The sequence below is a fragment of the Macaca fascicularis genome, chromosome X (assembly GCF_037993035.2).
Source record: "Macaca fascicularis isolate 582-1 chromosome X, T2T-MFA8v1.1".
In the NCBI taxonomy this organism is placed as follows: domain Eukaryota; kingdom Metazoa; phylum Chordata; class Mammalia; order Primates; family Cercopithecidae; genus Macaca; species Macaca fascicularis.
The window spans coordinates 37034443-37106531 of NC_088395.1; the positions used below are offsets into that span (position 1 = coordinate 37034443).

At 39.7% G+C, this 72089-nt stretch overlaps 1 protein-coding gene and 1 pseudogene across 1 annotated transcript; both read right to left on the reverse strand.

Moving 5' to 3' along the window:
• Positions 1-32147: 32147 nt before the first annotated feature.
• On the reverse strand, positions 32148-35846 carry LOC141406862 (transcription factor Dp-1 pseudogene; annotated as a pseudogene).
• A 507-nt stretch (positions 35847-36353) lies between these two features.
• On the reverse strand, positions 36354-59938 carry LOC102117846 (lanC-like protein 3). The gene is made up of 2 exons (XM_045383517.3): positions 59075-59938; positions 36354-36574 (listed from the first exon to the last, which is right to left on the reverse strand). The coding sequence occupies exons 1-2, from the start codon at positions 59357-59359 to the stop codon at positions 36452-36454; spliced, it is 408 nt and encodes a 135-aa protein (XP_045239452.2). The 5' UTR covers positions 59360-59938; the 3' UTR covers positions 36354-36451.
• Between the last annotated feature and the right edge of the window lie 12151 nt (positions 59939-72089).

A 72089-nucleotide genomic window follows, 5' to 3' on the forward strand; every position in this document is an offset into this window, starting at 1 on the left:
TCTCAAATGTCCTATCTTCAAACTTACTGATTCTTTCTTCTGCCCACTCAAATCTGCTGCTGAGCTTCTCTACTGAATTTTCATTTCCATTATTAGATTTTTCAGCTCCAAATTTTATATTTTTTAAAAAGTAATTTCTATCTTGTTATTGATATTCTCTATTTATCAAGCCATTATTCTCCTGGTTTCCTTTATTTCTTTGCCCATGGTTCTCTTTAGTTCTTTGAGCACATTTAAGATAGTTGAAGTCTTTGTCTAGTATGTCCAATGTCTGTTCTTCCCCCAGAGATAGTTTCTATTAATTTCTTATTTTCCTGGGAATGAACCACACTTTTGTTTCTTTGTGTGCCTTATAATTTTTTGCTAATACTTTTTAAATATTATAATGTGGTAACTATAGAAATCAGATTTTACTTCCTTCCCATGATTTGTTGTTGCTTCTTGTCAGTTGTGGTTGTTGTTTTAGGTAGTATTTTTAGTGACTTTTCTAGGCTATTTTGCAAAGATTGCATTATTTTTCATGTATGGTTATTGAGGCCTCTGTTCTATTAAATTTGTGGTAAGCTAATAATTTTATAGGGATTTCCTTAAACACCTGTAGCCAAAAAAAAAATGTAATACTCTCCCAGTCTTTGCATATTTGCTCTGTTGTGGTCACCATTTCAATGCTTAGCCAGGCCATTTACAACTCTGCCTTTGCCTTCCTTTGTATCTTCATGGAACCTAAATGCCAGCCAAAAGTGATAACTTAGGGTTTTTGCAAGTCTTTTCTGAATATGCATCCAGCCCTTAGAGTGTGTATGACTTTTACATTCTCCAGGATAGGTGGCACCTTTTCAAAGCCATTATTCTCCCATGTATCTCCTTCAGCAGTCTCTCCCTTTCCAGGCTTTTCAGTCTGTCTGATGCTTGCTCTATCTATTATCCCTCATCTCATGTGGATATGGACTTTAAATGTTTTTGATAAATGCCTACTGGAAAGCCAATCCAGTGCTGAGGAAACTCCATTGGGAAAGCAAAACAAAAGCAAGCCCCTGAGATTATCTCTCAGGGAGCCATCAGACAGGACAAAATACCAATTCTATGTTCTCAAAGTTGTTCTCAAAGAATTGGTGTTTTCTCCTTCTCTGTCACTTGCTAGCTGCACCAAGAACCACAAATACTGCAGGACTAAAGGAAACATAGAGTTTTTCCTTCCTCTTCTACAGTACTTTTTTATTTTTTTTTTTTATTTTCTGGCCAGGCACGGTGGCTCGCGCCTATAATCCCAGCACTTTGGGAGGCCAAGGCAGGCGGATCATGAGGTCAGGAGATTGAGACCATCTTGGCTAACACAGTGAAACCTCGTCTCTACTAAAAATACAAAAAATTAGCCAGGCGTGGTGGTGGGCACCTGTAGTCCCAGCTACTCGGGAGGCTGAGGCAGGAGAATGGCATGAACCCGGAAGGCGGAGGTTGCAGTGAGCCGACATCACGCCACTGGACTCCAACCTGGGCAACAGAGCGAGATTCTGTCTCAAAAAAAAAAGAAAAAGGAAAAACTTTTCTAATACATATGTGATCTTGTTAGTTGTAAACATGTCTGCCTTCTCTTATGGACTTTAATTCCATGAAGTTGGACTGTAGTTTAGATGATCACTCATTTCCCAATAGTTTCAACAGTACCTGGAAAATAATAGGTGTTCAATAAATGTTTGTTAGTCAAGTTCACTCTATATGAAGTAGATGAATTAAGACCCTGAAAGTTTGATGTGACTTGCAGTGACTCACTCATCTACTCAGCAGGGAAATCTAGCTGAAGTCCCAGAACTTCCAGAAAAAATATGACGTCGTTTATTTACTTCTTTGAATTTTAATCTCACCTTGCTACCATGATTTGCCCTCGAGCACACAGACCATGTTGAACTTCCAGAAATTGTGTTAGTTCCTTCATGTGTCCAACCTCAATCCCTGTGCTATGCTCACAGATAGTCTGAGAGGAAGTCTTTAAAAAAATATATGGACTACTTTCTTCTAACAACTGTATTGTTAAAAAATGCTTTATGAAAAAAATACTTCATAGTCAATCCCAACCGCTTTACAGCAAATTAGCCACCCATCATTTTTTCTTGCCACAAATGCTCAAGATTCCTACAAAGTTCAGGGCTAGGTAGAGATTACAAGGTAATAATTTCTGTCTACTGCTTTGCTAGTCCACCCAAAGGAATATCTATGCCTTTAATTGCCCACTTTAGATAGCTTTCAGCTTTTGAAAATTCTGTAAGATAAAGCTTCCAGTAAATACTACCATTTGACAACATATATTACCTTGAGGGGAAGCAAAGTACAAATGTGAACCACATGAACTTAAGAAGCAAAGTGAGTCACACAGATCTGCCAAATTTGATATACTAAAGAGGAACATCATTCTTTTTTAATTGTACATAACACTTTGAGAACATCATTACTCGAAAATGCTAATCCTTATTCAATGCCCTCAGGCCTTGCTGTAATCCTCTGTAGGAGCAATTTTCACTGACAGTGGGCAGTAATTCAGTCACCAGTAGGCAAAAGCATTACACTGATAAACATAAATCCTCCAGCTAGGGAAACAATAAATAACTTTAACAGATATGTAATTAATAGGCTGCTCAACAAGTGCTCTGAGCTCCCCAAACTGGGATTTAAATGCAAATATGCACCAGAGGGTGAAAAGCACAAATGGAAGAGAGAACCACTGTGAAACCATGCAGGCCCCCCAAAATTCAACAAGGGACTTAGTACAAGGTAATCATGTAACTGCCCAAGGGGTTCACCTTGCCTGCTGCCTAGACAGAGCCAATTCATCAAGACAAGGGAATTGCAATAGAGAAAGACTAATTTACACAGAGCTGGCTGTGCAGGAGACCGGAGTTTTATTATTACTCAGATCAGTCTCTCCAAGCATTCAGGGAGCAGAGTTTTTAAGGACAACTTGGTGGGTGGTGGGAAGCCAGTGAGCCAGGAGTGCTGGTTGACAGGGATGAAATCATAAGGAGTTGAAGCTGTCTTCTTGTACTGAGTCAGTTCCTAGGTGGGGGCCACAATATGAGATGAGCCAGTTTATTGATCTGGGTGGTGCCAGCTGATCCATCAAGTGCAAGGTCTGCAAAATATCTTAAGCACAGATCTTCTGAGCAGTTTAGGGAGGGTCAGAATCTTGTAGCCTCCAGCTGCATGACTCCTAAACCATAATTTCTAATCTTGTGGCTAACGTGAGTCCTACAAAGGCGTTCTAGTCCCAGGCAAGAGAGAGGTCTGCTTTGGGGAAGGGCTGTTATCATATTTGTTTTAAACTCTAAGCTATAAACTGAGTTTCTCCCAAAGTTAGTTCAGCCTATGCCCAGGAATGAACAAAGACAGCTTGGAGGTTAGAAGCAAGATGGAGTCGATTAAGTTAGATCTCTTTTACTGTCTCAGTCATAATTTTCCAAAGGTGGTTTCAATCACATCAATATGTCCAGGTCAAGCACTAGTACTTCTCTTCCCTTGGAAGTCTGCTTAGGTCCAGCCAACAATTGTACGGACTTGTTTAAAAAGGAAACTTCTAATACAGGGGATGGGCAGATAGTATAGAAACAAAAGACAAATATTCTTATGGCCAGCACTCTATGTTTTGTTTTCAAGGATGTTAGGTGTAAAATTTAATTTTTCCTTCTGATAATTATTTTTCAGCCATAGAGTTTCAAGAATATGGTGTATCTAATTCAAAACCTTTAAAATTTATGTTATAAAATGTATTACAGTGTTCTAATAAATCAGCAACAAATTATCAGAATGTACCATGTACTAAAAAGATAAATGGGAATTTAATAGTTAAGAGAGAAGGTGTTTTCAGATCACACAGCCAAATCATGAACTAACGGACACATTTGTAAACTCGACAATAATTTACACCGGGGTTCTTGGTTAGAGTGCATAAATCCAGCAGAAGAGTTTTTAATCTATCAACCGAGACTTTTGGTCCCTTGTTTATAAATCAAAAAGTCAGGGGTCTGTAAATCCAGATACTGTATTAAAAATTTGTAGCTTTTTATTTATAAATAGGTAGCTATAAGAATTATATATAACAAAATAGAAAAATAAATTGCTTTTAAAATTAAGTGAAGGTTAGCATTTATAAATCGCAATTATAGATAAAATGCCTATATGTTTGTATCACCAACCAATATCATCTCAACCAATTCCAAAACTATGCATTTCATAAGATCATAGCAGGGATGTGCCAAGCAGAATGTCAACACTTGGCAACTTCAGTGCAGGAATTAACTCAATGTTATTCTATTAACTTTTCTAGGGAACTTTTTAAAAAATACGGCATCTGCGTTACGATTTTTTTGTTTTACCATAAAAGGACCAAATAACGGTTATATGGTAAGTCATAACTTGAAAAGATTACATCTAATTATAGACACGAAGTTCAAATGTCTTCCTTTTCTCTTAAGATACACTAAATATATTTCTTAAGAAGACCCAATGTAAGGACAATTCTCTCATATTTTGCTTTGCCTCATAACTTCTCCTCACAGCGGAATCCAAGATGAGCAGGTGCCATTTCAGGGCCAGGTTACTCAGGTCCCACGTGGCCATTTCACACAAGCCACAGGCTGTGACTCTGAAGGAGGTGAGCTTGAGACCCTCACATGACCTCCTGTTGGTGAATTTTCAAATCCCTCCTGAGGGGAGAGGGGAGACTCTCATCACAAAATAACACAAGAGAAACAGAATCAAAAGAAATGAAAAGGGAAAGAAGTAAGAAATCCCTACAGGTGACTGGCTCAGAGACAAGGTTAAATACAGCTTATTTGCCTTTTACTGCCTCTGCTCCAGAAGGACAGCCCTGCTAGACTGCCTCCTTGTGAGCTACATCACCGTGGAAGAGCCAGGCCCAAGTGAGGTTCTGGGGAGTCTCATTCCATCAAGGATCCCCTCTGTCCCTTCTCCTAACATATCACCCATCCCTTGAGGGTCAGGTCCTTTATTCTCCTGGCTACTCTGAGCCTGAGTGAAATATCCTGCTTCCCATTCCAAAGGAAGCAACCCTGCCTTGTGTCCTCTTCTCTCTAGATGGTATAAGTGCCTCACTAATCAATAAACCACCTATGTACCAGATCTGAACGGATGCTAATCTGTGACTCCATGTGGGCTGACATCTTTACATGTTAGTAGGAACCTTCAAGTACTCTTCCTTACTGGAGATAATAATGCAGGACTTTATACAGGCAGCAAAATGTGGGGTTAGAAGCTGTAAGGGAAGGCTGGAGATATTTTACATGAAAGGTATTTGGGAATAGGGACATCTGCCCTGGAATCGACAGTGCTTACTACATTGAGCAGAGTGGGGTTAAATAACATCTCAGCAACCCACTGGATCATCATTGTTAAGGACCTACGTAGAAGGTACCAGCCTTTTTCCTCCTCTGTTTTCACTCACTAGTTATTCACGAACGCAGCCACCCTGGACTCCTCTGTATGCTGCTTGTATAAGGTCTAAAACCACAGCATCTTAAGGCTGATGCAATTTCCGGTGAGGAGTGAGGAATAGGAGACCCAAGGCTTATCCTTTGAACCCCTTTTCCACCATGACGACCTCATGACATGCCCTTTGTTTTCTGTCCTTTCACAGGGACCTCGTTGTGCGGCTTCCTCAAATGTAGGTTCGCGCTTCCTCAAATTTAGGTTCATGGACTGCACATCTATATTCATTCTCTACCTTTCGGTTTGGAAGCTGTGCAGCTCCGCCCAGCATGACACTCCCAAGGAACCCATATAAGCATCCAAATGTCAACTGCATCCTCATCTCTGACTACGGATGGAACCACTCCCAAGCATGCCATGCAGGTCCCTTGGGAGGGCTTGTACATAGGAGCCACCTAATATGATTTGTTAAATTCTAAAAATACAGGCTTAAAGACACAGTGCATTTCAAAGCTTGAGAAAATGTACTGAGTTATAGGGTTATAAAGCAAATTCATATAGAAATTAATTGAATGAAATAAAAGAGCACAGATCCTAAAACGCGGAATTTGTAGATAATATTATTTCTTCACTTGAAATTTACTCTCAAGTGTATTTAATATCAGACCTAAAAATACATCTGATGTGGCATTGCAGACTCATTTTACCCTTCTGCATTCTTCTGAGAACTTTAGAGACCTGGGTATGTCAACAGCTTATTGGGATAGTAACAAAATGAAAAATCAGAGCAAGTGGTCCCACAAGTTACATACAGAAAATCATCCATGACACTGCTGAAGCAGCTCCATTAGGTCCAATATAAGCAAACAAAACTTATGAGATTGTATAACATGGTATTTTGCTTCATAAGCATTTGATTACATTTTGTCTATTATTTGGAATAAGGTAGGACTCATTAGTCAGGACACACACACACACACACACACACACACACACACATACACATACACAAACTCCCCAATAAATACAAATATGTTGATTCTTATAAAGATCAAAATCAGGAATATTTATTCCTCATGCTTTCATTTGCAATAGTTATAAACTCCCAACCACTTAAATGTTTCCCTATTATAAGTTCATCAACCCTTAACATGTGTTACTCAAGTTATAATTTTGCTAATATCACCTGTGTTAAAGAACTACCATTGGTAGCATTGCTACATTACCAATATAACTTTATTCTCTCCAAAAAAAATATGGCACTAGTTTCTAAACCTGAGTTTATAAAGTTCAACTAGTCACCAAATAAAGCGCAATGTTTGTCAGCTATTGTAGAGAAACTGGCTGTTATGTGAAATGGGCTGCTCCATCAGCAGATTGCCAGGGACCATTTCCAAATACAGGTGGGAATATAGGCTGTTGAAATAAACAAACAAACAAACAGAAGATAGATCCTGTCACTTTCAAAAAGAACAAACAAATCATGACTTGGGGCCTGTGAGGGTTATGTTCCATCTTCTCCAGTTCTACCAACTGCTTTTCTCTGCTCTTCTCTGTGCCCCAGAAGGCTGCATCCTGCAGTGTTCATGAGGGGCTCCTCTGCTCTCCGGCTCCTGTTGGGTTTGGCTAATGGGAGGCACCAGCGAGAGCATGGAGGGCAGGAAGAAAGTGAGGTTGTGGAATGTATTCCTCAAACCACTTTCAGACTTGGGCAGTTGTGGCAGTCACTGTGCCCCTCCACAACTATAGCTCTTACCAGTGACTTCTCTGGCAAGTCTCCCTCTCTCAACTGGCTGCCAAAATGCCTCTCCCCTTCAGGTGTGGTAAGGTTTTCTGTTGCTGCAAGTCCCTGAAGAGCCAATTATAATCCAAAAAGGCACAATCTTCAGTGCCATAATCCCAAATATTTAAATCCCAAAAGATCAAAATCTTGAAAATATAATTATGAAAGAAATAATTTTTAAAACTTTAAAAATATATTTATTTCCATTTTTAAAGGGAATTTATTGAGAAATTTATAACACAGGACAGAACATGTCATAGGATAGTTTACATAATAAAAGAGACAATAATAACATATCTATTTTTGAAGGCCTAAACGCTCTGGTATATTAACACACAGGTATACCAGCTATGAGCAAACAAACCATATTCATAAAGTAATATGTCAAAAAGGGAAACTTATTAGTACATATCACTGTGGTTTGTAATTGTGTGTACCCAGCTGTATAACTGCAATCACCTGAACTACAACAGACAACCTGTCTTCTGACAAGATTGATTTAAAAAAACTGCAATGAGTCACTACTGCATCAACCCTGAGTCAATCACCCAAAGAACCAAGAACTGGAGAAATTTATCTTTCACAAATGCAGACGTACAAAAAATATCTCCTCACTTTTTGAGGAATTTTTTTTGTTTGTTTGTTTTTGTTGTTGTTGGTTTGTTTTGTTGTTGTTTGTGTGTGTGTGTGTATGTGTGTGTGATGGAATTTCACTCTTGTTGCCTGGGCTGGAGTGCAATGGCGCAATCTCGGCTCACTGCAATCTCCACCTCCCAGGTTCAAGCGATTCTTTTGCCTCAGCCCCCCAAGTAGCTGGGATTACAGGCACGGGCCACTACCACCGCTAATTTTTTGTATTTTTAGTAGAGACGGGGTTTCACCATGTTGGCCAGGCTGGTCTTGAACTCCTGACGTCAGTTGATCTGCCCGCCTCGGCCTCCCAAAATGCTGGGATTACAGGCGCAAGCCACCGCGCCCGGCCAGAAGTTTTTATGCACATGCACAATGCTTACATGCAAAGTCAATGCTGTGATAATACACTTTGATGGAGTCACATTTCAAAAAATGCATAAAACAAATTAGAACTCTCTAAAAGTCTTTACACAATGTATACCTGCAGTGTTTAAAATGATGCAAAGGTAGGCCGGGCGCGGTGGCTCACGCCTGTAATCCCAGCACTTTGGAAGGCCAAGACGGGCGGATCACGAGGTCAGGAGATCGAGACCATTCTGGCTAACACGGTGAAACCCCGTCTCTACCAAAAAAATACAAAAAACTAGCCGGGTGAGGTGGCGGGCGCCTGTAGTCCCAACTACTCGGGAGGCTGAGGCAGGAGAATGGCGTAGACCCGGGAGGCGGAGCTTGCAGTGAGCTGAGATCCGGCCACTGCACTCCAGCCTGGGCGACAGAGCAAGACTCCGTCTCAAAAAAAAAAAAAAAAAAAGATGCAAAGGTAAAAATACATAGCATAAAGAATTGTAAAAAAAAAAAAAAAAAAAAAAAATGTTGACAATTTAAAATACTAAAAAAACCTAAAAGACAAATGACAACCAAAAAATATATATATATATATGAAAAAGTATACTACAGGCATAGATTATAGACAATTATTCAAAGATAGTCCAGAGATTCTGGCCAATTTTTATGATCATTGACTATATTTTAAGGTATCACATCATGTCGCTTGAGGTCAGCAGTTTGAGAACAGCCTGGCCAACATGGCAAAACTTATCTCTACTAAAAATACAAAAATTAGCCAGGCGTGGTGGCACACCCTGTATTCCCAGCTACTCGGGATGCTGAGGCACCAGAATCGCTTGACCTTGGGAGGTAGAGGTTGCAGTGAGCTAAGATCGCGCTGAGCCAAGATCGTGCCACTGTACTCCAGCTTGGGCTACAGAGTAAGACTGTCTCAAAAACAGAAAGAAGGGAAGGGAAGGGGAGGAGAGGGGAGGGGAGGAGAGGGGAGGGAGAGAGAGAGAGATAGAGAGAGAGAGAGATAGAGAGAGAGAGAGAGAAGAAAAGAGGAAAGGGAAAGGAAAGGATGGAAGAAGAAAGAAAGAAAAAGAAAGAGTGGAAGGGAAGGGAAGGGAAGGGAACCCATTCCACGGACACTCATATGCATACTACAAATATGATAGAAACAATGCTGGTAACCGAATGGGACACTGTTGTGTAAGTATCTTCTTATCTTACCATGCACATACTTGTTTCTGAACCAGTCAGTAACTTTGCTGACTTCTTCAGGCAACTGCATGGAGCTTTAATTCATTAAAAGATCCTAGAATGCCATCAACTGGAAGGAATGCCAGTGCAGGTAAATGACACATTTTCAAACTGAAGTTTTCATCATTGCTGTACCTCATGGCCAATTGATTCATCTTAATTTTCTGTCAAATATATTGGGGTGAATGGAAAAAAACAAACTTTATTGGAAACACCTTGAAATTCATTTTTAGAAACCTTAATTGCACCTAATTCCAAATCTGTCATTATGGTTTGGGGATGCAATTGAAATTCATTTTCTTCTGCATAAAGACAGTAAGAGGGTGCTGAGGTATGCAGATCACTTGAGGTCAGGAGTGCGAGACCAGCCTGGCCAACATGGTGGAACTCTGTCTCTACTAAACATACAAAAATTAGCTGGGCATGGTGGCACCGCATCTGTAGTCCCAGGTACTAGGGAGGCTGAGGTTGGAGGATCACTTGAACCCAGGAGACAGAGGTTGCAAGTGATCCAAGGTCATGCCACTGCACTCCAACCAGGGCGGCAGAGTGAAACTCCATCTCAAGAAAAAAGAAAAAAAAAAAAGACAATAACAAAATAATAGTTTCACCTGATGTTACGCAATCAATTTGTGATTGTGATTTTTCAGGATTTTAGATGTTAGGGATTGCAGACTTTAGGAATTTAGACTTTAAGAACACTGATCTTTCAGGATTTTAACATTCTGGATTGTGGCATCTGGGATTGTGTTTTCTGGGATTACAATCCAAACCCAAAGGATCTTCTTGTCATCCACCCACCTTGTCATTTAACAGAAGATATTAGTCAAATGTCAAACTATCTCAAAATTAGGGTTAGAATTTAAGTCTGTAGACTCCCAGTTTAGACAGTGCCCCATTCTACCCCTCTGCCTTCTTGTTGAGCCATTTGGGAAGAGGCCCTTGGAGTAGTGGTCCTGGTAGTAAGAGATAAGGTCATGGCATGTCCATAAGGAGAAAGGGAAAAAGAGCATGACAAGGCACAGGCTGAGCACCTACATTGGTATTGATAGCAGTATCTGGGGCTACACCCGTGGGATGTAGACAGATGCTATCTTCTCGCAGAGAAACACATATGCAGAGGTTATGCTTCCTCTCACTAGAGTAAACTCAAATTCTACCTTTCTTTGGAAGCCCTCCTGGAACTGAATCTACCAAACAAAATTAAATTCCCATAGAATATATTGCTTGAAACATTGTTGCAAAGATCAAGTGAGATAATGCATATTGGAAAGCTTTGTCGAGGGTGATGTATTATAGTATTATTAATGAGAATCCTCAGTTAAATATGAGAATTCTTGCCTCCTAGACATGGTGTCTGTTTTGACATGAAAGGAAACATGAAAATGATGCTACCATCTTAACCTGTGATTAATATTTCTGAACTCTATTTATAGGATTAAAATTGAAGGGGCTCTATGAAGAAAGAGCAAATCAACTTAAATTGGCATCAGAATTTTGGCTTCATTGTCTATTTTCATCTTGGTTTATACATCATACTCATAGTCTGTAGTAGTCAATTTTCCCTTATATAACAAAGGATAAGGTGGTCTCAGTCGATTTTGAAAGGGTCTATCTAGCAGAAAGTGACATAGTCTCTCGGGTTGTTGAATTCCCAGAACATAACTAGAACCTCTGAGCTGTCAAATATTGGGTCGATTTCATCATTTTGCAGTAGATTTTGACAACTGTCCAATGAAAAAGCTCTAAAAAAAATGAAGACTTACTGAATCATATTTTTCAGAGGAATCGCTTGACTCGGAAATGGTAGTCAGCACTAAGAGAGAGTGAAAACAGATCTTTCCTTGATCTGTACTGTGAAAGTAGCAGAGAAGTACTTTGAAACTCATCTTCACAAGGTGCGTGTAATTTCCAAATCCTAATACAAATGCCAGGATCACTCGGTTCAATAAAACTCACCAGCAGTCAGGCATGCATCTTTCCATCTCAACCGACGGTAGCGAAACAACTGAGAGAAATAGCCTGAACGGTGAAGAATGAAGCCCCTGGTTCACTGAAGTTCAATTTCTCCCTTAGAGTCTCACAAAGAAATATGGGCTTTAGAAGCAGCTAAATAGTTTTGCCCACCTGTCCCTGAAGAAATTCTGCCAGTTTATATTCATTGAGCAGTGAGTGGATGAAGAATCATCTGCAAGGTGCTCTCAGGAAACAGATTTCTTACATGAAATCAAAGTTCTTTCTTTGATGTATCTGCCACTACCCACAGTAACACCCCAGTGCCATTCTTCAGAGAGATCTCCCTTAGATAGTTTACAGAGAAAATACAGTATATCCACTTATGCTCAGCTACTACAAGCAACTGAACAGCAAACATACTAAGACTCACGCGGACAAATCTGTTTGTACATATAGAAAATCTGAAGCAACATCATCGTGTTTTAAAGAAAGCTGATAGACATGTCAAGGTACTTCTCACTTAGCACAGACAAAAAATAAAGCACAATTTATTTTTATTTATAAGACCACCAAAATGCAACACTGATTCTAACTTAAATAAGGAAGGGGAACAGTGTATTTCAAGATGGTCTTGTAGAGAAATAAGTTTTCATTTAACCTCTGGTGCTGTTATGTTCAAATGCTGCATTAGAGCTCCCTGATGTTGGGCAGTAGGCACCAGTCACTGGAATACAGGCCTTAGTTGTAAGTTAAGAAAATATTTGCCTTTGGAGCAACAAACATTAGGTGAGTTGTACGGGCAGTTAGAGAAAGCCTATCAGAGACCATTTGGCCACCTGTCCATTGACCATATATAGTAATCTTTCGTCATTTTTAGAAAGACTAGGTCAGGAACTTCAACAGCCCACCACTCTAATTCTTCTTCCCAGGAGCTTGACACCATCATAATGTCTCTGATCTCAAAAACCCAAGTAGAAATCACCAAATCTCAAGAAGCAACTCATAAAGAGCTTACTCTGCAGACTTTCAAGTCAGAAACTGCTGTTGTCTATAGCCCTTCTATGCCACATTTACTTTTTTCATTGACAATGAAACTGTGAAAGGGCTATGTGGACCCTGGTGGCATCTTTTCTCAGCCTGCCTTGTGGGTGAGTTTCCCTGTACATATGTCTGTTATTGTACTTGGAAAGTGGCACCATGACTCTGTTTATGAAGATTGGTCTGAAAGCTGGATAAAGTCCTAGAAGATTGTGTTAGGCATTCCCCCTTAGTTGCTAGATCAGTTGTTGTGAGGGAGTGTGTATAGGGCAACAACTAATAAGGTCTGGGAACTCAAAAGTGGCTGTTAATCAACTTGTACTCCAACACCTAGATATATTCATATAGTCTGCTCATCTCTTAAGTACTTGAAATCCAGTATTCTAGAGGGATAACTTTGATAACAAAAAGTAGCTGTGCCCATTAATAAAATTTTGGTCCAGGTGAAGAGCACATACACTCATTAGAATACAGAGGATCAGCCCGGCAACTTGCAAGCTGTGTTTAGCACTCTCCTTATTTTCTCAAAGACTTTGCTCTTTAGTTACATAGGGATGAAGATACCTACCTTGCAAGGGTGTGATGAGAATCAAACAGGGCAATGCTGTTTAATTGGATGAAGCAGAATAATGCTCAGCATCGTGGTTACAATGTAGAAGTTGTGCCGTAATTGCTGAAATATAATGGTACAGTAGAGAATATAATGGTACGCTAGGCAACATCTCATCCAATTTCCTCATTCTACAAATAAGAACCTTTGGGTGCAGGGATGTTTATAATTTCCAGTGGTTGCCCAATAGATTAATCACAAATTCAAAAGAGGAAAGCAGGTTTCCTGTCTCTCAGTGGAACATCCTTAACCCTACATTATATTATATCATTTTTATCCTTTTACAAAGAATTTACCATAACTTTGTCCCTGTGGTACATTAACAAGTTATGCACTCATGTTAATAACCTTTTGCTGTAGAACACATAGTAGTGAATAGGGAAAAAGTAAACAAAATGAAGTTTTATGCATAAAGGATAAGTCCTATAGGGATGTGCTTAATGAAAGGACGTGGGGTGTGAGATAGCAAATTCCAATTAAAATAGCACACTCTTAAATACAGGCTGTAACCCATTCTTTCAAGGATATTCAGTCAGAATGGTGTTATTTTCTATTTCTTGTCCTGGTAAATATTTCCCAATTGTTTTTTGACTAGCTTGGGTGTCCAAAAGCTCAGGTAAGGGAATATATTTTGACAGAACACAGATGATCTTCCCTGGGAATTGCTGCTACTAAGTCTTCTGTGAATCTGCATTCCTCTATCTGGCAGCTCCAAGATGACATTTGTAAATAGCAACGTTAAGTAAATAGTCACAGCATGAAGAGTTCTTTCACCAGATTAGTACCATTCCTGACCGCTGGGGATGGCAAACTGACATTTAAAGAAAACTCCCAAATATGTCACACTGATCCTTGTCTTTCATATATTTATCCTAAGTCAAAACAATGTGTTGTCTTTGGAGAACACAAGCTGAAACAAGCATCAGGCCTGGACTTTAGTCCCCTGCCCCACATCTTCTTACCTTCCCATCTATAAATGTGCAGTTTCATTGGTGAAAGTTGTGTTTGTGCATATATGCGTGTGTGATTTTTTTCCCTATGCACAAACTCTCAATAGTTAATAAGGCAGCAGAACATGTTCTATCTTCCTGGAAGCAGAAAAATTAGTTATAATCTGTCAGGAAACAACTGTTTATCAAGGAATTCTTCCAGGAGCACTAACCTTTATTTAATATGTCGTTGATTTTCTAAACTGTTAAGTATGCCTTATAATGGTGAAAACCTACATGACACCACTCACTACATCAGCTAATATCTAGTTTATTAGAACATTAACATTTACCACTGGCAATTAACTGACAAATGGCACGCGTATGTGATTTATAAAGAGAGATTTGAAAATGAGCACAAGTTAAGTATTTTTAAATGGCATGTGGGAATGCTGTAGTGAAGCCTAGACTCTTCTTGTCCTTCCCTTTTCTTCTTAGAAGAAACAGACCAGTAGTATGCAAGTATGAAGCCCCTCCCCTCTGAGCTTCGTGAACTAATCTACAGTTAGCCATTGGAAAGCATGTGCATAATTAATTAAACATTACTATTGAAGAAAGATGTGTATGTGTGTGTGCAGATGGAGAACTTGTGAATAGGATAAGTCAAAGTGTTCTAAACAATAAAAAAACGTTGTGTTGCTCCATCATTGGTGCAAGGTAAGATTCATGTTTATTCCTTTATAGAGAATATATTAGTCTGGTAGGACTGCCAAAACAAAAATGCCACAGACAGGGAGATTTAAACAACAGAAATATATTTTCTCACAATTCTGGGACTAGAAGTCCAAGGTCAATGTGTCAGCAGGTTTTGTGTCTGGTGAGGCCTTTCCTCCTGGCTTGTAAACTGCCATCTTTTCACTATGTTTTTACATGGCCTTAGATCTTGCAAGTCTTTAGCCTTTATTTTCACTTTTGAAATTTTTTGTTTCTATTAAATTATTGTACATACATTTGAGATGTGCTGATACATATAATACGTACCATTTAAATCTTCACCAAGTTATAATTACTAAAATGATCTTTAAGATTGTCAAGTTTTTGAAATATCATAAGAATCTATAAATGTACAATCATTTATTTATTTAAATAATTTTCTTCATTCAACATACACTTAATATCTCCAACTACTGACCTACTATTATTTCTATCAGAGTTGTTGCTATATAGTATTCAGAAAAACTAAAAATCTTTTTATAAATTGAACATGGAAAAAGACTACTGAATGTGGCAAAGCCCTAATAATTTATACAGATGTATATGTACTTGCTTATGCATCAAAAATTTTTAGTGCATATGTCCCTCAAAGGCAAATATTTTAGTAGGCCATCCCATCAATTGACTAGAACTTAAAGTGTTTGATGATGACAGTGCTTTCTTTTGGACAAAAACAAGTTGCATATTACTAAAGTTCAGATTAATATTTTACAAGGTACTTTGCAATTTTTTCACTATACATTATTTCCAAAGTTAAAAACATAAAATAACTCTCTCCAATGAAATACTCAGCTGAAATGAGGATCACATCCTTTTCTATTTTACTTCTCTTATCTTTGTATTCTATTTGCGGCTATATATGCAGATATCCTTGAAATTAGAAATATAGCCAGAGGGTTTTCCTCCTAACAGAATTGCATTTTAAATGAATATTAATAGAGTAACTTTTTATTTTTAACCTCTTTTATTACAGACATTTTAAACATATGCCAAAGTAGATATAATAACGTAATGAACATTCATATTCCATCAAATAGCTTCAACAAATGGCTAATATTGCTTTATCTATTTCTCCAACTTTGTAATTATTTTGAAACAAACCCCAGACATCTTAAAACTTCTGTGAATACTTTACAGTGTATCTTTAAGAGATTACTATTTTAAAAAACATAACCACAATATCATTATAATCTCAAATAACAATAATCACTCTATACCATCAAATATTTAGCCATTAATCAAATTTCCAGTTTGGTTGGATTACTTTTTTTTTTTTTTTTTTTGAGACGGAGTTTCACTGTTGTTGCCCAGGCTGGAGTGCAATGGCACGATCTCAGCTCACCGCAACCTCTGCCTCCCAGGTTCAAGCAATTCTCCTGCCTCAGCCTCCGTAGTAGCTGGGATTATAGGCATATGCCACCACGCCCGGCTAATTTTGTATTTTTAGTAGAGACGGGGTTTCTCCATGTTAGTCAGGCTGGTCTCGAACTCCTGACCTCAGGTGATCCACCCGCCTCGGCCTCCCAAAGTGCTGGGATTACAGGCATGAGCCGCCGTGCCCGGCTGGATTACTTTTATTTAATATCTCTACAATTTTTTTTTTTTGTAGGTTTCCTCTCTCACTTTCATTCTTCAATTTATTTATTGAAGAACCTGGACCATTTTTCTTGGCATATTTTCTATATGTTAGATTTTGCTGATTGCATTCCTATGTTTATTTGTCTCCTGTGCACTCCATAAAATAATAGACTAAGAGATTAGGTTTTGTATTATTTTTGGAAAAAATGCACATAGTTGAGTTTTATTTTCTTTCTTGTACCATATCTGAAGGCATGTAAAAAGGGGTTGCTTTTCTTTTTGTGATTAATCAACAGGTTTAGGTGTTGCCACCTTTACCCATTCATTAAAAAGTTTCCCATGTGGTTTTCACTTACTGCTATCAGCAGCCATTCATATTTATTACAAAGATCCTTTAATTACAAAGATCCAAAAATCTCTACTGCAATGCGGTAATATTCCAATGTAATTGTTAACCTTTAATACATTATTTAATAACTATAAATAAAGTGTGATTATTTTCATTTCTTCTTTCAGGAAATTCCAATTTAAGGACTTTGCATTATTATTCACAGTACTTATTTAAAATTATTATAAGAGAGCTCTCTTTTTCTCTCTGTGTGAGACTGGTTGGTTGTGTACTTACAGGGGAGAGTTTTACTTCCATTTTAATGATAAGCTCTTGATTTATTATATTTATTTTTATATAGCACCTACCATGATGTACTTTACATTGCAGACACTCGAGAAAGTCATGGTAATTTGGTCGGTTAGAATGCTTTGGTACCTGCCAACCTGATCTTTGGGCCATTTCCTTTACCCTATCCCTCCTCCAAGTATGGCCCTGTTCATCATTTTTACCACATCATGTGGGATTAGTGACGTGTAAAGTCATTGATTGATAGTTGGTGTTTATGCATTAGGTTCTACCTCACTCTAGAAAGTAACTGTTGATATTTTAAATTCTGAAACAGAAAGATCCACTTGTGCTGGTGTCAACTATTCAATTAGAGTCAATCCTTTTCTAACAAAGTTTTTAAAAAGGCAGAGATAAATAATTTACTGATGTTAGTTACTACTAAATACTAATGTTAGTTACTACACAGTAGTATTTTACTCATTTATATAAAGGATCTTTATAACATCTTTCAATATACTATAATATATATAATATATTAATATAATAATAAATTAATCTGAAAATGATGATTTTCAGGAAAGGAATACGTTGAGCCATTGTGTGATTAGTATCTCTACAAGATTTACACAGGGGTTTACACAAACAGGCAGTAGTATTTATTACTGCTAAAATGAAATAGAAGACATATTACTTTAAGGAGTTTATGGTCCAGTCTGGGAAACAGAATCTATGGTGATAAACAAATCATAATACATATGTAATGATGTAGTCAGGATTCAGAGACTACTATTAGAGCTCACTGAGATTATTATAATTATTATAAGTCACTTGAGACTTTACCTCAGGAGAGATCAGTAAAAAATTTCTCCTCATCTCAGTTTCTAGAAGTGGTTATTATATTCCATGGATCTGTAATGGCAGAATTTAGATCAAATTTTTATCAAAAGTTCAGATGGGACAAAAACGCCACATATGGATAGAAATTTCCAGTTTTCCAATGATAGATGACATCCATTTTTAAGTCAGCTTTAGTAGCAGTAAATCAGTTTGAAAGGTTATATAAAAACATATGTCATAAACTTCTTCACATCCCTCACTCAGAATCTGCCTAAATTAATAACAGAATTTTCTAGGCTTTGATGACAGGTTATTCTCAGGAAACTGCCACCACAGTACCTAACAATTCGATGTCATGATGCTTACTCCAGATTGAGTGCTACAGATTTGTTCTATTCCTATTTGAGGTCAAAACTGAATAAGAAATGGCAGTTGCATTTTAATTTGAGGTAGCATTTAGAAATGATTTAAGAAATGTGATTTATGAGAACACAGATTTATTAGATTCAATTATTAGGAGGCTTGTTTTTACCTTTTCCATGTTTCAAGCAGGTACTAAATAATTCTGTCAACCTGTTATAAGACATCCATAAATGGCATTGCATAGAATTATTTACATGTCTCTTGAACATGATAAAGTACTCATCATAATAAATTATTATGGAAAAGGCAGTACTATTAATCACTTGTTAAATGTTAATAACATTTACCAACATTTATTTCTTTTAAAGCAGCAAGAAAAAATAGGTATTTCATTTTGAAAAATTATCAACTGAAATAAGGATTTTATTATTTCCAGATTCCAGATTCTCCACTTTAGACTTAAATAGTTAAATCTTTTACCTCTTAAAAGTTCTTGTATTTATTGGCTTTAATGTAGATGAAAAGAACGTGTTTGAGTTTTACAAAAATTTAGCTTCTAGAGTGCAAAAGCTTTTGAGAATGTAAGTGGGGTAGAAAAATTAAAACTAGGTTGTGTATTATAAAGCACTCTGTACTACTTAACCAGGAAAGCATCTAAATATTTATTCACTTTCCAATGTAGTACATCTATGCTATCTTCTGGCAATGGTTCCTCAAGTTGGGAATATTCAAACTAACACGCATCAAAATAATTTAATATTTCCTTACAGACTAACTAGCTGACATTCCTTAAATAGTATGAAGTCCTGTTAACATTGGAACAAGGCCACAGTAGTGGCTATCTTTAGTAAACGGAGAAAAGGTGATATTACAAAATCACTGTTATGTTAGTTGGCTAGTCCCAATATATCAGAACAGATGCTAAACATTCACAAAACCTGTAAAAGTGAAACATTTGGAAAACACCAAGTGTTCATGAAGAGATGGAGCAATGACAGTTCTATTTCACACAGTGCTGATAGAAATATAACTTGGAAAACTGAATGTTTGTGCCTCTCCAAAAATTCATATGTTGAAACCCTAATCCCCAATATTATGGCATTTAGAGATGATTCCTTTGGGTGGTAATGAGAAAAGTATTTTTTTCCTTTTTTTCTTTCTAGTTTTTGTGGGTACATAATAGATGTATACATTTATGGAGTACATGAGATATTTTGATGCAGGTATGCAAAGCATGATAATCACATCATTGAGAAAGGATTATCCATCCCCTCATGCATTTATCCTTTGCCAATTATACTCTTTTAGTTATTTTTAAAAGTACAAGTAAGTTATTATTGACTATAGTCACCCTATTGTGTTATCAAATAGTAGATCTTATCCATTCTTTCTATTTTTTTTTTGAACCCATTAATCATCCCCACCTCCCCACCCAGTTCCCTACCACCCTTCCCAGCCTCTGTTAACCAACCTTCTACTCTCTATATCCATGAGATCAACTGTTTTGATTTTTAGATCCCACAAATAAGAGAGGACATGTAATATTTGTCTTTCTGTGCCTGGCTTTTTTCACTTAACATACTGATCTCCAGTTGCATCCATGTTGTTGCAAATGATTGGATCTCATTTTTTTATGACTGAACATGAATGGGGAAAAAACAGCCTTTCCTATAAGATCTGGAACACTACGAGGATGTCCACTGTCATCACTGTTATTCAACATAGTACTGGAAGTCCTAGCTAGAGATTAGTATATTTATTTATTTTTTTTATTTTTTTATTTTTTTTTTGAGATGGAGTCTCGCTCTGTCACCCAGGCTGGAGTGCAGTGGCCGGATCTCAGCTCACTGCAAGCTCCTCCTCTCGGGTTCATGCCATTCTCCTGCCTCAGCCTCCCGAGTAGCTGGGACTACAGGCACCCGCCACTTCGCCCGGCTAGTTTTTTGTATGTTTTAGTAGAGATGGGGTTTCACCGTGTTAGCCAGTATGGTCTCGATCTCCTGACCTCGTGATCCGCCCATCTCGGCCTCCGAAAGTGCTGGGATTACAGGCTTGAGCCACCGTGCCCGGCGAGATTAGTATATTTATATTTTTAAATATGAGTTAGCCTACTTCCTCTCTCTCTCTGTTCTCTGCCATGTAAGGACATAAGAAGATACAATGTAAAGATGTATAGAAGCTACTGTTTCTGTCTGTAAACCAGGAAGAGGGCCCTCACCGGAACCCAACCATGCGGACAACCTGATCTCAGACTTCCAGCCTCCAGAACTGTGAGAAATAAATTTCTGTTGTTTAAGCCACCCAATTTATGGTATTTTTGATAGAGTGGCCCAAACTAAGTTAGTATTGTCCAATAAAAGTAAATAAGATCACAATTTATGACTCACAACTTCACTCCTTAGTATCTAACAAAGCAATACTAACTGCATTTATTTCTTTTCTTCAAAAGATAACTAGGTCACTTTATATCCCATCTAACAATATTTTGTAAAATCTGGTTTAATGTCTGTAATCTTTTTCAATAGCTTGGTATGTAAACGAGGTCACTTTTTTTTCATTTCTTCAAATTTGATTGCTTAGAACTTCATGTATCCTGATTAGCAGTATGTCCACTTTCTCCTTTTTAAGGCCTTTAGCTTTCATTAATCAGGAAAAGGAGAGTTTACTTGACACAAAAAAATCAGTTCTTCCCCCAAAACCTATCCACACAAAGAGCTAGAAAGTCCAGTTCTAACACCATTGTGTTGTTGCCACATGGAGTCATAGTTGAACTCTCTGGTTCTGTGAGATCTAATGTTACTTGTTCAATACTGAGGTGAGTTCTTTGGAAGTCTGGACACTTTATGAGACACAAGGGTACCCTGGTCTAGGGCTTCAGCTTTACCATTGTGTATTTATGTGTCTGTGTGTTTAACTTCCCACTCAAACTATCAGCCCTTGTTCTTCCAAGTGAAATGAGACCTCCTCAGAGTACGGGCATATTTTCAAAAACTTTGTGACGTATGCCAATGTTTCCTTTGAACAAGAGTCCACTGATGAAAGTGCCATAATAGCTTTCATGAATAAATGACAATCCACTTTTTAAAATTTTAGAACAGCTTTAGGTTTCAGCAAAAATGAGCTGAAAAAAATAGAGTTCCATATACTCCCTGCCCCTACACATGCATAGCCTCTCCATTTTCAACGTCCCCCACCAGAGAGGTACATTTACTATAATTGATAAACCTACATTGACACATTATTACCACCTAAAGTCCATAGTTTACATGAGAGTTCACTCTTGGTTTTGATATAGTTTGGATGGTTGTTCCCTCCAAATCTCATGTTGAAATGTAATCTCCAAAGTTGTAGGTGGGGTCTGGTGGGAGGTGTTTGAGTCATGAGAGTGGGTCTCTCATGAATGGCTTTGTATCCTCCCCACAGTAATGAGTTCACATGAGATCTGGTTGTTTAAAACAGCTTTTGGCACCTCTAAGCTTCTCTCACTCCCTCTCTCACCATGTGACGCGCTGGCTCCCTTTCACCTTCCATCACGACTGTAAGCTTTCTGAAGCCCTCACCAGAAGCAGATGCCCATACTATGTTTTGGGTAGAGCATAAAAACCATAGGCCAAATAAACCTCTGTTCTTTATAAATTACTCAGTCTCAGGTATCCATTATAGCAACAAAAACAGACTAATACAGTGTTGTACATTTTATGGGTTTGGGAAAATGTTTAATGAGTGACAGGTATCCATCATTATAGTATCATATGAAGTAGTTTCACTGCCCTAAAAAAACTCCTCTGTTTTCCACCTATTCATCCCTCCTCAATCCCAACCCCTGGCAACCAATGAAACCTTTACAATCTCCATAGTTTTGCCTTTTCCAGAATGTCATACAGTTGGAATTATTCAGTATGTAGCTTCTCAGAATTGACTTTCACTTAGTAATATGCATTTAAGTTTCCTCTGTGTATTTTCATGTCTTGACAGCTCATTTTTTTGATAGCACTAGATAATAAATACTCCATTGTCTGGATGTACTAATTTATTTAACCATCCACCCTCTGAAGGCTATCTTGGTTGCTTCCAAGTTTTGCCAATTATGAATAAAGCTTCTACAAACATTCAACTGCCAGTTTTTGTGTGGACATAAGTTTTCAAGTTATTTGTGTAAACACCAAGGAGAGTCATTGCTGGATCATATGGTAGAAGTATGTTTCGTTTTGTGAGAAACTGCCAAAGTGTCTTCAAAATTGGATGTACTACTTTGCATTACCATCAGCGAAAAAACAAGAGTTCTTGTTGCTGCACATCCTTGCCAGTATTTGTTGTTGTCATTGTTCTGGGTTTGGTTTATCTGAAAGAGAATGGAACCCGAGCCCCAGTCCAGAAAGCACAGAATCTTAGCCACTAGGCCACAGGGTGAGGTGCTCTTTTGTCAATGCTGCAGGAAATAGAAGCAGGCAGTTGAAGCATTTCAAAGGATTTTAACTTGTTTCAGATGTGAGCTCAACTGGAAGGTTGTTTAGCTAATTAATTAGATGTTACCGTTTCAAAGACAGGATCAGATTTACATCTCCAAAGGACTGCGAAGTCCAGCAGGACATTTAAAGGGTATTCTCTGATATTGGGTCAGTAAATAACCCATGTCATTGATTAGTTATGGTTTAGAAGAAAAACTTTATTGGATCTGTATTTTATAATCTCAGTAGTTTTCTTCTCATTCTGTAGTTGTTCCATTTGTTTTCTCCGCTCCAAATTTAAAGACGTTTACCCTCTTTTAAGAGAAAAAAAAAAGTTTGCATCGTGGAATTTCAAAAATCTCTGCCTAAGAGCTTATGGCAGCTGAGGGAACAAGCAGAAAGGGATGAATTCAGATGACAGGGGTACAAGGAGGAGGAGCAGTTGGAGGCAAAATGGAGAAAGTCTCAAGTCTTTTTTCATTTGAAATAATTTTAGACAATCTTGATTTCCTCTTGCAAAGAAATTTCTTTATCAAAACTCTTTTAAAAGCTTCGAAGTAGTATTGAAACATTGCTCTCCCAGTTAAATTTTGGTTTTATTTTAAAGCCAGCTTTATTTTTATTAGTAGAGCATGCAGATAAACTATATTAGGTGTTTCAAAGATATCCTATTTAGCCTATTGTAGTTAGGGGTCTTTATGCTTTAAGACCATTTTTCTAGATATTGACAGGAGGTGGCACCATAAGTATTTTACATGAATTCACCTGAAGTTTCTAAAGGTGGATGTCTCCTTTAGAAGTACAAATGCAAATTAGATTTTCCCTTTGAAAGACCAAAAAGATCTAGTGGGAGGAATTCTGGTTACTCCAGATAAAAGTGCAGATTTGACCATTGAACCAAACTTCAGAATCTGGCCAGTTTTAAAGATTACAAATTTTTCATTTAAGCCACAAAAATTTCATTTTCTCTCTTCAAAGAAAAACTGTTTTCTCCTTGACCAAATTTCAAGTGAGTGAAAAGGTTTCAAACTCTAAGAAATAAGACAAACAAAACCTTTACTGCAGAGAAAAATGAAAATGACAAATATGCAGTCCACAGAATCCCTAGAATAAAAGCTCTGCTTTAAAGTAGGAGTTTTCTCAGAAGACTTCTCTTGAGGAAACTCCTACCTTAAAATCAGAGCTTCAATTCCAGCTCCATTGAGCATGGAATTGGGTTGCTTGAATAAAGTTTCAATCTCAAACTGAAACTAGGGCAACTGAAAACCTGAGAGGAGCTTTGACAGAGACCCCCATCGGCTGCAACAAGGTCGGGTGAATGAAAAGCATTCCCTCTCTCTTGACATAATTAATTTAGGGAGTCCTGAGATTTTATTTTCTTTTACATGTACAAAATTTAGAAGTTTTTCTCTATAAACCCAAGTATTATTAAATCAAGTTTAGCTTAAAGCAACCTCCTTACATATTTTAAGGTCGGCCTAAAAGTTTCTCTGTACATCATGAAGTACAACTTAAATGGAGTTGTATATAGACTGCAGCCCACTCTTGTGCCAATCACTGAGTTTTGGTCAATCAACTGTGGCCAACGGTTCAAATAATATTCAAAAAAGGCAAACCCTGAGCTGTAACCAACACCAAAATCAAATTTCAGCTTCAAAAATCAATCTTTTTTGACCTCTAACTTCGGGATGCTACGGAGAGCCCCTGAAGCATCCAAAAGAGAGGTAAACAGGATTATATGACATGTTAAGTTACATGCAAAGCATTGCCAAATGAGAAATAATGTTTAACTTTCTTCAGCCTATATTTTAATGAATGTTATTAATATATGTTCCAAAATTGTATGGAATTTCTAAGATTCCAATATGTCTGAGTATATGCTATCAATCGTAATTATGGTTAAGTTACTGTAGACCACAGAAATAACCACATTTCCTTGTCAATTGTGTCTTTAACTGTGACTATTTAAAGCCATTTCCATAGTTAACTGCTTGATTCTGATGCAGTTTCTGAAAACTTCACAAGCATGCAACATCCAAGAATATGATGTCTTTAAGGAGGTTCAGGAAAGGATGGAAAGGACCCTAAGAAGCACTCCTCAGTACAGGTTTCTAATAACTTTAGAATCATATCATTTGGACTGGGTAAGAATTCCCAGAACTTTAATGAAGAGACTGACTAGTATATAAAACTGCTCACCCAAGCAGAACAAAAATTAATTAATATCAAGAAAATATTTTGCAGGTTTTCATGCTAAATCAGCCAGTACTGAAAATGTTTAGATATACAATTTGAATGAACTCCATGGTCTAAGTAAAATTTCCTATGATAACCCATCAGTTATCAGTGCTATGCACCTAAATTGGAGAAATCGCTAGTATTCAAGAAGACACAAGTGTATTGTTAAGCATAGACTCATGGAAAGCCAGGATGGCTGTCTTGTCCTTCTTAAGTCCTTAAAGCTATGGTTATTAAAAGTTCTAAATCCAAATTAAATACATATATTGGTGTGGTGACTTCTAAGTTGCTAAAATAGTTTATGACCAATGTTTGGTTTGTCAAACCCATATTCTTGGGAAGACAAAAATTTCAGGTACATTCTACTGTCTGATGGGCTATTTAAACACTTCTAAAGGGATTTCATTCAATTGTCATTTTCAGTGCATGTTTTCTGGTTGTACAAAACGTTCCTATGCAAGAAGGCTAATGTTATAACAGTAGCTCATTATACCAAAGTCTCTTTTCACCAGGTAAAGAAAGCTTTTAATGGTTCACTGAGAGCAATTAACCCCTTCACAATATAGAACATGAAGATTAGACCTTGTAAGAATATCATTGAAAGACTACCCTTGCCATCCACACTGCAGCAAAACTTCTGGATCTTGAACCTTGAGTTCATAATCTCACGACTTAGAGGGGTCCCTCCTCACTCTTGGAACTATAAACACATTGGAAACCTTAAGGTAAAACTAACCAGGGAAGTTTCTCCTCAGAAGAAGGTGGCATCCTTGATGTAGACAGCTTTATCCCAACATCACAGATCAAGACTTCTCTACTATCATAAGACTCTTATCTTTGACTATTTTTCCCTTACTTATGCCTCTATGAATGATAGAAGTGAAAGGGGGATCTGTTGTGTGCACTCGTGGGGTATACTTTTTTTTTCTTCTTTTTTTTTTTTTTTTTTTTTTTTTTTTTTTTTTTTGAGACGGAGTCTTGCTTGCTCTGTCTCCCAGGCTGGAGTGCAGTGGCGCGATCTCGGCTCACTGCAAGCTCCGCCTCCCGGGTTCATGCCCTTCTCCTGCCTCAGCCTCCCGAGTAGCTGGGACTACAGGCGCCCGCCACCGCAGCCGGCTAATTTTTTGTATTTTTTTTTAGTAGAGACGGGGTTTCACCGTGGTCTCGATCTCCTGACCTTGTGATCCGCCCGCCTCGGCCTCCCAAAGTGCTGGGATTACAGGCGTGAGCCACCGCGCCCGGCCTCGTGGGGTATACTTTTATCTGTGAAAAATTTTGCAGCCAGCCTTATACATGGATAACCTTATGCCTCGATAGATGGAAGATGAAGGTGTAATGTACTTGAGAAATTGTAAGGGTATATAATTTGCCTCACAGTCAGTCAGAAACAGAACACTGGTCCACTCCTCTAAACCTATATCATAGGCTAAAAAGAACACTGCCAGGAGGTCGTCACTCTTCTGAAGGGCATTGTTTGTTAAGTCCTTTTTTCCATGGTTTAGAGTAAATGAGGTAATGATTAGAAATTGATCCCTCATGATATGCTTTATAGCAGATTCTACTGTAGAGGCTATGGTTACATAACAGACTTTAAAGTCTCTTGTGAAAGTTATGCTGAATAATAGAATTGCTCTGTATTACTAACTAGCTAAACAGATGTATCTATGCAACTGCTGGAAATTCTTGTTGCCCATGAAGAAATACATCACATCCAGTATTACAGAGATTCAGTTATAGGGTATTAATGAAGAGACTGTTTAAAGTGAGTAGACTCTTCATCTAGCTCATTCTTTGGTCTATTTCATTTTAGTTGGTTTGATGTATGGGGAACCTGGCTAAGGAGCAGACTCCAAACTCGTGGTATTATCCTCCTGATAGTCTTAATAGTAATCTCCCCGGTACACTGTATTCTCTCAAAAGTTTTAAATACTTCCATGCAGCCATCTCTAAAATGTCAAATGGTCTCTCTTTAACTGGAATGACAAGAGCTGAAAGAAATATGTGACCAAAAAGGCACTGTTACCCATGAATGACATGCTGAGACCAGAAATCCAAAATGATGGTAACTGAGAGTGGCACTAAGGTCCTAAGTTTTGGTCACACTCTCACCGTGAGAATCTGACCAAAAGGGGGGAATTTTAAAACAAATTATGGGAGCCCATTGTTTGCCCAACAGACCAGATGAAACCAAAATGTAGTCATTTATGCTAAATGTGACATAATCAAACTAAGACTTTAAGGAAACATACAAGATTTTAGAACAGACCACGTTTTGTTTCTCTCCTGCAGCATAAGAAGGTATTCTCTACTCTAAACCTTACAAAAATAATAATAGTAATAACCTTAAGACCTTGTTTCCACCTTACAAAACCCGCAGTTCTGCTATTTCCCAGTGGGTTTCAAAACCAAATAAGTACATTTACAATGGTGATAGTGACATCAATGACTAAAGTTTTGGTAAATCTCTCACAATTAAGAGGATGACAAAATGGTGGGAATTGTTAAATCAAGTTTAGCCTAAAGCTATCTCCTTACATATTCTAAGTTCAGCCTAAAGATTTCTCTGTACATCATGAACTATAACCTAAATGGAGTTATAGATAGACTGTAGCCTACTCTTGTGCCAATCACTGAGTTTCGGCCAATCAGCGATGGCCAACTGTTCAAACCATGTTCAAATAAGGCAAATGCCAAACTGTAACCAACCCCACTGTTTCTGTACCTCACTTCCATTTTCTGTATGTCCTTTCTTTTTTCTGCCCATAAATCTTCTTCTACCATGTGGCTGCACTGGAGTCTCTTAGTCTTCTCTGGCTCAGGAGGCTGTCTGATTTGTAAATCATTCTTTGCTCAATTAAACCCTTAAATTTAATTCAGTTAAAGTTTTTCTTTTAACCAGTACATATGGTCAAGTAATTTTCTACAAGGCCACCAAGAAGACACAAGGTAGAAAGAGTAGTCTCTCCAATAAATGGTGCTGGGAAAACTGGATATCCACACACAGAATAATGAAACTGGTCTCTTTACACCATACACAAAAATCAGCTCAAAATGGATTAAATACCTAAATATAAGACCTGAAATGTAAAACTGTTTAAAACAAAGGGGATGGGGAAGTTATTTGACATTGGCCTTGGCAGCGACTTTTTGGATATCACACCAAAAGCACAGGCAAAAGCAAAAATAAATAACTAGGACTATAAAAAACTAAAAAGCTTCTCCACAGCAAATAAAACCATTAACAAATTGAAAAGGCAGCTAATAGATTGAGAGAAATTATTTGTGAATCATATATCTAATAAGGGGTTAATATCCAAAATATTTAAGGAACTAAAAGGAAACTAAAACTATTTTCCTCAAAATATACTTTTTTGGTATATTTTGAAATGGCTATTCAGAGGACCTGCAGACAGGAATAGCTCTGAAAAGCTGTCATTTGTGGAGTATATATGCATTGCTACATTAGCAAAATAGTCAGGCTTTCTTTGAGGCCCTACCCCTTATTCAGATCTGGAAATAATTAACTCAACCACAAGCTGCTACCTATTCTTTCTGATAGCTGTTGCCTTTGAGGTTTCATCTACATGACAAGATTGCCTTTACCCCTTGCCTTTATTTCTCTCTCCCTCCCATAATCTTGAAGCATGGTCTTGCCATGCTTTAAGCCCCTATTCTTCTGTTACCTCAAGATGGTATAAAAATGTCAACTATCTGGCCCTATCTTTGAGAGTTTCATATTTTGTATGACTCCCACGCACACATGTGCATATTAATAAATTTTCTATGTCTTTTCTCCTATTAATCTGCTTTTTGTCAGTTAATTTTCAGTGAATCTTCAGAGGTCAAAGGAGACATTTTTCCTTTTAGCCCCTTCAGAACTCACAAAATTTTATAGCAAAATAATAATAATAATATAATTAAAGAATGGGCAAAGGACCTGAATAGACTTTTTCCAAAGAAGGCATAAAAATGGCCAATAGCTATAAGAAAAGATGCTCAACCTTATTAATCATCAGATAAATGTGAATCAAAAGCACAATTACATATCATCTCATACCTGTTAGGATGGATATTACCAAAGGGCAAGAGATAACAAGGGTTTTCAAGGGTGTGGGGAAGAGGGAACTGTTGCACACTCTTGATGAGAATCTAAATTGGCATCGCTATTATGGAAAACAGTATGGAGGTTCCTCAAAAACTTAAAAATATAACTACCTTAAGATCCAGAAATCCCTCTTCTGTGTATATACTCAAAACTTTTCTGTGCTCCCATGACGAGCATTATTCACAGTAGCCAAGATATGGGAACAACCTGAGTGTAGTGTGAGTGGGTAGTTGAACGGATAAATTGTGGTAGATATATAATGGAATATTAACCTTAAAATAAGAGATACTGCCATTTGTAACAACATGGATAAGGATGGAAGACATTTTGCCAAGTGAAACAAGACAGACACAAGATGAAAAATACTGCAGGATCTTGTATGTGGAATCTTTTTTGTTAAAAAAAAAAAAAAGTCAAATACTTAGCGCAAGGAGGAAATGGGGATGTGTAGGTCAAAGGTACAACTTACAGTTATGTGGGTTAAATAAATAAGTCTGAGATCTAATGCACAGCAGGAGGACTGTAGTTAACAATATTGTATACTGAAATTTTACTAAGACTTTATTTTAGACGTTCTTATCACAAACAAAGGTAAATATGGATGGATGGTGATGGATACGTAAAATTGCTTACCTGTGGTAATTATTTCACTATGGACATGTACATCAAAACATCTTGCTGCTCACCTAAAATTAATACAATTAAAAGGGAAATATGCTCCTGACTGGGCAGGAGGAGAAAGCTAGGTGACCCGGAGCCAGCGTGGCTGGGTACCTAGCGTCTTCAAGAAACTGCCACTCGCTGCCAGTCGGGGGCGCGGGCTGGGCTCCCCCAGCGGGCCAGGGTCGCGGTAGGGGCGGGACCCGTGCGAGCCTCCGGCCCTGGGAGCAGAAGCCGAAACCACCAGGTGCTGGCCCTCCGTCCCTCCCTGTTGGGCACCACCTCCCGCAGCCTAGGGAGGGGCCGGGACGAAGCTAGCCTGGTCGCGTGGGGCGGAGCGGGCGCGGGGCCGGCGGCGAAGGTCCGGGGTGGAATCGACGTTGCTGCGGCTGCCGACGACCCCCACCCGGCCGGCCGCCTCCGCAGACCCACCTTGGCCACGCCGCAGGGGGCGCGCAGAGCCCCGAGGGAGCGAGTCCCAGCGCGTGGGAGCTCGGCGGCTTCCCAACTCGGGAGGTCGGGCTCCTGGCTCCCCGGACCCGCCTGGCGTCCTCGGGCGGCAGCGGCGCCCAGGAATGGCTTCGGCGGGTAGCGGCATGGAGGTGTGCGTGTCGGTGCTGACCCCCTTGAAGCTGGTCGGGCTGGTGTGCTTCTTCCTGACGCTGTATCTGGACCTGGGGGCGGTGCTGAGCCCGGCCTGGGTCACGGCTGACCACCAGTACTACCTGTCGTTGTGGGAGTCCTGCCGGAAACCCGCCAGCTTGGACATCTGGCACTGCCAGTCCACGCTCAGCAGCGCTGAGGGCCCGGCGCACCGCGACCCCTGCCTCTCGCCCCGGACTGCCTCGCGTCCCACTGCCAGGACAGTCACCACCTGTCCCCACCTCTCCGCGTCCCCTGCCCTGGCCCGTCTCACCGTGTCCAGGCCCTTCTCGGATCCTGGGGCTCCAGCCACCTCCCTGGCCTCCACCCCTCTTCCCTCCACATCCCTGGTCGCCAAACCTAAAGCGACAGCCCACGCCCTCTCCCTCCGCCGTGGCCATTCCTCCTATTCTGCAGTAACACGTAACGCTATTTTGGGTATTTGTTATCATTTGAGGCGAGAGCCATGTGGCTGTGTAAAAAATGCGACGCCTTCCACACCCCCGTTAAAAAAGCAGCAGGCAAAAACTCCCCACTCCACCGAGATGCTGCGGGGGTTCTCTGTTCGGTCTTCCCCACTCTTTTTTCCCTCCTCTTTCGAGGACGAATTTGCCTAGGTTTACCTCTTAGTGTTCACATTTCTGCCTGTTCCACTCCACCGTATCTGGATTTTCACCAGTTAACTCAGATTGGGATTTTATTTCCTTAAACTTTTGGGAGATATGAAGAGTTGGGAGAGGGAGGGGCTTACTTTCTTTTGTGGTCTTTGGTTGTGAGTTGCCCTCCCATCTCCCCAATCCAAACTACCTCTCTTCTCCAGTCAGACCTTTATTTATTTCTCCTTTGCAAGAGCTGCTCTCAGAGAGCCTGGGACTTTATAGCTTATTCGGCCCGTACTAAAAGCTGCAAATGGATCCCCACTGTGGGAGATCCCAGGACAGAGTTGTCTGACATTGGAGCTTGGAGTGGAAGCAAAATGGTATCAAGACATTATTGGAATGATTGTTCAGTTTAAATAGGGATAGTTATTGTATAATTAAATATTGTATTAATGTTAAATTTCCTGATTTGCTCATTGATAGTGGTTAAATAAAATAATGTGTTTTCTGGCCAGGGATTACGGTGGCTCACGCCTGTAATCCCAGCACTTTGGGAGGCCGAGGCAGGCAGATCACCTGAGGTCAGGAGTTAGAGGCCAGCCTGGCCAACATGGCAAAACCCTGTCTCTACTAAAAATACAAAAAATAGCCGGGTGTGGTGGTGGGTGCCTGTAATCCCAGCTACTCAGGAGGCTGAGACTGGGAGAATCGCTTGAACCCAGGAGGCGGAGGTTGCAGTGAGCCGCATCGCCATCGGCAACAGAGCCAGACTCTGTCTCAAACAAACAAACAAACAACAACAACAACAAATATATATATATGTTTTCCTTTTTTTAGTCAATATACACTGAAATATTTAGGGGTACAGGGTCACAACATATGCAACTTACTCTCAAATGGTAGAAAATATGTATATATGGTAGAGAGAAAAAATGATAAATGAGACAATGTTACAAATTGATGAATACGGGTAAAGGACTTTTCTTGTACTATTTTTGTACATTCTTGCAAATCTTCTATAAGTTTTAAAGCATTTAAATTTGTAATTAAAAATATTTTTCCCAGGTATAAAGTACTTTTAGCACAATGAATTCAAAGTGCTTGCCTTTTCTGTAAAGGAGAATGATAAAGTAGGATGAAAAGTTATTAAGTGTGTGAAAACTGTTAGATTATCTAAAATTTATATTTCTTGAAAACATACAGTGTGAAAAAACAGATTTTATGTCTTAAACATATGAACCATATTGAACTCTAAACATTCCATGATATTTGGTATAGATAGTGAACACTTTCAATAACATTTAGATGACATTTGCAAATAGTACTTTATTCTATTTAGAATATATAATAGCTCACGATTGGTCTAGGAAGGTGAATACCTTAAGACAAAGCCAGTTATGTTAAAACACACACATATATGCATGTTCAACCACACACTCAGAGAAAACTGTGTGAAGCCCTCCCTATTAGAGTGAGACACAAGATGTATTTGTCTTCTAGCACACGTGACATCACTTGTGTAGCATCTAGTGTTATTTTTGTGCTGCCCAGGACTGGATCTTTATACAATGGCTACCTCTGGTAATGCAATTTCCAGCTGTGGAGCAGTTCTATGAAATTTTCACCCCCACCATGTGCTTTTCTATCCATGCTCTCTTTGAATAGCATGTAGTCTAGAGTAAAGAATGGTGGGCTGGGCGCAGTGACTCACACCTGTAATCCCAACACTTTGGGAGGTCAAGGCGGGCTGACCACCTGAGGTCAGGAGTTCGGGACCAGCCTGACCAACATGGTGAAACCCTGTCTCTACCAAAAATACAAAAATTAGCCGGGCATGGTGGCAGGGGCCTGTAATTCCAGCTACTTGGGAGGCTGAGGCAAGAGAATCACTTGAACCCGGGAAGTGGAGGTTGCAGTGAGCCAAGATCGTGCCATCACACTCCAGTCTGTAGGACAAGAGCGAGACTTCGTCTCAAAAAAAAAAAAAAAAAGAAAAAGAATGGAAGAAGAGTATTCTCTCAGAGTGGGAAGGGAAGTCCAGATATGTCTTTTCTTTTGTATGAGAAGTAAAACCTTTTAAAATACTATCAGCGTCTATTAACTTCCTCCATACTTTGTCTCTCATTAGGCAAAGCAATGATGTTATCTATAACCTTCTAGAACAAAACTTTGTGTGAATCAAATCCTTCCCCCTGGCCAAGGTGATAAATCCTAGCTCAGCAGAGTCCTATAGAAATGGGGCTCTCAAAGACAGTCCAGCACACAGGACAGTGAACCTAGTTCTCCAACCCACATAATATTATTAGTTAAAAGCATCTTCCAGAGTTCCTAACAAGGGTAATTTTTCTTTGTTTGGTTTTGTTTAAAATGCCCAGGCGCATTTTATTAATAAAAACTAACAGTGCCAAGTTAAACAAGTCAAACAATTAAAGTCTCTTTATATTCCATAAAATATTACAGAAAAGTTTGTTTGTGTTTCAATAAAAAGACTTTCATTTTAGAACAGGGAGCTAATAGCAACTGTGCAGTTAATGGGTTTTGTGAATAAATTTTAAAAGAGACTACTGCCTGTCCTAAATTCCTTGTTCTTTTTATTAAAAAAAAGAACTATTAAAAATGATTGACAAATTTTGAGTTAAAAAATTGTTAAAATATTCTCTATATTTAATTTCAATGTTATAATAGATTACAGGAAGATGCTTATGAAACAAATACATTTGTTTCAGTACATGTCTTTAAATGATAGACTGATAAGTATGTAAACAGCTATATAATAAAAGGTTTCCAAACGTTACCTGTAAGAAATCAGGCAAATTTTACCATAAGCAATAAACCATTCCAAGCCTTCCAAACAGTCTCCATTGCCGCACCAGCGTGGCTATAAGCTTTAACCAAGCGAAAACAAACAAACAAAAGCACTTTGCAATTTGTTGCTGCAAAATAGGGAGAGAAAAGAGTGTATAAACTTGATGGAATCACGACAGTCAATATAATTTAAGGGAAAATAAAGTTAATAAGGTTGATGGTGTTTATTGTTTAAAAAGTCGAATTCTGCTGTTTGCTTGGGGCTCTGGACATCGTACCACTGAACAAATGGAAAACTCCACAGAGTCTCACTATCTGCCAGTGGGGGCGCCGTCCAAACTCATGGCAAATAAACGGAGTCAGGTGCTCACCATCCACAACAGGAGGGCGTTTTATTTTCATGCATGTGGATGAAATATAATTTCTCCAGCAAAAACTGTTCAGGGGCAAAACTGAACTCTGCACTTAAAGAAAAATAGAAAATGAAAACACAAAATACTAAAAAGTAAATAAACACTCTGCATCAGCACACTGGTATCAAAACACATCCACAGCACGTCCTAAACCTATGGGAAACAATCCTTGCTTATCAAAGGTGCATATCTAAATTCAATAGCTTACCAATGTCTTCTTGGGAGTAGGACAAAAGGGAACAGAAAACCCACATTTAAAAAAAAAAAAAAAAAAGTTTCTTTTCCCTAAATGTTTTCCTGAAGCGGCATTTGAAGTGGGGAGGACGTCAGTCGTCCTTGTCATTCTCGTCGAAGTCATCATCCTCCTCCTTGTCCTCCCCGACATAGGACACCGGGGTCTCCGCCCTGGAGCCGCTGTACTGAGACACGTTGGAGCTTGTGGCCAGCACCCCATCTGCACCGTTGGTCAGGTCACTGGCAGAGAACCTTGTGCCTTTAGACGTGGAACCTGCCGCTGTGATGAACACGCCTCCAACAGTTCCCTGAGCCATTTCTGTCACATACGGCTCCAGCGCCTTTGGGACCAGACTTCGGGCCATTTTAAGGTCTTCAGCAGAGCAGCTCCCGGACTCCAGCCAGCAAGCCATGCCCATCCGCTTCAGCACTTCTATGTCACCGTGGATTTCAAACGTGTTGTCGAAATTAAATAGATACTCGAGTTTGTCGTTGGAGATGCTGCAGTCGATGACGGTCTTCTTGCTGGTGTTGACGATGATGAAGGGCAGGTGGATGACCGAGTTGGGTGGTGGCGGCCGGCTGGCCTGCTGCTCCGTGTGCCGATTTCTCTGCACCAGGTTCTTGAAGGCAATTTGCTGTAGAATAAGTTCTTGAAGTTGAGACTGTTTCTGTTTTATTCTTTCAAGTCTCCTCTGTCTTTCTACCTCTAAGTTCTGACGTTCCTGAGCCGAGTTGGTGGGCAGACCAATCCACTTAATCTCCTTCTTCTCCTTGGAGATGATGTTCATGGCCATCAGCACGTTTAAGGCATCATAGACGCGCCGTCTTATGTTCTTCTGGTCATAAGCTGACTCGTTTGGCAAGATGTGGTTGTCGGCAGCACTGAACTCTGCGACCAGCTCGTCCGCCACTTCGTTGTAGGAAGTGGTCCCCTTCCTCTGCACCTTCTCGCAGACCTTCATGGAGAAATGCCGCAGGCCCTTGCAATTCTCTCCCTTCCTGATGCGCTTCCCTGCAGACCGAGGTGAGGAGTCAGAAGGCTGGTTCTGAGAGGCAAAGTGAGTGCTGGGGGGGTGTGGGCTTCCTACCACCAGGCTGTTTGACGCTGCAGGTCTCTGAGGCATATCAATCACCACTTGCTGGGCAATGCTGACATTGGACGGTCCAAAGGCTTTTGGCAAAAGCTGCTTCCCGAGCGGGTTGACTGTGGAGGGGTGAACGGCCACGAGGGACACCACGCCTTTCCCGGGACTAAGGTTCTGATCTATGAAGACCTTGAGTTCTCCGTTGGCTTCAATTAGACCGGCATCTTTTGCCATGTTACCAGATCCGGGAAATCAATGCTACAAATGTTCACCTTCCCAGAGAAGAAAAATGATTTTTCTGGGCGCAGTCCCGGGGTCCCGGCGCAACGTGCAGGCTCGCGGCGTCCACCCCGGACACTGGCGGCGCCCGCCCGGCAGACCGGTAACTCTGACAGGTGGGCTTCCGGGGTCCTCGCCACGCGCCTGTCACTAGGCCTCCAGCCGCCTCCGCACTAGGCGCCTCCCGCGCGCGCCGGAACCGGGTCCCCGCGGGCCGCCGTGGGGCGGCCTCCCCTCCCCCGCCCTGCGCGCCTCCGGCCGACCCTGGCCCCGGCCCCACCTCCGGCGCGGGGCGCGGGCGCGGTGGCGGGCGCTGCTGTCTGCCAGGAGAGCCGGGCCCGGGACCCCCGCCCCACGATTACCTGGGGAGCCCCCACCAGCGCCGAGCGCGCGGGGTCCCCGAGGCACAGGGGCGCGCGGGGCGCGGGAAGGCGCGGGTCGGGACCGCGCGGCGCCTACACGTGGCCAGGGCACGGGATGGGGTGGCCAGGGGTCAGCCCGCGCCCCTGGCCCCCGCCTGCGGCTCCCGCGGCATCCCCTGCCCGTCCGCACCTGGTTGCCCGATCCGGCCGCGCGGGTGGGGGCGCGGTGCCGGCGCGCAGAGGCGCGGGCGGAGGCCCGGCCGGGCGGTCCGGGTCCTGGCGGGGTCCCTGCCCTGGGCCGAGCGGCGCCGAGACCACAGGGTAATTTTTAATTACTAGCAGTGTACGTAATTCAGGGATGCAGATTTCAAATATACACCAAAAAGATAGGCAAATCTGTGCGAATTTTTCTTTTAATTCCCAATATACTTACTTTTTTTTATTATTTTCAAAAGCTTGTCTTGCTTCTTTGAATGTGCAGACTTCTGTGTACTCGCCCTCAATCTTGGCTAGCATTTTAATACTGAATTGGCTTTTTTCCTGTGAAGAAAACTAAAAAGATATATAATTATAAGCAAAACAAATATTTTTTTTATTGAGATAGTATCTCACTTAGTCACTCAGGCTGGAGTGCAGTGGTGATTATGTCTCACTGCAACCTTGACCTCCCAGGTTCAGGTAAGCCTCCCATCTCAGCCTCCCAAGTAGCTGGGACCACAGTTGTGCACCACCACCATACCTGGCTAATTTTTATATTTTTTGTAGAGACTGAGTTTTGCCATGTTGCTCAGGATGATTTTGAACTCCTAGGTTCAAGCGATCTGCCCACCTCAGCCTCCCAAAGTGCTGAGATTACAGGCGTGAGCCACTGCACCTGGCCAACAAAGAGTAATTTTTTTTTTTTTTTTTTTTTTTGAGATGGAGTCTCACTCTGTCACCCAGGTTGGAGTGCAGTGGCGTGATCTCGGCTCACTGCAACCTCTGCTTCCTGGGTTCACGCGATTCTCCTGCCTTGGCCTCCCTGGCAGCTGGAATTACAGGTGTGTGCCACCACGCCCAGCTAATTTTTTGTATTTTTAGTAGAGAGGGGGTTTCACCATGTTGGCCAGGCTGGTCTCAAACTCCCGACCTCAAGTGATCCATCCGCCTTGGCCTCCCAAAGTGCTGGTATTACAAGCGTGAGCCACCACGCCCGGCCGAGAGTAATTTTTTTTTAAAAGCCCACATGGAAAGTTAATATACCAGATGAAAACTGCTAGGTGCTCTCTAGAAAACAGCCAACATCCTAAACCTCTTTCTTGGAGTCAGCAATGGAGTAACACTTAATTCCAAACTAGTGTATCTGCTATCTTCCTCATCATGTGAGTACCTCCTTTCAGTAGCAGTTGCCCTGGGCAGGGACAGTGACATAATTAACTGTGTTATATTCAGACATTAGCACATTCCTGCAAACCAAGGGTGTTTATGATAGCACTATTTATACTCATTAGTATAAGTAGATACCCCAAGGCATTCTGCTGTTGGACAGAAGCAACCAAATCAAAACCCAGCCTCTAGACAATGTCTTTGTCCTGCTTCCTGAAAATAAATAAAACTTCAATTGACCCATGTAATATAAACCCAGAGAACCATTACTTGTATGAAAAGACAGGTGACAAAACAACATTGAGGAGTTAAGATACATTTGGCCAAACCCATTCCAAAAAAGAAATAATAGTTTTAAATAAAATTTAATTATCTATAGTGTGACATTTTAACACATACAACCCTATTCCACTGCCCCTCAGAAAAAGAAAATTCTTCTCTGTGATGTATGGAGATATTGCCACATAGATAATCAAAATTTATACCCATGATACCCTGTGCAGTAAATAAGGCAATGGCTATATATGCACTCATGGAGAATTATTTTTACTTTTCTATACAAGTAAATATAAAATGTACTTCAATTACATATTTCTAAAAAGAAATCTTCCTTGTTTGTATACATAAATAAAATGCCACTGGAATTAAATCCCTGCTAATATAAAAGGCTTACAACATTTCTTAATCTTATAAATTTCTAACATATGAAAAGTCACATTAGTGCAAGATTTTTTTTTAATTTGTATTTTCCAAAGGACTTTTTGAAGTATTCATTTTCCAGAGAACATTTTGAAATAAATGAAAAACAGAAGTGCTTTTTTAAGAATAAATGTCCAATCAATGAATTTAAATTTTACTTAATTATGTGTATTTCATATAATACAAAACAGATTTTTAACCTAGTATTTTTTTAAGTATCCAAATTGAATCAGCTAGATGACACACAATAACAACAACAGTAGGCCCACAATGAATGTTTCCATCCTTCTACACTTCATAAGCATAGCCATCTAAAAACAGACTTCAAGCATGGCTGAGTGAAGAGGTCAGTGAATTATCTTTGCAAAAAGCAATGATAAACTGGATAAAATTGCCAAAAAAATTCAGTACTCTTGAAAATGACAAAAGGCATACAACAAATTGAAGGTATTGACTCAAGAAATACAGTGAATTTGTGACATTATTAGCCTGAGCTCCTGCCATCCTGCCTGTCTACCCCTAGCTCTGTGGTGTAGCACTCCTACTGTGGTGTAGCAGCAGGCTATGAGACTAGATGATGGAGAGGGCTGATTTTAAAGTGCAGAAAAATCTATGCTGAGGGGTGTTGTTGAAAACAATAACGGTTTTAGTGGCAAACAACTGAGGAAGATCAACATCACAGCTAAATTGGGGTTGCAATATGAGTTGGGGTGAGCTACAGATAAGAAACTCAGCTGTAAATTTAACAGAGAGATCCAGCAATAAGACAGCCATAGTGAACCTTAAGAAGCTCCCATGTATCCCAACTGTTATGAAAGGCTATATTCACTCAGGAAAGTCCAGAGATTGCCCTAGCTAGCAACTTGTCCCTGGCTACATGTGAAGCCTTACGTACCCAGAAAGTAAAAGCCAAGGCAGATTTGTAAACTTCCTGAACTTCGAATGTGACTATATTTGGAGATAGGGCCTTTATGGAGGTAATGAAGGTTAGATGTAGTCATAAGGGTGGGATACTGTACTGACAGAAGGGAAACCTCTAGGTATCCAGGTTTAAAAATAAAAAAAATAAGACTTTAAAAAAAATGAGTAGAAACATTAGTAGCTACACACTACAAGGGAGACAGACCCTATAGAATGAATCTGGGCAGAATCTGTAGCTGCTACAATACAGTACCAAAAATGTCCACTTCTAAAATCAATTATAAGACATGCAAAAAAGCAAGAAACTGACTTGTACACAGGAAATAAAGCATTAAATGAAAACTATCCCTGAAGGAGCTGAGATATTAGACTTAGAAGACAAAAATGTCAAACCAACTTTTATAAATATATTCAAAACTAAGGAAACATATTTAAAGATTAAATGAAAAGTACTAAGACGATGAGTTGTCAAATAGAGAATAAAGATACAGAAAATGCAAAAATTCTGGAGTACAAAAGTACAATAACTGAGATGGAAAAATTTCACTAGAGAGGCTTAAAAGCAGATTTGAACTAGCAAAGAAAGAATCCATGAAGTTGAAAGTAAATCACTAGAGAAAACTGAATGGAGACTCACAGACCAGTGGAATACATCAAGCACACCAATCAATATATGAATAATTGGAGTCCTAGAATGAGAGGAGCGAGAAAGAAGGGAAGAAAAGGTTTTTGAAGAAATAATGTGAGAAAATCTCCCAAATTTAATGAAAACCAGTCTCACCTAACCTGATCAACCAAATCCCATTTTCAAAAACACAGAGATATGGCTGGGCATGGTGGCTCATGCCTGTAATCCCAGCACTTTGGGAGACCAAGGCAGGCAGATCACCTGAGGTCAGGAGTTTGATACCAGCCTGACCAATATGGCAAAACCGCGTCTCCACTAAAAATACAAAAATTAGCCAGGCGTGGTGGCGGGCACCTATAATCCCAGCTATTCGGGAGGCTGAGGCACGAGAATCGCTTAAACCCGGGAGGCAGAGGTTGCAGTGAGCCGAGATCATGCCACTGCACTCCAGTCTAGGCGACATAGCGAGACTCTGTCTCAAAAATAAAAATTAAAAAAACACATACACACACAGATCTATCCCAAGACATGCCATAGTTAAATTTTTGAAAAAGACAGAAATGATTCAACACATAGAAGGGAACCACATTAAGAACATAAACCAACTGCTCATCTGAAACAAAGGAGGCCAGAAAGCAGTTGGGATATTCGAAGTGCTGAAAAGGGAGAAAAGTTTATCAACCAAGAATATTGTATAAGCAAAACTATCATTGAAAAGTGAAGACGAAATAATGACATTCCCCAATAAATGAAGGCTGTTAGAAATCATTGCTAACAATCTTGCCTTGTAAAAAAATCTAAGGGTTCTTCTATCTGAAAGAAAATAATAGCACACAGTAACTAGAATACACAAAGAGCTAAAGACCACAGGGAAATATAAAATGCTGTATAAATACTTTCTTCTGCTTTCGTAACTGTCACAAGCTAGGCATACTTCCCATTTTATAATGTACAAGTGGTAGAATTTTACCATCTTTTGGCTGTTAAAAGGCAGATTGTGAGTGAAAATAGGAAAATATTAATGACCAACCAAGTATCTTGTCCATCAAATACTTAATCCTAAGTGGCTCTGCTGTCAGATCCATAAAAGTGAAAACACATTTAAGCAGGAGCATGTAAAGAGCTAGTTTTAAATTATAGGTTGTCCTTTCTTGAGATTTTTATACTTGAGCCTCAAAGGGAGTTATATGGTTTCATAAAATTAAAAACATGTCATCTGTATTCCTTCCTTCCTTCTGCAAATATGTATTGAGCATATTCTGTTTGCCAGGAAGGTGACTGTCATTCCGCTCTGTAGTAGTAAAAAGGCACTGGCAACTAAGAGTAAGAGCTTGGAGTTGCCTCATTTAAAGGCTCCCTAGGAAACATGTAAGATGAAAACAAAAGTGATACTGTACGTGCAGTGAGCAATACACCCAAAAGGGAAGCCAGAAATGCCAGAGAAAGGAAACAAGAAAATTATAAAAACGGCTTGTGAGAAAAATAGCAGAAGAAACTCAGGGAACAAATTTGTTAGAAACTTTTCACTTCGTGGTTTATTTCACAACTTGCCATCTAATTTCACTCCACATACTTAACCATCCATGCTTGTCTCCAGCATCGCACTACCAGTCCTTTCAATATGTTCTATTTAGGACTTCTTACCTGTATCTGAATGCCTCCCAGACACCTCTCTACAAGTTTTCAAGCTACTTTGGTGAGTCTAGGGTGACAGTAAGCAACTAATTCAGTCCTGAATCCTTACGACTGGTTTAGAAGCTCTGCCCACTCCCGTGAAAGTTCTCTCAACAAACAAAAACAATTGCCATTCAGTCAACACTTATTGGTATAATTAGGTAATGGGGAATTTTGTTTAACACTATTAGTACCACCATCCCAAGACAGCAGAAAGTTCACAACTTTGGAGAAGAACTTGAGTTCTGGACGAGGCTCCATCTCTTATCAATTGGGGGCCATAAGTCCCATAGGTAAATCTTGGGTTGTATCTGTTGTTAGACTCCCCACTGGTTGGTGCCTGTCAAAAGTTTCCTGCTTGGGCAACAAATGTTATCATTATTCTACTTCTCAACCATATAACCTTTGGAAAGCTACTTAACCTCTCTGCAATGTTTTCTATTTTCTATTCTGAAAATGAATGTGGTAATAATATCCAACTTGAAGAGATACTGCAAGAATTAAATAGGACAACTTATGTAAAATGCACTTAGCAACTTAATGGTCTATATAATTACTAGTTTCTCTTGGTTGCAATGACTTGGAAGCATTTTAGGATCTTGGAGCATCTTAGAGCCACTGCTGTGAAAAACTATTATTCTTGCTCTGCTTTAGATAAATGGTTCAACCAGTCTTTATTGTATTCTAATCATCTATCTTTTCACTTTCAATTATTTTAACTGAGCCCTATTCCCATACCCCTTTTCCCTGGGTAAAAGCTTAATATAGGTCCAGTCCTCATTTTTAACTCAATACTTTACTAGGGAAGGCACAACTGTGTAAATAAAACCACATGAAGATTTGAATCAACACAGAGGTATTCAACTCTTCATTCTACTAATAAAACATCATCATTAAATCTTAATTTAGTATGGCTTATAAGGATATCAGGGATATATCAAGCTATAATTTTGATGAGGAAATGTTTGTTGACAAAACTGACCTATAAATGACCACATCATTTCTGTTATTAGATGGCATTCATAAATGTTCTCTAAGAACACTGTTTAATCATTGGGCAGGAAGAAGGTAAATGTGAAGAACAAAGCAGAGTGTGTATAAATAATGGCTCAAAAGCACAGGTAAAGTCAGTTAAGGAGTCCTCATTTATTTTCTTGATGTTTATGTCTCAAAGAAATACATGTTTATTGTTTTAAAAGTCAAGAGTTCTTCAAAATAATAGCAGGCTCCTGCCCCCACCTATTTCCACCCATATATCAACTCCTTTGAGGCAAAAAATTAAAACACTTTTATCTGTATATTTTTCTAGCAACTTATCTCCATAGTTTAAAAATGACATCCTTATACAACTATTTCTTTATGTGTTCATTTAGGCATTCTATATTAATCTGCTAACACGAAAGATGAAACTTTAGCTTTTTTGGCCGGGCACGGTGGCTCAAGCCTGTAATCCCAGCACTTTGGGAGGCCAAGTCGGGCGGATCACGAGGTCAGGAGATCGAGACCATCCTGGCTAACCCGGTGAAACCCCGTCTCTACTAAAAAATACAAAAAACTAGCCGGGCGAGGTGGCGGGCACCTGTAGTCCCAGCTACTCGGGAGGCTGAGGCAGGAGAATGGCGTAAACTCGGGAGGCGGAGCTTGCAGTGAGCTGAGATCCGGCTACTGCACTCCAGCCTGGGCGACAGAGCGAGACTCCGTCTCAAAAAAAAAAAAACTTTAGCTTTTTTATAATGTCTCCATACATACATCTCCTTTCTTACCTACCCAAAATAATAGTATCACATTATTTGACTAAATCAATATTCATTGAGCAATATCATGTGCAATTAGGACTACTTTTGTCTCCTTTTTCTCCCCTTGGTATTAATACCCAGCCGTGATCCTGGACTGTCCTTTTACTACTACCCTGGAAGTTCCCTGTGAACCCACTGATATTGGGGCCTCAGGTTTCGTGATCCCGTATTTTCCAATGTTTTGGTTCATTTCCTCTTTTTGACAAACTACAAAAAGGGTATGTTTTTGGAGACCTTGCATAGCTAAAGATATGTTTTCTACTTTCACACTTGATTGATAATTTTGGCTGCTATAGAATTCTAGTTGACAAAGAATTTTCTCTACGAATTTTGGAGACCTTGCTTCATTGTCTTTTCAATTTCTAAGTTGCTATGAAAAGTCCAATGCTAATCCTTGTATGGAACCAGGTTTTTTCTTTTCTTTTTGGAAGTTTTTAGAGTCTCTTCTCTTTGTTTTTCCATTGAACATGCTGGTGGGTCGCTTAAATCTGGCAACTCATGTATTTCACTTATAAAAAATATTCTTGCTTTTTTTCATAATTTTCCTCTTTCCCTTTGTTCTCTTTTAATTGGGACCAACTATTAGACAGAGGTTGGACTTCTCTAATCTTTTCTCTTATTATCAATCTCATTGTCTTTTGGTTGAACTTTCAGACACATTTATTCAACTTACTATTCTCATTTTTGCATTTAATTATTTTTATTTCTGCTGTCATATTTTTTAATTTCTAAGAGTTCTTTTCTGTTCTCTCAATATTCCTTTCAACAATATCCTGCTTTCATTTCAGACATGTGATTACTTTCCTCTCTGACAATATTAATTATAGATTTGGACAATTAGGAAATTTTCTTATGCAGTATCATCTGTTTCCTCCAAGATTGGCTTTCCTATTTGTATATTTTGTTACCATCGCTGCCTTTTAAATCAGACACGTTCCTCAAATGTCTTTTGAATGACAGTTCCTATTTAACAGTTTCACCCTAAAAAGCTCCCTGGCAATTCTGGGTATGGGAAAGGGCTAGCTAGTTGATGGGCTTTAGCAGAGGGTGATGAGACAGTGTACCTGCATTTACACTGGGATGGAGTGCTCCTCCAAATGTCAGTATCTGTGGTTCTTTTTCTTGAATGTATCTGACAACCGTATATCCTCCTTCAGCCAACTGCTTGTTGGAAGCAGTGGCTGCCAATGTTCTGAATGTGGATTTGAGGAAGAGGTTAATTAAATGTGTGTGCGGGAGGGAGGCACGCACAATTCAACATGTAAACTTTCATGTCATTCTGCCTTCAGTGAAGTACCACATCTCTGCCCTTGACTGTGCCTTGGGCCTCAAAGCTGAGTTTCTCTAATTCAATCTGTCAAAAAAGTGAATCTCAAGGCTTCTACTAAGGTGTGGAGGGCCCAGGTGGAGGAACTGCAGGTTTCCCTACCAAACCTTCTCAGATGCTTCTTTATCAGTTCTTTGAAGCCATCCCCCTATGTCCATATACTTTGCTTCTAACAACTCTCACCTGCAGGCTTCTTCAGAGCCCTACTTTTGGGCTACAAGGGCAACTTCAGCAGCATGCCAAGAGAGTCGGTAGTACCTGAAAATTTACATACCCCCCACCGCCAGCTGGAGCTCATTACTGGTACAAGAGTGTACCTCCAGTCTAGAGTGTAATATACACTCCAGAGCTTCCCTACAAGATGAGAGAGAGACTGGAATTTAGCCTAAGATCACACTCTTGCTTCGTTTCCTTCCATTCACTGCTTCCTACTTTCCCCATTTTCATACTGCTCTCTCCTTGGAACACTTCCTTAATAAACAATTCCATATGAATCCACATCTCAAGGTCAACTTTTGGGAAACCTGGCCTAAGACCATCATCTGGTTGCTCAGATTTGGGAAAGTATCTTGGAGTCTAACCACTGTTTATCAAACTTGCAACTAATTCAGTTTTCATAAATGACCCACACTCCCACTACCACCAGAGACACCTGGAACCTGCAATTCCTGAACCTTTCTACTGTTCAGGAGGCTGAGACTTCCAGGCTTCTGGAAGTTTGTGGAAAATGTAGAGCACCTTCCTGTATTGTCATTTTAAATAGAAACTTTAGAAACATTTTGCATTTGATAGAGTTGAGTTCAGGCTATTCTTCCAAACGTCTTGGGGTACAAGCCCAAGATTCTCTTAGAAGTGTGTGCTTTAGGAAAAAAAAAAAAACAAAAAACAAAAAAAACATGCGGACGGTTTACCTGACTTAAATCTATAGAAATTAAGAAGTTATATAGTCAGACAAATGTGGGTTCTACTACTTTACTAGTTGTGTGATATTAGGCAAGTTACTAAGCTTCTCGAAGTCACAATTTTCTCACCTGTAAAATGAAGAAAATACACTTATCATAGTGCCTGTCACATAGTAAGTCTTATCCTTTGATTTATTTTCTGGTGGTGATAAGTTTATGGTACTGCTGCCATATGCCCTCACCTAGTTCCCACATTTCAGAGATGTTTGACCAAGGTTAAGGGTATAGTCTAAGAAATTCATTCTCAAAATGTTTTCCCCAGACCAGCAGCAGCTGCAGCATCACTGGGAACTTGTTAAAAGTGAAAATTCTCCCTGTAGTGCCAGCTACTTGGAAGGCTGAGGCAGGAGAATGGTGTAAACCTGGGAGGCAGAGCTTGCAGTGAGCTGAGATCCGGCCACTGCACTCCAGCCTGGGCAACAGAGCGGGACTCCGTCTCAAAAAAAAGTGAAAATTCTCAGGTCCATCTCCAGAAACTTGGGGAGTGGAGCCCAGCCATGTGTGTTTTAACAAGCCCTCGAGGGATTCTAATGCATTGCAGGTTAAGAAACACTTGTGTCAGAAAATAATAATAATAATAATAATAATAACAGACCCACACGGAGATTAAAGCCAAGACTTAGAACCCCAGTTGGTGTGGTATCAAAGATCATAAGCAGAGCTAATCAATATACATGACACCCCCACCCCTGATTAGGGATAGGGGAAAGTCATAATTATAGCTTTATTATTAAAGTAGCATAGTTGTTAATATCAAGAGCATTATGTGATAAATGAATATAAATAGGAGCTACGAATGAAAGAGTGAAGTGCAGATTTAAGTTTGTAAAACTGACAGTGAGTCTATGCCACGTAGCTTTCAAATACTAATAGAGGAGGGCATTAATGCAAGAAAAAAATACTTTCTGAGCCCAGAAGCTGAAGAAACACTTGAAAGAATCCTTGATTGTATTAACCCTTTTCTGAAACAAGCTAATAAATGTACACGACCTGGAACATTTGCCGAGGAAAACTTATTTGAGGTTGTCACTTTGACAGTGTCACAACTATTGAAATTCCTCTGAAATTCTGAATTAGTGCTATGGAAGCAAATTGTCTCCAGAAACAAAGAAGAGAACTTAAGAACAAAAAATAGCTCATTGAATCCACCACTCAGAATAGGGTATTGGAGTGGGGAACAGTAAGAAGCAAATATTCCAACGTCACCTGCATAGCAATTTACAGTATCTTCAAGCCAATCAGGTGATTTACTCCAAGGAGCACAAATCAGAGAGACAGGAAAGCCAATTCTTATAATACTGCAAAGATCCTACAGTTTTTAAAAGAGAAAAGAGCCCGTTCCCTGGAGGAAGTGCAGAGTAATTCACACAAGTCCTTGTTTAGGGTTGATGCCCACCCACTCAATTTCCTTTGACATATAATCTGCCTGAGCAGCTCAGCTTAATCTCCTGCATGGCAGAGCAGAGGGCTTCCCCCCAGCCCTTTATGACCTCTGTGTGAAAATCTCAAAGCTTTGCTGTTGCCATCCGGGTCACAGCAGCTCTGAATGCCACCACAGGGAATATTAGACAGACTGGCTGAACATCCAAAAGAATACATATGCTATTTAGTCAACGTAGAGTGCTTTAGCACCCTATGCTAAAGCCCAACAATACTCAGAATCAATATCCAGAACACTGGCAGCCACTGTCTTCACCAAGTAGTAGGTTGAAAGAGGGTTTATGGTTATCAGATAGATCCAAGAAAAAAGAATCACAGATACTGACATTTGGAGGAGTACTCCATCCCAGTGTAAATGCAGTTACACTGTCTCATCACCCTATGCTGAAGCCCATCAATACTCAAAATCATGGCTGACACAGGGAATTCTTAGTCTATGCCTGGGAGCATCCTCTGCCAAGCACATTACCACACATTCTCAGTGGCCCTTCATAGCACACCTATGAGGTAGGTGCTGCTTGAATTGCATTTTGTTGGTGAAGAAATTAAGCCTCAGAGATGCTAAGTAACTTGCTTAAAGTCAACCAAATATTGCAGTGGAGTCCAACAATCGCAAGGCTACCTGAATCTGAAAAGACTGTTCTTAACCATCATGCTTTATTGTCTTCATTGAGAGTCCAGCCTATTTCAACAATTGCAATTTGTAATAAATGTGCAATTCTCTTTGCTTCACAAGAAAAAAAAACACAACATTTTAAAAAGCAAGATTATGTTAATGATATATGCATGAGGACAATACGTCCTTTCTGGTTGGACACTGGATCTCTTCAGCTTTGGATAGCTGTAAAGTCTGTTAGAAATGTGTCTCCTTCCTAAACTCATTGTGTAAGCAGAGATTCAGCTGGTCCCGACAGTGCTTGCTTTGAGATTGGTGATGCTTTTGTTGCCATGGACACCAGATTTCAACACACCACTGAGCACAGGGAATCCATTCCGCACAAAGTAATGGGGCCAGCAGATGGGCACAGGAACAGCTAATAGCACATAATGCCATGACCAATATTTGTTTTGCCACCTCTCATTTAGATGTTTTTACCAACGAAGTCTGTAAGACTTTGTCTCTCATCTGAAAAACAGCTTCTTTATGACCCAGATAGCCATACTCACACATTAACGGGCCAAAGTCGTTCATTTCTCTGGTTTGCTGAATGGTTAAGGCTATTCAGAAAGGAAAATCTGATCTTACACAAAACACTCCTTCATTCAGCTTGCAGAAAGAAAGATCAAATACTTCTTGAAAATTCAGTTTGTTCAAATGGCTAGTGCTCCAAGAATAATGGGCCTGTTATCTTGGCAGGTTTCCCTAGTAACTAAAACCATAAAGAAAATAATTAGGAAGAGTTTAGTGATGTGTGCATGTGTGTGTATCTTATATACACATGCATATATATATCTGTGTGCATGTGTGTGTATAATGAGAACAACTTGTTTTTTTATGAGACAAACCAAACAATCAAATCATTGTATTTGACTGGTGTCAGAGATGAACTTGTAAGTTGAATCATGAAGAGAAAGACTTGGACATATCATGAACTGTTGGACCAGTGTACCAAGAGACCATCACCATGTGGGGATACTACAGGACCGCCCTGTCACTTGGAGGAAATCCATTGTATATTGTGTTGCAGCCAATCACACGACAAACATCATTTACTAAATAAACTAGCAAAAGTGTAATTAGAGAAGTTAGTAAGAAATTAATATGATCTGTCATTTTCACATTCAAAGGCCAATACATTCAATAAAATTCCATTAAAACAATCTCCTTATAGAGCACTGGGAGTTTAGTTATTGGCAAAATAAATAATTAAGTTCATTTAAAAGAATTTTTACGGTATTTAGTTTTCCATTTACTCTAACAAAAATCATGAACTATGTTCTCTTTAAATATAATACAAATAAGTTTGAGTTTTAGTGGAATGTATATTAACAGATGAAAGATATAAATAAAGTGTATCTAAAGCTTTTTGGATTGAGTAGGTCTGTTAAATCATTGTGATTAGAAAATCAAAAAGAAAATATCTGATCATTTTTAATTTAAATTAATTTAGAGTTGGAAGAGAAGCTGCTTTATGTGATACAGGTAAAAATCAATTGAATGATTAAACAGGCATTGTATCATGATTATCAGGCTCATGTTTTCTGTTTGGGAATAATGTAATAAAGTGTCTCTTGAATTATGATGAAATAATTTAAAACTGCTGGGATATGGTTTGGGCCTTTAAAGGAATTCTAAAAACTTGCTGTATATGGTGAAAAATTACACCTATTATGAAAAAGAAATCCATGCATTTGCTCATTCATTCAATAGATGTCAGCAGATTCCTTAAACATGCAAGGAGATACACCAGGAAGTGACTCTTTCCTTCAGTATAACATACAAACCGGAGAGCTGCTATTTTTGCACCTATGGAAGAAGTCATCCTTAGTACAAGAAAAAATGATGAAAATCATGAAGTTTGTGGACTCGGTTACATTTGTTGACAGGCAACCCCGTAAAACTGGGGAAAAAATTGTAATTCAGAGTGTTGTGCTCAAGTCTGCTCCATAAACCAGCAAGAGCGGCATCACCCGAAGCTCAGTAGAGATGCAGAATCATGAGCCATACTCCAGATTCACTGAGCTAAAAGCTGATTTTTAACAAGATCCCTGGGGTTTGCATGCACATTAAAATATGAGGATCACCAATTGAAATCACAGATTTGGCAACCAGCCTGGGGAAGATGGAACCCCATCTCTGCCACTGACTTGCTGTGTGATCTGGAACAAGTTTCTCAACCTCTCTGTGCCTCAGTTTCCCTACTGGATATGATGGCGATAATAATGGTGCCTATGTTATAAGGTAGTTGGTAGTATTAAGTGACATATATGTAGAATCTAAAAACGTCTAACTCATAGAAGGTGAGAGTAGAATGGTAATTGCCAGAAGCTGGAGGTGGCTGGGGGAAGATGGGCAGGGAAAGGGTAGAAGGTGGTAAAAGGGTACAAAGTTTCAGTTACACAGGAGAATAAGCTCCGATGATCTACAGCAAGGTGACTATAGTTAACAATAATGTATTCTATACTTCAAAGTTGCTAAAAGCGGATTTCAAATGTTCTCACCACAAATAAATGATAAGTATGTCAGGTGATGGAGATGTTAATTAGACTGATTTGCTCATTCCACAATGTGCACATGTATCAAAACATCACATTGTGTCCCATAAATATATACAATGATTGTCAATTACAAATAATAAAATTTTAACAAACAAAGTTACACTTAGCTACATTTTGAAAAGTGACATAATACATGAAAAATTCCTACAACAGTGTGTGGAAATAAGTGATCGATCATTGTCAGTTCGTATGACATCATTTTAGCACTCACTGGGTTCTGGGTCATGGATAACAACGGGTCTAAGCTGTAGCCCATAGAAGTGCCCGCTTCCAGGTGAATCTGTAACCAGCCAATTAGGAATTGGACCCAGCCTACAAAAATCCAGCTTGCCCAACCCTGCCGTCATTTCAAGCCAAACTTCAGGGTTTCAGGGTTTACTTAGGCAGTATGCAACACACACCTGCCTAACAAATGGGGACTGCTCAAATCCAAAGAATGCATGAAATCCTACACATGCATTTTGTTTGGTAAAAGTTGAAAGGAACAATAAGGAGACTCAGTTTCTACTCTGGAAACCTCCATCCTAACTTCCTGCTCATCAGCTTGGCATATATTAAAAACTCAGATGAAACCCAGTGACAACACAGGCACTCCCAAATGCGGGTGGAGGGAATAGAAATTGATGGAACATTTTTGGAGAGCAATTTGATAATCCTCTATCAAATAAAAAGTATATGTCAACTTTGACCCAACAATTGTGTTTTAAAAATTTATCCTACATAGATAATTGCAAAAGCAGGCAAAAATACAAATATAGAAAGACATATATATGTGTGTTTCAGTTACCAGCAGACATCCAGGGTCCAAAAATACTATGCAGAAAATTCCAGAAATAAGCAATTCTTGAGTTTTAAATTTCATGCCATTCTGAGTAGTGTGATAAAGTTTTTGGATATCCTGCTCCTTCCCACCTGGGACGTGAGTCATCCCTTTTTCCAGCGTATCTACTCTGTAAACCACCTGCCCCTTGGTCACTTAGTAGGAGTCTCTAGGCGTCTCAGTTATCAAATCGAAAAAGCAGTATATGTAGCATTTGTTACTATCCACGGTTTCAGGCATCCACTGGAGGTCTTGGAACATATCCCTGGCAGATACGGGGAGACTACTGTATATGTATATGCATTTATATTATTTATGGCACTATTTATTTGTGATAGCAAAAAAGAAGAAACGAGTAAACCTAAATGTCCATCAATAGGGTTAAATTATAGTATAACATTAAATGGAACGAATATAAAGAATGCTACATCTCTCTATACAATATGCAAAGATGTCCAATGTACATTAAGCAAGAAACCAAGCTGTATAATATATGTATAATATGATAATTTGTATAAGTGGATAAAATACAGGTATTTTATGGAATAGACTGTTCTAAAAAAAGAAAAAAATGTTAACTTTTAAAACAAATTTTAAATAAACAATTTAAAGACTCATTTTGTTTTAGATCTTTGATGAGAGAAATAATTTTTTTTTTTTTTTTTTTTTTTTTTTTTTTGAGACGGAGTCTTGCTCTGTCGCCCGGGCTGAAGTGCAGTGGCCGGATCTCAGCTCACTGCAAGCTCCGCCTCCCAGGTTCACGCCATTCTCCTGCCTCAGCCTCCCGTGTAGCTGGGATTATAGGCGCCCGCCACCTTGCCCAGCTAGTTTTTTGTATTTTTTAGTAGAGACGGGGGTTTCACTGTGTTAGCCAGGATGGTCTCAATCTCCTGACCTCGTGATCCACCCATCTCGGCCTCCCAAAGTGCTGGGATTACAGGCTTGAGCCACCGCACCCGGCCGAGAGAAATAATTTTTAAGAAAAACTAGGAAAAATGCTCCCCAAACTTTACTAAACTTTACTAGTTTAAATCTTAATTAATAGTTAATATCCCAGCTTTTATTTAATTGGCAGCTAGCTGACAGCAAAAACAAGATGCCTTACAGGTGTCATGATGCATGGAGGTGACTTGGAAAAGGGAAGAGAAACACCAAAGGGAGGAAAAGCGAATGGATAAAGGAGGTCATAAGACAGACCTTGCCAAGGGATGCAAAAGGGCAGATGCTTTGGTAACGACCCAGTAGCCATTTCCTTCTTCCTTTTTTCATATCAGAACCTATGTCCAATGATCGAGGTTAAAAATAAAAACACTAGCCTTCCCAGCCTCCCTGAAACTAGAACTGACTAATGACCAAGTGCTGGGCAATGAGTCAGAAGGGAAATTCTTCTAGGATAGAGTGTTCTACATGACGTTAGACAAAGATGCAGGGGGAAAAAGCCTCAGACTTTACCTCACTACTTCAGTTAGGGGAGCACGATTAGTGTACGATCACTACTGCAGTTAGGGGAACACAATGTTTGCAATGACAGCAGCCATCTTACAACATTGAAAGGTGAAACAGCTCAAACACTGAGAACAGCAGAGAAAACAGCTGGAAAGAGCTTGGATTTGGATAACTCTCCTGAGTTGCTGAAACAATCCTGGAGTGGCCTAGTTTTCCACTGCTTGCTAAGTGAGGTAATAAATGGTCTCATTATTTAGATGACTTTTTATTGGACATTTTGTTATTTACAGCTAAAAGCATTGCCCCTTATACAGCTGCCAACCACCTGCCTTAGAAATGAGCCAAAGACCCAATTAACAACTTTGCAGTAACTTGCTGCTGTTGTTGTTGTTGTTTTCAAATCACAGCAGGAAGATAGGTACGTCATATTGAGTATCATTTTCTATCTGATATTCAGAATTACCTTAGGTTTTCTGTTAGTAGTAGTGAAAAAGGCTACCATTGATTCCATTTAGCAGCTACTACGTGCCAAGCACTGTGCTAGGCACTTTATCTAGGACTGGTCATCACAGCAACTTCCAAACCAGTCATCTTTGGCTGGGGAAATAAAATCACATCTACATGTTTCCCTCCTTACTTAAACAACTTAGCATTTCCTTACAAATGTAAACCACAAACCACTAGTTGTACTTGTGACTTTGTCACCTATAGAAATCACAGATATATGCATGCCACGCTGCAGCTGTGGAAGGTATCTCAAAATATCATTGACTCTCATCACTGTTTCAAAAGTATCATCATCATTAGACCTGCCGTAAAATCTTATTTAATGTGTTAATAAAGGAGCACATACACTACTGCTCACACATTTTAAAAATGTTTTGGTGACGGGGTTGCAATATACTTGACTTCCTTTGTAATTCTGTGTGTTATCTTTTATGCATTTAAAAATATTATCCTGGCCGGGCGCGGTGGCTCAAGCCTGTAATCCCAGCACTTTGGGAGGCCGAGGCGGGTGGATCACGAGGTCAGGAGATCGAGACCATCCTGGCTAACACGGTGAAACCCCGTCTCTACTAAAAATACAAAAAACTAGCCGGGCGTGGTGGCAGGTGCCTGTAGTCCCAGCTACTTGGAGGCTGAGGCGGGAGAATGGCATGAACCCAGGAGGCGGAGCTTGCAGTGAGCCGAGATCGGGCCACTGCACTCCAGCCTGGGTGACACAGTGAGACTCCGTCTCAAAAAAAAAAATAAATAAATAAAAATAAAAATATTATCCTAAGAAGAGGTCCTATAGGTTTCACCAGACTGACAAGGAGTCCTTGGCACAAAAGGGGTTTACACCCCCCCATAACCAGTCCCCCTTGTTATCATTCTTAATATTGTCAATCCACTCTTAATGCAAAAAACCAGGGCGATCTTTCTAAAAGGTAAGTTAGATCAAGATATTTCCTCCTTTAAACACGAAACAAATGCAGACTCCTAACTTTGACTAACTTGGGTCTCCAGGATCTGATTTTACCCTGCTCATGTCTCCTTCCATGGTTTCAAACTCCTCTATGCCCTGCTCTCTCTCTCCTCCAGCCATGCTAGCCTCCTTCTATTTCTTTGAAATGTCCAAGTCATTTCCTACCTTAGGGGCTCTTGCCCTCTGCCTGGAATGCCTGTTCTTAGCGCAGCCACTTGGTTCCCATGCTCTAGTGATAAGCCAGGACGTTGCCTCCACAGAGAAGCTTTCCTACCAAACAGCAGCCCTCCCCTTTCCCACCTGTCCTCAGTTAGTTCCTGATTACATCCTTAAGAGCACTTAACTAAAACGACTGATGTTATTTTTTTCTTCACCAACAGACTTATATTTTTTGTTCACTACTGAACCCAAGCATCTAGTAAGTTGCCTCACACCATGTAGAAACCTGACATTTACTGAATGAATGAATGAAAACCGGAACAAGTCAACGAAAAAGCTCTTATTAATCAATTTACATGTGAGGAAATTGAGGCTCAAAGATGTTAAAATATTTTTTTTACTTTGGGAGGCCGAGGCGGGTGGATCACGAGATCAGGAGATCAAGACCATCCTGGCTAACACGGTGAAACCCCGTCTCTACTAAAACTACAAAAACTTAGCCGGGCGCGGTGGCAGGCGCCTATATTCCCAGCTACACTGGAGGCTGAAGCAGGAGAATGGCGAGAACCCGGGAGGCGGAGCTTGCAGTGAGCCAAGATCGCACCACTGCACTCCAGCCTGGGGGAACGGGCGGGACTCTGTCTCAAAATAAAATAAAATAAAATAAAATAAAATAAAATAAAATAAAATAAAAAATAACATAACATAAAATAAAACAAAATAAATATATATTTTTTTCCAAGATCACTCAGTGGCGGAGTTATTATTTTAACTGAGATCCTAGGTCTCCCCCTAATCCCTCTGCCATTGTCCGCTCCATTTCCACCGATCAGTGGAAAGCCGAATGGACCCAATATAAGTTTTTCTGGCATGATTTCTTGAGACTTCAGTGCCCCATTGCTCAAGGATATCTGCCTAAGAAATCCTTGAGCTATTCCAGGAAAGCCAAGTTAAGTTAAAATACATGCCTGGAGAGAGGGATTCTATGTCTCTTGCCAGATACACATACATCTTTTCCTTATATCTGAACCTTAGAAACGTAAGTACAAACAACGAAAATCAAATAAAAAGAAAAGAACCTACAAAAGGGTAAACTAAGGAAGAAACAAATTAGATAAACCCAGGGGAAATGTCTACACATAAAAATAGATCTGCTAAGGTACTGTATGCTAGCTTATATGGACCACAATTCTAGCCATACACTCCCTAGTAGCCAACACAAAGTGACAAACAGAATCAGTTACATGACATATTTTGAAGATTTTTACAATTCAATCAATTGCCAGGAGTCACACAACTATTACTGTCTCTACAATCTGAGAGCAATTCCTCTTGTGGGTCTTTAGAGTGAAAGGTAGGATATAGTAATCAGCATTCTAAACTACAGACGTTTTAAATAAACCTATCAAGCTTCATAGAATGGTGTCTCACAGTATGCCTTAATAGAGGTGGCAGTTATAATGCCAAAACCTATGCAGCACAGTATTGCCTTGCTATTCAAAGCATGCTCTATGGACCCGCAATATCAGCATCACCCAGGAACTTGCAGCTCTACAAGATCTGCAGGTGATTCCTAAGCACATTAAAGTTTAATAAGCACTGCTTTATTGGTTGAGCTTAAGCCAAGAAAAATAATGGAAAGAAACTATAATTCATTCACTCATTCATTCATTTAACAAATATTTACTGAAACTTTGGCAGTAGGAAAGGATTTCTTTAAACATGACACCAGAACTACCACCATAAAGGAAAATATCGATATAAATGGGGCACCACTAAAATTGGGTGATATTTGCAAACACACACAAAGCTGGGTATCTAAAAATGTGCCAGGCAGTCTTGGCAATGAACATCAATGAAACCAAAAATGTCTACCCTTATGGAGCTTACATTCTAATTGGCAAAGGCATAAACAATTTAAGTAAAACGAATCATGAAAGGGGGATAAGTTGAGGGTGGGGTTGCAATTTTAAATGGGGTAGTCAGGAAAGGCCTCAGTGAGGAAGTAAAGACCTATACAATGCCAGGCACAGTGGCTTATGACTGTCATCCCAGCACTTTAGGAGAATGAGGCGGGCAGATCACTTGAGCCCAGGAGTTCCAGAACAACCTAGGCAACATGGTGAAACTCTGTCTCTACAAAAAATACAAAAAAATTAGCCAGTGTGGTGGCACGTGCCTGTGGTGTCATCTACTTGGGAGGCTGAGGTAGGAGGATCACCTGAGCCCAGGAGATCAAGGCTACAGTGAGCCATGGTTGCACCACTGCACTCCAGCCTAGGTGACAGACTGAGACCCTGTCTCAAAAAATATATATACATAGATCAGGTACGGTGGCTCATGCCTGTAATCCCAGTACTTTGGGAGGCCGAGGCGGGTGGATCACCTGAGGTCAGGAGTTCGCGAGCAGCCTGGCCAACATGGTGAAACTCGTCTCTACTGAAAATAAAAAAATGAGCTGGACGTGGTGGCACACGCCTGTGATCCCAGCTACTTGGGAGGCTGAGGCAGGAAAATCGCTTAAACCCCGGAGGCAGAGGTTGCAGTGAGCCAAGAGCATGCCATTGCACTCCAGCTTGGGCAACAACAGCGAAATTCCATCTCAAAAAAAAAAAAAAACAAATATATTTTTTAATATATATATTTTATATATATATATTATATATATATTTTATATATAGAGAGAGAGAGACCTATACAAGGTCAGAGCTCTAGCTATAAATATCTAGGGGGAGTGTTCCAAGTAGAAAGAACCGTAAGAACAAACACTGAGGCGGGAAAGTAACTAAAACAGTAAGACAGCCAGTGTGGTTGAAGAATGAGCAAGGAGTAGAGTAGGTGTGTAGGAGGCTAGATCATGTGGGGCCTTCTCAGGATTTTTCAGAATCATAACTTTAACTGTGAAATGACAAGCCACTGGAGAAAAAGTAATAGGGAGCCACTGCAGTATGTTGAGCAGGGAAATAATATGATGAAAAGTGTCTTTTGAAATATTTGTTTCTTAGGGGTAGATGGAAGGGCTTGAGTGGGAGATTCCAGCTCAAAGTATGTTGCACCAATCCCAATATATGGTGATTCATTCATTCAACTCTTTATTAGGTGGCAAAGATGTGCCAAGTAATGTGGGGAGGATCTAAATTAGAGTGTTAACTGAGGGAACTGCCAGAGGAATGTGAATATAAATGACATCGGAGGGGAAGAAACCCAGGTCATACTGACAGATTATTTATAGAGAAATGACACAAATTCGCAATTCAATTTAATCAAGGTTTATGGATCACCTACTGAGGGCAAAGTCCTGTGCTGGCTAGGATTTGCGGGTTGGGGATGGTGTGTAAAACTTGTACTTTCCCCTCAAAGGGCTTCCAGCCTGGCGTGCTTAGCCCCTGCCCTACACCTTTCAAGCCAGAAAGTCCTGAATTGCCACAGCTGCAGCTGGCACTGGAACTAACTGGTTTGCTCAGGTTAAGAGCTGGGTTTTTTTTTTTTTTTTTTTCCTTATCCTTGAAGCTTGTTCCATCTCCTGGGAGCAGGGGCCAAAGCACCTCAACTCGATTAGTACAAAAAAAAAAAAAAAATAGATCTGGTTTGGCAGGAGGGCAGAAGAGAGGTCTTAATAAATGTCTTTGTGGCTCAGTGTTGCAGATTGGCCCAAACCACCAGTTTTTGGGCAGAGTCCTTCTGGTCTGCTTCCACCTGTGTGACCTGGTGGTCACACACTCTTCCCACTCCATTCTGGAGAAAAGGCCTCAAGGCATGGAAAGGGGAAGAGGCAAGATTAAGGAAAACAATTGGAAAAAAAAAATTGAAAACCGCCTGCTGCCAGACTACAAGGTGAGGGGAGCAGATGCAAATACAATGCAAATGATATGTAAATATCTCTGTGGCCTGCTAAAAGGTTTTCTACAACTGGAAGGGCATTTGAATAACTGCTGGTAGTAACAGTGACTCAGAAGCAGAGCAAATTATTTCAAGACAACTTTGTGACATAGACCTTTGCTGCCCAGCTAACACAGTGCACTTTCTTTAGTCATCTTTTTTCTCACTTGAATCAACCTCACCTGCTATTAAAACAAAAAAAACACAAAACAAAACAAAACAAAAAACCGGTCTGCCTCTGTAGAGGTTATCTAAGTTACTCTTTTAAAACACTATATATACCTTTAACTTTTCTTCAAACGCCTTTCTCACCTAAATAAAGCCAAGTTAAATGTGTCACTTCCTCCCTAGAACAATACCTGGCTCCAGCGGATTATGAATGGAAGTGCCTCTCTCTCAGTTCTAGTCACTATGATCCTTCAGAGTTTTGTTCTTTTTCCTACTCCACAGGAACTGGCATATTCTCTTCTAATAACCACATGCTGATTTCAAAGTGAGTCCAGGAAAAAATACGTATGTGAAAACCAATTCACTTTTAGGAGCCACTGTAAAGTTATTCATCAAGAAAAGCTGCCTGTCAAGAAAGCTGTGGTCTTGCCCATCCTAAGCAAATATGTTTAAGTGAAATAATGCACATGCAACCACAATGGGGTACATTTCCGGGTACATTTCCGTCTACCTTTATGTATTTTTAAAGGGGACACTCCTATCAGATATGCATTTAATAAGAGCCATGGGTTGAACTGAATAGTAAGCAAGACAGTAAACACATCAGACCCACGGCTGAGTAGTTATTCTTGGTTACAGACCCAGGGCTCCAGAAGCAACTTACCTCCACATCGGCCCCGAAAAGTTCCATTACTTTCTAGCACTCTAACATTCGAGGATGCCTCAGCTTTTGACAGCAGAGTCAAAGGAAAGGAAATCCCCTCCATTTCTGAGGTTTTCATCTTACTTGAAAGGGCCACACTGTCATCCCCCAGAAAGCTAACAGGCATCTGGAGTGATGCCACGTTCAGCGTAAAAACACGGACAAAGCGCACAGACGCCGAATCTCAACAAACGAGAGACTGAAAAAGACAGGAAAGAAGACGGACAAAAGCAGGAGACAGACCTCAAGAGACTGACGAAATGCTAGCACCACACAAAGAGTAACAAAGAGATGGAGAACAACCCGGGGCAGTGCTGCCGGAGCCAAGGAGTCCGGGCAAGCGGCGAGCGCCCTCCCGCGGCCGGGGCTACCTCTTACCTCCTGGGCGAGTTTCTGCTTGAGCACCAGCGCGGCACACAGGTAGCCTGCGCGGCCCACGAACAGCTCGTCTGAGCCGCACTCCAGGAAGGAGACCGGCGCGCAGACGGCACACAGAGCCCGGAACTTGCCCAGCGGCTGCACGTAGTCGGACCGGCCCAGGGCGTGGTACACGAGCGTGGCCACGGCGTACACGCCCGCGCCCCCGAGCAGGAAGGCAGCGCGGGTGTCGGCGTCCGGCTCGCCCCACTCCTCAGCGCGGGCGCACGCGTCGATGAGGCGCATAGCTGAGCTCAGGTAGGGTTCCCGGGGCTCTGCAATACGTGGTAGAGCATGTAGGCCACTCCGGCCACGCCGCCAAAAAGCCACGCCTGGCAGCCGCTAGCCCCGGCCGTCGCCCCTCGGGCCTCGGCGCTGCCCCAAGTGGGGGAAGCTCCTGGAGGATGCGCTCGATGGTGGCGGTGACCAAGGGCGCCACCGCCTCCTCACACTGGCCCGCCAGCAGGCTGCCCTGGTAGTCATCGAAGCGATTGGCGAAGCAGCGCTTGGTGTCCATGCTGTTACCCGTGCCCGCTAGTGCGGAGCTGAGGACCGCTTGAAGTCGTGCCCTGCAGCCCCGCACACCACCTCCGGCTCTCTGAGGCACTCGGATGGCGGTGTATGCGGCGGGGAAGGAGCGAGAAGGATGAGACGGGAGGTGACAAGAGGAGGCGGGCCAGGAGCGGATGGCCAAGTGGGGCGCCGGGCTGCGATCGCGGGGATGTGTATCGTGCGCCCCGCTCTCTGAGGCCGCGCCCTTGCCGACCCGCCCCCTCCTGCCCCGCAGCAGCTCAGCGGCCTCTCCAAGGGGCCGAGGTGATCTCTGGCAGGACCCACGCGGGGCCCGCGCCACGCCTCCCGCTCCGCCCCTGGCTCTTCCTCTCCTGGCGGGAGGCCGGGGACGTGCGGGACGCTGATCTGGGACTCTGGGACTCAGCATACGCACAACTGGTGGTAGAAGTGACAGTCTTGTCCCTTGTATACTCAAAGTGTGGTCCTTGGGTTAGAAGCACCAGCATCACCCGGGAGCATGTTAAAAACGCAGCGTCTCAGGCTTCGCTCCAGACCTATTGAATCGAAATCTGAATAGTCAGCAAGATCCCCAGGTGATTCGCATGCACATTGAAGTTTAAGGAGCCACGGAACTAGGCTAGAGTACCAAGACAAAAGTACCAAGAGTACCAAGACAAAACTAGGCGCCTTCTTTGACGTTTGTATTTCATCTTGGTCGCTTCGGAGTTCTCATTATGAATGTTTCAATCCCAAAGGCTGGGGTATTTGAGCACATCATGTTTAATGCATTAAAACGGTGAAATACCCCATACGGGAACTTTTTTCCCAGCTTTGGTTTTTGTATTGTCTTCTTCGAGTATACAGGAGTAAAAACTCAAAGAACCACACAGGATTAAGGCAAGGAAGGGGCACTCCCCTCCTGCCATGCGTGCATAGTAAAAGCTCAATACATACCTTGAGGTAATTAACTAGTTAATATTAGGATAAACCCTCTGTGATAATTTAATTAGGCTTTTTATCTCCCCCTTCCCTCCCTTCTTTCCCATGTTTGTTCTCTTCTGCTTTTTTCCCAAGGGCGTTATGGAGGGTCTCCTATGTGTCCTGAAACCTGGAAATAGATGGATGAATAAAATTTGACATGGTCCTATACTTCTTGGAAATTACAATTCAATGGGAAAAACAGAAAATGAACAATTACAAAAGCTAGTGGTCTTTCTTATACTCAGCTGTTTGAAGTAATTCTGCCTTTCCCAAAGTGTTGACTCTTGAAGACTAAAGAGGTCACGTCTCCCAGGAGTATTTGTATTTTGATAGGGACTGTGCAAGACACAAAGGAGTAACTGGCTCATAGAACAGTTTCTGATACTTTGTGGGGAGAGTAACTACTCCACTTACTTAAAAGGCCAGTTTGGACGCATTTTTTTTTTTCCTCAGAAGTATTAAATGTCACCATGATTGGGAAGCAGAAATTAAATACTCTGCCCCTCCACCCTTACTTGATGTAGTCCGGGAAAGAACCTTAGTTTGCCAACATGACTGCCGGGAGGGACACATCCACATAGTTCAAGGACAGTATGGCCATCATCCCCCTTTGATGCTGCCAAAACAGGTTTATTTTTAGTAATAATAATAATAAAAGTCCACTTTTAGGCAGGGAGCTTGATATGTTAAAGGAAGGAAAGGCATCAAAGAACCAAGAGGGATGTTGAGTTTCTCCTTGAGACGTCCTTCCTCATCCCTCAACCACAACAGGCATTAGAGGTGATTTTTGTCCCCTCAGACAAGGAAACATAAAATAAAGCCTTTACCGGCAGAAATGAAGGCTTATTCCACTTCATTCCTCCACACCTCCCTCACCCTTGTCATGAATCTAGAGGCAACTCTTAACTCTGACTCTGATTATTCTTCCAAACACTCCATCCCAGAGGTAGCGGCAGCAACAACAGGGATCTGCTAACTGGCTTCAAAATAGAACTGTATGTAAACGCATCTCCGAGAAAAGGAGCTCTTCTGCTTTTTCCCACTTGTGTCATCTGTCCATTGCCCCAAAATGCTGTATAAAAAGCAATCACAAAATCTTATAGCATATGACAGTAAGTTTACTGTTCATGAGTCTGGGATCTTGGCCGGGCTCATTCAGGTGTCTGGAGGTGGGTTGGATCTTGCTTGGGGAGACTGAAGTGACTGGTCTGTAGCCCACATGTCTCTTGTCTTTTAGCTGACCAACACAGCATGCTTGCATGGCAATGGCAGAGGGGCTAAAGCAAAAGCAGAGACATGCAAGACTTCTGAGGGTCTAGTCTCAGGACCACACACTCTTTTCTGCCTTAGTCTATTGGCAAATCACATGAGGAAATATAAGGTGTTTTTGTTGAACTTCAAAGTTGTATGACAAAGGGTATGGACACAGCGTAGGGTGAAGTGTTAGGATTCTTTGAAACCCCACCCCTAATTGTCCTATACTTAATTTGCATGCAGCGTTATTTATTTTAATACCATTACTCCACTAGAATATACTCTCCATGAGGGTAGGGCTTTTTCTTGCATTTATTTACTGATATGCAAGAGTCTAGAATAGTCTCTATTCTACTACTAATACTACTACTACTACTACTGCCACCACTACTACCTGTAGTAGATATTTACTAAACGTTTATGAAATAATGAATGAATTACCATGAGAGCGCCATGAGAGACTTAAGGTACCCTAAAGTGTAGAATACAGAGTGAGGCCTTTTTTCAAACCTTAACCTGACATGTTTAAACTCCTCCTATATTCTTGGATCCTTTTCCTATTGTAAGCACAAAATGTAAACATTCTGCAGTTTCTGCTCTTGTGTGTTTCTCTACAAGATATGGTGACCTCTATACTTTATCTTGAATTCAGGGCCTTCACACATTCTACTTTTGCTAACTAACCCTCTGTGGCAGCTTATATTTTTCCAATATGGCCACAACAATATCTCCTAGGCCACATGTTCCTCTACAATCCATGTGACCTTGACATTCCTCTCATCAGGAGGGAGGTACATGTAACCTCTTCTGAACTCTGGGTGGGCTGATATCTCATTTGTAACAAATAGAATGTGATGGAAATAACACGGTATGGCATCCAAGGCTAAATTATAAAAAGTCATGCAGCTTCCATCTTAAATGTTGCAGCACTCACATTTGGAGCCTTGGGCTACCTTGTAAGAATCTGACTGGAGCTTCTTATCGGGAGGAAGCCCAGACAACATGAAGAGGTCACTTGGAAGTGCTTGGATTGACAGGCCGAGGACAGCATCAACTGACAGCTATGTGAGTGAACCACTTTGGATATATCCAGTCCAGTCAAGCCTTCAGATTACCACCATCCCAAACCCTTCCAGAATTCCTGACCCAAAAAATTACAAACAAAAATATAGTTGTTACAAGCCTTTAAGTTTTAGGATAACGTGTTATGGAGCAAGGTAACTGGAATGTCCTGCTAGCTTCCCATAATCCGATGCTATGGAAGTCCCCTCTAATCAACAGTCTACACTCAACAGGGCAATGAGCAGTTAGCAAGATAAATATTTTAGAGAAATCTGGAAGACAGAGAAGTATGCAGGCACCCGAAAAGATGTGTTCTGAAATAACAATTCCAGTTGGATTCTTTAAAAGTAGTGATGACCCCACAAGAAATATGCAGTCTATACAAAATCTTGCTAAGGCCATTTATTTTACCATTATCTGCAAGATTTGTCCTGATAGTCACAGAATTTCTAGGAGCATTTGCTGACAGGCAGCTCCCAACATATGTTTCTGTGATCTTGCTGAATTGCTCAGTTCCCAGTTCTTCTTCAGTATGTCCTTATTATGCAGATTATGCAAAACTATGGATGGAAGAGAGTATTAGTGGGTTCATCAAGGAAATCGCATAAAAATTATGCAAAACTATCCAGAAAAGAGAGTATTAAAATCAGGGTTTCTCTTATGCAAATTATTGCTCTCTATGGGTGAATATGAAAAAAATCAGTAATTGTATAACTGTCAAACCTTACCAATTAAGGTTTAATACATTTAAGGAATAATGCATCTTAGAAATGCTTTCAAAAGATTTTCCAAAGTTTTGCTCAAAGGGTGCATCCTAGAAATGCTTGAGGTAACTGAATAGTGCTTTGTTCATTCCTTATAGCATATCCTCTGTGGAGACTCATCCCTACTTTATTAGATTAACAACATAATTGGAAACTTTCCCTAATTCTGCTCTTTGCTTTGCAGTTTTCTCTCCTTGGAATACTCTTCAAAAAAATTACCTCCTGGCTTGCCTCTTCACCTCTTTCTCAATGAGGTTGTCTCCAACTTGTTATTTTAAAGTTACTACCCTTCCACCAACCATTAGTATCTAACGACTATATATTTTACTTACTTATTTTGTTTCCCACCTGTCTCTCTCCACTAAAATTTAACCCCCAGAAGAACAGGAAATTTTGTCTGTGTTGCTTCCTCTTGTATGCTCAGCATCTAGATCAATGCCTGACACGTGATATGTGCTCAGTAGATACTTATTGATGTCTGTGATGCTCTTCATAATGTCAAAATTTTCTATCCATCCATGGCTGAGTTTTGCTGTCTGCTTTCCTGACCAGTTGCTTGATTATACACCTCTGCCACAAGCAGCCACAAAAATGTGCATTCTAACATAGGATTTGATTCTCTTTATTGTCTTTTTTCCCTCTACTTCCAGTTTTATCGATTTATAGTACTTTGTTAGCCATTATAGGCTAATCATGATTGCCAGTACACATGTAATCCCAGAATTAAAAGCCACCTGAAATAAGCAAGCAAAGTGGCACTCGCCACTCCACCTGAAGGGGGGGTAGCCAAGTTTGATTGGGTCACGTTGGCCAAGAACGAGCAACGGTGCACACCCAAGCTTATTGGAAATGAAGAAAGTATATGTCAATTATGCCCTTGGGTATTACAATGTGTGTTTATGGATGAGTGATTTGAATGAACATTGCTGTATGGGACACTACTAAAACAGGTATTCCTCCCTTGTAAACTAATGCATCTGTGTAAGGTACATTAAATTGGCAAGTGGGGATGTATGTGTTCCTTTAGGTAGAGTGAATTATTTAACTGGAAACGTTTAACAGCTTCCTACATGTGGTCATTTCTAAGGTTTTCACCAGCATTCAGAAGGATAGGAGGAAAAGAGTGATTTTAAATTCCTATGGTGGTATAGTTCAATGGCTATTAAATAACCCAACAATAGCCTAGTGTTGATAATGCATTAACACATCTGCTTTTTGTCTTATGGTACACTAATATTTTTCACTTGTACATTTGCAGTTCTCCTTATTGTAAGAAGTTCCAATGTCAACAACATAAGGTAGAAGTAATTCTCATATACAATTTTTAGACATTTGCATGAATGCAAATGGTGATAGTTAAAAGAGCAGATATGTTCCAAATAATTCATATTGATTTATACTCTGGAATGGCCATGGTTACGCTTAGCGAGCTGTTCTCAATATGACATGACTGCTCAACAGGACTTGACCCAGCATTCTCATGAGATACAGTAAGAGGCGATAACCAGAAAAACACAGGGTCTCAGTCCATGATCCAAAAGGTAGACAAACAAATTACCAAATGATTAAACAGAGCTAACTACTTTAGGATGGCAAAGATTAACAGAATCATAGAGCTGGAGATCATCTCCAGGAGATCATCTCTTTATGCCTTTCCTTTAACAATAAGGAAACCAAGGTCCATGAAAATCGTACAGCAGGGAATCGTTGAAATGTTGTTAAGAGGAGAGTCGTGGGATCACATCTGTGCTTTTGAAAGATCAGTTTTCTTGAAAATTAGAGAACATATTTGAAAGGAGGACAATATGTCAGAGTGGTATGTAGAATAATCAAGAAATGAGGAAATCTGAACTAATAGCAAAATAGGGTGGCAAGACTTGGAAGAAGTCAAGAGATCTGAAGCGAGCAGGTTACAGGGTTTTATGAATACCTGGCTGTGGGAGTAAAGGAGGATAAAAGTCAAAGATTATGGCTGGTTTCTTCTCTGGACAATTGGGCCAACAAAGATACTATCCACCATGCCAAAGAATACATGCAGTGGAATAGATATGAAGCATAAAGAAGAAGGAAAATAGCTAATTCAGTTTTAAAACCTGAGTGTGGTTTTATAGTCTCATGATGTAAAAAGAGAAACAATAAAGCAATAAAATGTTAACAATATATCCTGAAGGTTAAAAATTCAGTACAACTGATTAAAGGAGGTTGATAGAGGTGAGCTTTGGAAATTGGTTAATATAGGGATAGTACGGATAAAGGCATGTAGCTAGACTTCAGAATGAGGAAGCTTGACCACCTAGTTTTAATGGCCTTCTACTATCAGCAACATCTTGAGTTTATTTGGAGAAACCACCATTCCCTATTCCTGGAACATGTGATTTAAAAGAAACTATACCATTTCCATGTCCCCAAGGGGGAGCATATATCCCAGGTCTGCCCAAGGAGAAACAATCCTGAGCTTTCTTGGCTAAAACCATTGGGAAAGCTAAGATTGCTAATGTAGAAGGATTAAACCTACAGCTACTGCTGGCCCTCTTATGACTGCAAGGAGAAAGCACGCTGAGGATTAAAGCACACACAGGAAAGCAGAACTGTGTTTAAAAAAAAAAAAAAAAAGTATGACATACTATAACAAGATGTCCTAGAATAAAAAAAGAAAAATAAAATAATAAACCAATAAAACAAAAATTATAATAAAAAAGAAAAAAAAGTATGACAAAAAGTGTGACCCATGACATTATTAAAATGCCTGCATCTGGCCTTACCTGAAAAACTCATCAACTATGGAACCCAGTACATTCCTTCTTTTACTTAAATGGGGGTATGTCACTTGGCAAAAGAAGGAGACCTGGAATAATTCAGGGTTTTTTGGCCATTTGAAGTAGTTTGCTGTGATTCCATTAGAGAAGCTAGGTAGGCATGGAAGGGAGCAAGAAAAATATTTGCTGAAGTCACATTTGAGAGGATTGTTGACAACAGAGAATTCTATGAGCCTGTGAGCAATGAACGAGAGTGGAGGTGTTGAAATGAGACTTGATGTCAAATTCCTGCCCCACCAAACCTCACTGTGTGACCTTGGGAAAGTTATTTAACCTTGCTAAGCCTTGGTTCTCTCGTCTGTAAATTGGTAAAGACAATGGAATCTTTCTCGAAGTATGGTTACGATAATGCCTATAAAGGGTTTAACTTGATGTCTAGCTCTGAATAAATGTTAGCATTTGTCCAAAATCATTATTATTCTTGATGGAGTTGCTTTGAGAAGTGGATTATCACTGCGTGCTTACGGCCTAACCTCTTGCATCTTCCTCTTTTTCTAAGTTGGTTCTCCTTAGAAAAGAGTCATAGGTTTTTGGTTTGTTTGTTTGTTTTGCTTATTCTTTCTCAATGATTCCTAAATAAAATGTGTTCCGTTTACAAGCCTAGCTATTTTTTATTTAGGGTGACTAATTCAACTTCTAAGGTGAAAAAAGAAATCTTGTGTTTCTCAGCTTTTATGTGATCACCGGTAATAAAGATTCAAGTTGACAACTTCTGTTGCTGATGCATGAGACAGAATGAAGTTAATCTTTTCAAGGCTATCTGGTTCTGCAGCAGTAAGAGTAAACAGGAAAGCAAAAGCATGTGACAGAAAGCTATGTGGGTGAGCAGATCTGCAAAGAGAGGATAAGCAGATAATATCTGAGGGGGCACTCTTAGTTATTTTCAATCTTTTAAGTTCTGTGTAAGTTTCCCACAATTTCTCTTTACCAAGCTCTGTACAGTCTTTGCAACTGGTTCATAAATCAAAAATTATTCTAAAATAAAAGATTTCCAATTTAGACTATATATTGCATCATGATAAATTATCAGCAGTCTAGATGTTGCTGTGGAGGTATATATATATATACATATATATATATATATATATGGAGAGAGAGAGAGAGAGAGACGGAGAGAGAGGGAGAAATTTTATTGGTTTATGCAACTGTGGGGGTGGGCAAATCCAAAATCTGCAGACCTGGTTGCAGGTTAGAAATTCAGGCAAAAGTTGATGTTGTAGTCTTGATTCTAATGGCTGGAAACTGAAACAGATCCGTCTTCTAGGGGGAACTTCTGTCTTTTTCTTGAAGGCCTTCAACTGATTGGATGATGCTCACCCATCCTATGGAAGGTAAATCTGATTTACTCAAAGTCTACTGATATAAAATGTTAAATGACAACTTAAAAATCTCTCCACAGCAACATCTAGACTGTTTGACCGAATAATTGGGCACCATAGCCTAGCCAAGTTGACACAGAAAATTAACCATCCCAGAAAGTAAACTTACCAAGAGCTAATAAAAGCAAAAGAATTCCAAAGTGGGTTGGATCAGAATGAAAATGATTGGGTATCTGAAAAAGGCTGGCAGGTGCCGCATGTGGGTGGAAGAGGCAGCAAGGCTGCAGATAATGTGAGTCTGCTGGAGGGTGAAAATTGTGTCCTGAGTTAAGTCTGCAGTAAAGGTTGTAACTAACTAAGAGCAGTCACAGGCACACAAAGATGTCAGAACTGGGACTACTTAAGGCTCCATTAAACCAATGCACTTCATCACATGGATTTTCATTGTTTATTTTAATTTTCTTGTATACTTATTCATTTTATGCTGCTCTACTCAGAGCATTTTGACTTCCTTGAACATTTATTTATTAGCTTGTTGGTGTTGGTTTTGCTTGTCAGCTGCATTATTCATTTCTGGAGTAACACTTCATACTAAGGCGGTTGTTGCTTGTTGATTGAACAGGCCAGTTGTAATTTCTCTGTACTCTATAGTGATGTCAGTTTTCTTTAACCCAAGAAGTGCTGTTTACACAAGTAAGTTGCTTTCACTCCTAGTTTTTTTTTTTCACTGCCAGTCGGGTACTCACCAAACTTTGTATCTTCTTTACTCTTCTATCATGACTTCATTATCCTGTGGGCCCACCAGTTATGTACATGTCATCTAAGTGAATTATTTTGTCCACGGGCTCCACTATCTGATTTTTACATTCCCATATAGCACTTGCTGAAATTTAATTTTCTCCAAATTTGGTGACTTTGGATAATACCATAACTACTGTGGTTTTTAAACTCTGAAAGTCTTCGGGGCCTATAAAAGGCACAGGGCTTTAGAAAAGTAATTTTCACCTATTGGTGTGTATAACTTAGAGACCATGTAAAATGTAGATGACTGGCTCCACTTCGAAAAAATTATGATTTACTATATATGGGGACAGAGGGGCCACAAGTATGCATTTTAAAGAAGCTACAGCTTTCCCTCTTATATGGTTAGTAGTGATTTGCTGATAATTTATCATGATGCAATATATAGTTTAAATTGGAAATCTTTTATTTTAGAATAATTTTTGATTTATGAACCAATTGCAAAGACTGTACAGAGCATTTTCATGCACATTTTACCCAGCTTCCCCTAAAATTAATATCTTACATGGTACATGCATTTAAACTAAAAAATTAACATTGACATATTACTATTAACTAAACTTCAGACTTTATTCAGATTTGTAGATTTTTTTATACCCATGTCCTCTTCAGTGTCAGGATACAGCTCGGCCTACCACATTGAATTTAGTTTTCATGTCTCTTTAATCTAAAGTCTATGTCCAGTTCTCTGCCTTTAATTGTTTCCCATGACCTTTATAATTTTGAGGAACACTTGAGAATTTTGTAAGATGTCCCTGGACTTGGGTTTGTTAGATGTTTTCTCCTCAGTAGACTAGGATTCTGGAATTTAGGGAAGAATATTACACAGGTGAAGTGTCTTTCTCATCACATCCTATCAGAGGAGTGCATGATACCAACGTGACGTCCCACTGCTGATATTAACATTCATCACTTGGTTAAGGAGAGAACTGCCAGGCTTCTCCACTAAAAGGTCACTATTTTTCCCTATCCATATTCTATTTTTTAGAATCCAGCCCACACTCTGGGGAGGGCATTTAAATTCCACCTCCTGGAGGGAGGAGTATCTATGTATATTTTTTGAAATTCTTCATAAGACAGATTTGCACTTTTTTTTTCATTATTTATTTGTACAATCATTTGTATCAATATGGACTCATGGATATTTTATTTTATATTGTGTTATAATTTTAAAATTTTAATTCTCATGTTGCTTAAATTGTTTTAACTTTGGCCATTGAGTGCTCTTTCAGTTTGGCTCCTGATCTGCTTTTATTCTTTTGTTATCTGAGAACTTCCTATTTTCTGTCATCACATAATACTCCAGGCTCATCTTATGTTTTCACTGCCGCAGGCCTAGAATTACTCATTTCTCCAAGGATGTCTCATTTTGCTTTTGTTATTTTGGATAATTGTATTTAGAAACAAAGATATGGGCAGTGGATGTACTTTTCGCTACTTGGATGTCATTTTTTTCTAGTTTCTCAGCAGACAGAGCTATAAAATATATGCATGTATACTAACCAATATGTGCACACAACTATATTTATTTCTTTAACTATGTATCTCCATACAAGTTAAGCTACTACTATGTATTATACATTTTGTTTTGTGTTATCTGTTGTCTTACTGTTAAGTTTTAATAATCATTTATGTATTCTGGATATGAATCTTTTGTATAATATTCTACTTTGAAAAATGAAAAAAATGAAGTGGCTGTAAAGTACAAAAACTTTTAATGAACAGCCACATGAAAAATTTTGGAGATGCCCAGTTGACCTTTAGGAGCTTCAATGTGTGTTTTTCTCTGGGATTATTTAGAAAATAGAAGTTTTATTCAAACCCTCACCCACTTTAGATAAATGAGAACTCATATGAGCTTACTAGTTAGAGTACTGTTATAGAGAATTGTTGAAATATTGGCTCTTGAATTTAACATACATTCCATGGAATTTTTCCAAGTGAAAAAGTTAAAAATAAATCCATACCAAAATGGTCTTAGCAACTTCGCATTATGAAATCTACTAAATATGTTGAGAGTTTAACAGATTCTTATAACTGATAAATGAAAATATTTGTGACATATAAATAGATCTGTATGATTTCTGCTTCTCCTTTATTTAGGCACTGAATGTAGAATATTTTTATTTTCAAGTTGTAGTAATCCTATATAAAATAACAATACTTTACTGAATGCTTATTCTGCGCCAAACATGATACAAAATCAAAACAAAAATATATGTTATATAGATTATCCTGATTTACACATAAACCATTTTTTGCATTAATGAGAAACCTAAGAGGAATATATATTAGTCTATTTTACAGAGGAGGAGCCACAGGGAAGAGAGGTATTGATCATGCCTTATTTACAAGGAGGAACTAAGGCATACCTGTTAGTAATGGTAGAAAACATTTTCAGCTGCACTTAACAAGGGAAATAAGAAAATTTCTTTTAAAAATGAATAAGAATGTACAGAAAAAAATTACCATGTGATGAGAAAATAATATGCTTAAGGAATAATGCAAGGTGAATTTGTCTAAAATTAAATTTTTTATAAAAAATCTTTTTCATAGTTATAGTTTTAAACACCATAAGAGAGATAAAAAATTTCACTAATATTATTCAAAGGAAAATCAAGGATTGCAACTGGGCTGAGCAGAGGGGATGAAGATACTCAGTTTGGAAAGAAAGAAGGGAAACTGTCTTTATTCACAGAAGACATTATCATATATATAGAAAATTCAATGAACTCTACAAAAATGCTCCTGAAAGTAATAAGAGAGTTTACCAAGGCTGTATGATACAAGGTGGACATACAAAACTCAATATTTATATATACTAACATCAAAAAATTGGAAATTTCAATTTAAATATACTACATATAATAGTATCAAAAGCAATATTTAGAAAAATCTGGGGAGAAACAATGTAAAAGACATATGAACTAAAAACTACAAAATATTCCTGAGAAAATTAAAAATCACATAAACAAATGGGAAAATGTACCTTTTTCAGTGGTCAGAAGACCTCCTATTGTTAATATGTCAATTACCTGCAAATTGATCTACAGATTCAACAGAATCCTAATCAAAATCCCAGCGGAATTTTTTTTAGGCATTGACAAACTTATTTGAAAAATTTCTGTAGAAATTCAAAGGACCTCGAAGAAGCAACTTTGTAAATGAACATTGTTAAAGAACTAATATATCCAAATTTCTAGATTTATTTTAAAGCTAAAGTAATCAACAGAGGGTGAAATTTGTGTGAGAGAAAAATATGGAAGAGAAAAGAGTGTCAAGAAATTGACCCACAAAAAAATATAGACAGCTGATATTCTACAAATTTCCAAAGGCAATTCAGTGGAGAAAATATAATCTTTACAAAAATAGTTCTGAAATTACCAGATATACATAGACAATAGACACTTTTTTAAAAAAAGTACTTTGATCTGTATCGTGTGCTGTTTACAAAACTTTAAACAGA

Bases quoted from the DNA above. Each gene is read 5' to 3' on its own strand.
- LOC102117846 (XM_045383517.3), bottom strand. From the start codon at position 59,359: ATGCGCCTCATCGACGCGTGCGCCCGCGCTGAGGAGTGGGGCGAGCCG. The intron at 36,575-59,074 runs GTAAGAGGTAGC...ATATCTTTTTAG, and splicing joins AGCAGAAACTCGCCCAGGAG to TTTTCTTCACAGGAAAAAAG.